This window comes from Gobio gobio (genome assembly GCF_949357685.1).
Source record: "Gobio gobio genome assembly, chromosome: 4".
NCBI classification, from domain to species: domain Eukaryota; kingdom Metazoa; phylum Chordata; class Actinopteri; order Cypriniformes; family Gobionidae; genus Gobio; species Gobio gobio.
In genome coordinates this window covers 61,967,998-62,022,267 of record NC_137100.1, presented here as the reverse complement: position 1 = coordinate 62,022,267, position 54,270 = coordinate 61,967,998, and the positions used below count along the sequence as shown (strand labels likewise).

At 36.9% G+C, this 54,270-nt stretch overlaps 1 protein-coding gene across 1 annotated transcript; it reads left to right on the top strand.

Annotated features, from left to right (window-relative positions):
* The first annotated feature begins 7,083 nt into the window (after positions 1 to 7,083).
* On the top strand, positions 7,084 to 52,997 carry tnks1bp1 (tankyrase 1 binding protein 1). The gene is made up of 10 exons (XM_079815880.1): positions 7,084 to 7,172; positions 14,224 to 15,247; positions 17,543 to 19,709; positions 41,263 to 41,372; positions 43,353 to 43,476; positions 44,886 to 45,048; positions 45,485 to 45,621; positions 47,560 to 47,708; positions 49,191 to 49,282; positions 52,347 to 52,997. The coding sequence occupies exons 2-9, from the start codon at positions 14,268 to 14,270 to the stop codon at positions 49,264 to 49,266; spliced, it is 3,906 nt and encodes a 1,301-aa protein (XP_079672006.1). The 5' UTR covers positions 7,084 to 7,172; positions 14,224 to 14,267; the 3' UTR covers positions 49,267 to 49,282; positions 52,347 to 52,997.
* The last annotated feature ends 1,273 nt before the right edge of the window (positions 52,998 to 54,270 follow it).

Below are 54,270 nucleotides of genomic sequence, written 5' to 3'. Positions count from 1 at the left end.
TTTGTGTGCAGTACCAAATGTTTCCACTAGATGAAATTAATTTCCCATTCGTTTCCAACGAGCTAATTTTTGACCGTGAACAATACAAGTGTGACCATTTAACCTTTTCCAACCGTGACCATGATTTGTGTGTGTGTGTGTGTGTGCGCTCACACAGCAAGTGCAAAACCTTTAGCAAGTTTCGTACCATTCCGATGAAGTAAAACGTGAAAAAACAAAACATAAAATATGTCTGTCACAAATGACCAAACCAAGCACCAGAGATTTAAGGTATAGATTTTGTGAGTCCCAGACAAAACTATTTTACAGAAAAGTGTTTCACTTCCACTACACGCCTTCATTGTACGGAAAAGTGCAGCGCAAACATGCAACAAAACATCTCCTTTTGTGTTTCACAGAAGAAATAAAGTCATGAGGGTGGGCAAAAGTTTCATTTGCAAGTGAATTACTCCTGTAGCGGCAGCAAATGGCCATAATGACGATGTGTTTTTCTCGGTGAATGACAGCATGAGAGGTCACAGGGTGAATCTCGGCTCGTCTCTCACGGTGCCACTGCTGTCATCATAGCGCACTGTAAACCAACACTCATATAGATCTCCCCCCCCCCCCCGCCTGCCACATCGACTCAGTTACACTTGTTCTTTGCTGACCAGCTGCACACAGACACACATACACACGAGTGTTTTGCATTGAGCGAAGCAGGACAGCTCAGCAGAGAAGATACCAATCATTGTTTATTTGATTCGATTTCTTTTCAACCTCTTGTGAGCAACCGAGTTCTGATGTGATTTTGGTTAATTTGTGGATGTGTTTCACAGTTGGCCTGCAATTACTTTTTGTCTGTTTATCTGATCCAAAGCGAAAGAAAGAGACAGACAGAGAGAGAAAGAGTGCAAAGAAACAAAATGCCAAGGGAATAGCGAGGAAGGCACACGGACAGTGGCGAATTAGAGGGAGAAAGGGCCGAGAGCGGGAGAGGAGGGACGGTGCCGAACAGCTTTTGTGGGCTTTGTGAGGCTCAAATTGTCTCCTTCTCTGGGAAAGTGGAAACTCAACACCCCCCACAGGAGGTCTGGTTACCTGGTGAGAGTGGAAGAAAGGAAGAAAAACACAACGACGGAGCGAGGGAGGGGCGCAAAGGTGCCGAGAGAGAAACGGGAGAATAGGGAAGAGGAAGACAGGACGGATTGTTAACATAAAGACGGGATCACCATAGTATGAATGAGTGATTTACGGTGGTAGCCTTCTGAGAACAGGGAGGGTTTCCACAGAAATATTTGCTAATGAAATGCATCTAGCCGGGAATCATTTTTGTCATTGATCAATCGGAACGAATTTGTTTTTTAACCCTATAATTCCTACTGTATCATATTTGATACACACATTTCTAAGGCTTTTAAATGATCAGAACGTTGCCTAAAAACCTGTTGCACTCCATGCCTTCTGTCGTCTGATTGATAGTTTATATTTTTTTAGCAAGTAAAAGGCCTTTTAGTGTCACGTGCTGTGATATCTACTGATTTTATAAACATGAGAATAACATTTCAAGATTTCAACACTTACTGGGTTAAAGCAACTTAGGTTAACTTGATCAGAAAAATCATTTTAAAATGTATCAAATATGATCCATCAGGTTTTTGAGGAGTTTATTTGTTCATCTCTCTTCATTGCATTATGTTTGTCTACCCACAATAAAAACTACAGAGCTTTGATCATAAAACTAAGCATTTAAATATCATCTCACTATTATTGGGAGACATGAGTGATGACTAATATTTATATGCATTTTATGTAAATAGTCTGCTGTACTGTTATAAAGATCTCATTGATTTACATTACTAGCATCAGAATTTCATACTTTTTGGCCATATATATATATCAGAATGTCCACCAACTTGCATATTTTTTTCAGTTCGGGCCTCTGAATATTTATTTTTTAAAAGAAGAGCTCCATATACTCACTATAACAAACAATATGAGCCACAAAGGCCGGATATATCAAATATGATATTCAACAAAAACACATATGCAACTTTTCGATTTTGTCTAACAGTTTAACAGTTCAAAGAACACATGTATGTTAAATTTACTTGTGTAATTTGGATAAATTCACAGAGGAATCAATGGATGTAGCTATAAAGAGTTGAATTGAGTCTCTTCTCCTCTGGCGCCCTCTTTTGACCAAAGGCAGAAGTGCCTCAGGACAGGTACATATAGGCCTACAGTTATTCATTCAGCAGACGCTTTTATCCAAAGCAACAGGGATCTTTTCTAACCTGCCATGTGGTAAAATGGTTAGGTGTGTAAAGTGGGCTTTTTCGACTCGGGCCAGTAAACAACCGCCTAACAATAAATGAGTAATCACTAACCTTGAACCCACCCATAAACCAACCTTAACCCATGTAGTACCTCATATATCTTATATAGTTACCGTCTTTTCTTGGGTAACTACACTGTAAGTACACATATTGTAAAGTGTAACCAATTTTTAAAAAATATATAAATACAGTACCGGTCAAAAGTCTGGAAACTCTGTATTTTCTTGAAAAGTATAATAATCACCAAGAGTCATCTTTGGTTTCTGAAGAATCATGTAATGATGCTGAAAATTCAGCTTTGCATCACAGAAATAAATTATATTTTAAAGTATATTGAAATAGAAAACCCTTATTTTAAACTGTAATAATATTTCACTATATAACTGTATTTTTGATCAAATAAATGCAAGCTTGATGAGCATAAAATAATTCTTTCTAAAGCTAAAAATAGTAATGTTTCCAAACTTTTGACCAGTACTTTATTTAAATAACTCCCCGCCATAACAATTGATGGTAATTATACTTTTCAAGAGAATACTGAAAATGTTGCCTAATTTAATGCTCTATATACTGTTCTCCAAATAATGCCTAATTTATTTAAATCGGCTGCAAAGGACGAGCACACAATATTAGGGCAATGAGATCCACACAAAAGCAACAGTAAAACAGAAAACACATGCTCTATCATGGATCGAAAGAGTCCACCCATTTGACCTTTGTCAGGATGTCATAAAAAAAAATGGATCAAACAAATAATGGAGGCTATCAGTTACGTTCACGGGGTGTGGCGGACAGGTAACATGAGCACGGGTAGCAAACCGCACCTATTGCTATTTCTAAATTATTCTATGCTGCTTTTTTGTGTGTGGATATATTCATATAATGGGTACTACATGGGTATATTCATCTGCCCTACATTAAATGTATTCAGTAAAAGAAAATATACAAGTATGCATGGCTCTGCACACCAATAATTATTATTTTAATGGCTTTGCAATATGTTAAGCATAATAAGGCATGTTAATACATGACTATGGTTATGGTACTATACACATGATATTATAGGGCAGATTTAAAATCAAGTCTTTTATAGGATCCTGCTTTGTTTCCATCCACCAATGGAGGGATCCTTAGGCTAAAAACTTTTTAAAAACCCCAACAGCAGTAGCAAAGACTTTCCACCAGATGTCAGCAAGCATGCAAAAGAAATCAGCAGAAGAAAAAGGCAATGAAGTCCATAACCTCATTTAAAGGAACACACCACTTTAAAAAAAAAAAAAAAATAGGCTCATTTTCCGACTCCCCTAGAGTTAAACAGTTGAGTTTTACCGTTTTCGAATCCATTCAGCCGATCTCTGGGTCTGGCGGTAGCACTTTTAGCATAGCTTAGCATAGATCATTGAATCTGATTAGACCGTTAGCATCTCGCTCAAAAATGACCAAAGACTTTTGATATTTTTCCTGTTCAAAAACTAAGACTATTTTCAGGTGCTGTGTAATATCATTGCGCCACAAAGTTCCTTTATCAGTAAGATCTTCATCATTCACTACCTCAATGTGACATACTGTCAGTGTCGACCCGTTTGCACTTTTACCTCTTGCACATTCCCGTGTATCTTAATATTTAAGACTACAGTATAATGCTCATATGCACATTGCCTCTTGTGCATCCTTAACTTTAATGCACTTTAATTCATTTTCTCATAGCTATATTTATGAATATGTTTTATCTGTGTATATTGTATTTCTATGTATATTTTCATCTGTGTTGTATTTTTATTTTTTTCTTTAATATTGCACTGTCCATGGAGCGGACCTGACTGTCATTTCACTGCTGGTTATATATGCTCTATATAATTGTGTATGTGACAAATAAATCTCTTGAATCTTGATTATTACGCAGGAATGAGAGTATATCGGCCTAGAAAATCGCAACTTTTCATTTAGTACGATGTAACACAGAAGAGTCAAGTTTTAAATAGGAAAAATATAGAAAGTCTTTGGTAATTTTTGAGCGAGATGCTAACGGTCTAATCAGATTCAATGATCTATGCTAAGCTATGCTAAAAGTGCCACCGCCAGACGCGGAGATCGGCTGAATGGATTCAAAAACGGTAAAACTGAACTGTTTAACTCTAGGGGAGTTGGAAAATTAGCCTTTTTTTTTTTAAAGTGTTCCTTTAACCTCATAAGCTGTGTCCCAATTCAGAGGCTGCATCCTACGAAGGACACAGACTTCAAACGCCACGCCTTCGAGGCTACAAAGGTTGGACCAAGCATTGTTAAATGGAACGGTCTAGCCTACGGAGGATTGCTCTTGTCACCTGAGACAGCTGAAGTTGACAAGCGGACATAACGTTTGTACTGGACTTTTTCTAAAGTTATTCAACTGTCTGAAAACAAAACAGGGTTCACAACTTGTCTAAATATGTTCATCTGGGTCCATTTCTGTACATAATAAAGAGTATAAACTAAAAATTGCATCTTAGTAAGATACAAGTTAACATTTGAACCGCTAATATCATTAGATATTAGAGTAAGTTGAAACCCAATACTTACATTTAAAAGTGTAATCTAGCAATTTCTCTCAAAAACATCCTGAACTCTGGGGTAAGCTAGGCCACGAAGGATCAATCTGTTGTATCCTCCTTGCACAGGAAACGAAGGACGTATTTGGATGCCGAATTGGGAAAAAAAACGAACTGAGCATTAATGAGATTTAAACACAGTGATGGAGAAGATCTTCAGCAAATAAGCACTTAAATTATGTTCTGATCTGATCGCATGACTTCAGAATACATGGGATGTAGCGGAAAAGTCATATTTTTTTGTATTTTTTTTTGTATTCCACTTTTTTGTATTCCACGGAAAATAGAAAGTTTGAAGCAACATGATGACAGAATCATTTTTAGACAAACTATTGTTTCAAATGACCATACAGGAGGGTTATTATAGTTACTCAAAACTAAAATCATAAAACTAAATTGAGGTATTTTATTGCACTTAAAAAGTCAAATTACACAAAATAATGTCAAAATTCCAGTCTTAGCGAGTATTCATGTAAACATGGTCAGTTATGTTTTAAGTGAACGTAAAAAGTTGAGAAAGAAAACAGTATAATGGATCCGTGTGTCAGGTCTTAAAGTGACAGCAGCCTAATATACCTGCTGCCAAATTATGAGATAATATCACAAATATCTATGGCTATTTTTCCCGGCCAGTGAAAATGTTGAGTGACTTTTAACTTTTGAAAACCAGTAGCCATAGCGGCTGGTGAGCAAAAAAGTGAATGTCAAGCCCTGATTATACTACAAACCTGTAAGAAGTACATTTGTTGTCACACCAAATGTAGACGTTGACAACATCCCATATAAATGCATGGTTAAATTAAAGGGGCTATATGCGTTTTTCTGAAATTTAAACTCGCGACTAACACCTGTGGCCAAAAAACAGAACTGCTCTCATTTTCTGCTCGCTCTCGCAGCGGTGGTGACGTCACATCCGCAGACAGCGCGGGAAAAGACGACCCGCCAGAAAATAGGAAAAATAGGATACAGGCTTATAGGTGCACCCACTGTGAGCGAACAAGGTGTCAGTATGCTAATCAGGAGATGTTTGAGTCATAAATGGTAAAATAAAAAGGCTATTGTTACGTTTATTTTGAGGAAAAAGTTGCATATAGCCCCTTTAACAACAGTAAAATAAACAATGCTTATGTAATTTGCTGTCATTTGTCATTTGCTATATATATATATTCAGTGATTCACTTGCAATATGTATATATATATATATATATATATATATATATATATATATATATATATATATATATATATATATATATATATATATATATATATATATATATATATATATATATACGGATACAATTAATGTTGCACCAGCAGAAGTGTTACTCTACTCTCATTGAAATATGGGTGGATTAGGAGTATCCACAGATGACAGGTCATATTTCATCTGAAATCAGCAAAACAGCAGATGAAAACAATAACTATTTAACTAGTTCATAAAGACAAACATTGATGTTGGCTGACAAAGAACTATCTTCAATTTTAATTATAGTTTTAAAAGCCTTCGATGTACAGACAAAACCTTTCAACGGAAGTCAAGGGATTTTAGGAATAGGCTATCTGATTTTCTGCCGTGGGGAAAAACAATGTTTCTCCAATCATGTAGAAAAGATTAATTGGTGTCAGGTCTGTGTGAAGTTTGGCGGAAACTCTACCGTCAGAAAGTTGTCAGGGATTTTTAATGAATGTTTGTACAACAGTTGTCAAGCGAGCCAATCAATTATATATCCCACGCGGTTTATAATGAAACATGTGCCTATATTTGTGTCTCCCACCTTATGCAGTGCTTTCTACACACCCCATATCTTTCTCCCATTCGGCTCTACTGGTTTTTCTGGTTGAAGGAAGCACGTTTATGAGAGGAGTGGCCGAGCGCAACACCTCGAGACCGCAGCTGCGTGTGTTGATGACAGGTATCGTCATTCTCCGGCCTGGCTCATGAATATTAATTACGTAAAGTGCCGTTTGCTCAGCTGATTGGCTGAAAGCCAAAGCGGTTATCAAATAAACGAATCACGCTCGGCCGAAGTCTTGCTCATGAATATTGATTAGGATGCGTGCGTGGACACTACCGGAAGGTTACCAAGGAACGTAACTTAATATTCATGAGATAAGCAGTCGCCGTAGGATTTGTAAATTTGCGATCCGCCCTCCTTTCTTTAAAGTTTGAGCTGCACACCTATAAACCAAAAGGACGCAGACGTGTATTTGAGCTTGGAATATATATGTACAATCTTATGGAATAAGTTTTACCACTCTACAGGTAAATACACATTGTTTGAACTTGTTTATTTGAGTATTTGATATGCTAATGATAACATTCATTCTGTCTCCAATGTAAATGAATGGTAGGTTATACTTAGCCTGTTTCAGTTGTTGTATTTATTTAGTTAATTTTCCTGTATAAACTGCAAAAATAGTGTGTATTTTCCACCGCTGGAAATTATGCAGGGTTCAAAGACAGATGGTTCATTGTAAGAGACACTTATTTATAAGTTACTTATTACCAACAGGTGTAGATTACTGTGTCCCTGTTATATAAGCTTTTATTTTTCTTTTATAATATATGTTAAATCATTATTAAGTCAATAACGTTATAACCTAATGCTTAACATCAAGAGCTCATTTAGCTACATTCATGAGAAAACATATAATTCCAAGTTTATATTTGAATGTGCATTTAATTAATTCAATAATGGTATAATGTTGTTGGTTATTAGTAAATAATTAATAAATTAATAAAATTTTAATATATGTATTAAAAAATATATATATATTAATACATATATTTTAAATTCAGAAAAGCAAGATATATAGGCCTAATATTTAACCTGACTGATGAACAAAAGAAAGTTATATTGCTCCTCTCTGGACACACACTGACTGTTGGTAATAATATGTAATAAGCTCAGCATGCAAATCTGTGCATAATAATTTGCATGTGTTCCTGGGGTGTGTAAACTGGAGATGCTGTGAACCTACTTACTTTGATAATTAACTCTGTCCGTTGACCATAAACTAGCCCTTCACTTTTATTAGTGTGTCAATCTGATTGGATCTCAGTAAGCAGAGGATGACTGTATGCATTTTAATACTCTAATTTATTTAAAATCCACATTTTTGTTCTGATGTTTCTCAAGAATTTAGCAGCTATTTATACTGAGCATCTTGCATGTCGGCAGCTCCAATTAATACAGATATGCGGTTGTTTGAAAACTGGGTTTTCCATCTGTCAGCCATTAGCATTACAGTATATTTTGAGGTATAATATGTTTTCTCCAGCTTTACATCCCATCTGGCAATACTGGCTTGCTGTTGGACCGGTTTGTTCAACGAAGACAGATTCATGCCAAGCCAAAATATGAGAAGAGAGCATTTTTTTTCACCTGTGGATAATGTTTCAGTGTTTTGGCTTGAAGGATTTTCTATGAAAGTCAGAAAGACCACGCACATTTTGTCCTAAACATTCACAACAATCCAGGATCTAACCACTTGTTTTGCACTGTGAGTTTTGCCCGATTGATAAGAGAACATAGCCATGGTTTCGAAATGTCAACATTCGGATTGCTCCAGTTCACTTCAGGCTATTGCGGCTTGTTGCAAATTAGAATGGGGTTTGTCTGAGTTATATCAGGCGGGGGTGATGCTGGTTTTTTATTATGGGTCACGCCTGCAGTGAAATGTCTAGTCGCTTCTTGTTCTTGAGTAACTCTAGTTGGATGGAAAAACCTAAAAATCTAGCCTAACCAGAGTAACATGGCCTCACAGAGCTAAACCAACTGGATTGGCCTTCTGTGTCTTTGCCAGAGTGCACTGATTTTATGTGTTTATGGCTGCTTTGAAGTGTTCATTCATTCGTTCATTCATGCATTCATGCATTCATTCATTCAATCATTCATTCAGATCTCTGTTAGCATGCATAGTATATATATAGACAATATCCATTGTCATATGCAGCAACAGAAATACACAACCTGCATGCTACCATCTTTTGCTTCACTTAAAAAACGTACTATAATATAATATTTTTTCTTCTATATTCACTTTAAATATATATATATATATATTAATCAACATTTGTTTTGTTTAACATATAGCACAAAATGCTAATTTACACAAGATACAAATTTGGATGATGTAATTTTTTTCTGAGAATATATCTTGAATATAAAAATATATTAATATGAATATAAATATATTAATATAAAGATTAATGACTATAAATTAATATAACAATATTGTATTTTAATTATATAATTTATTTATTATTTATAATATTTTCAAATCAATTTAGAATATTTATAATGACATTTATTTATATTTTTTTAGTCCCATTAGCAAATTGTTTCTAATTTTAAGCATAAATCTATAATTACCAGTATATTTAGTGAGGTTTTATGCTTAGAACAAGAAAAAATATTCGCCAATAGGGAATATGAGAAATATAAACATTAGATATATTCTCTGAAAACATCTTATAATCTTACACGATTTTTGTTCTCAAGTAATTTAATGTTATGTTAAAGCTGCTGTCCGTAACTTTTTAGTGTTCAAGATTTACATCAATTATTTAATTAGAATGTACAACATGAATCCATTTTCCAAACCGTGTTTTTGTCTTACACTGAATCATTGTGGTACACTTATAATAAGTGTTTATATTGGGACTATTTCAGACCGGACTGGTAGGAAGCGCCTGACTCGCCATAGACATAAACAGAGAGAAGTAGCTCTGGCTGTAATGTTCTTCCGCAAGACGCATGCAGTTCTGTTTATTAACCGCTAGAGCGCAAAAAGTTACGGAGTGCAGCTTTAAGCAAGCATTTATTCTGTTTAAATACTAAGAAGAACTTATGAATTAAATGGCCTTCAATGAAGAAACAAGGTTTTTGCCTATATAATGTTATTACGGTATCCACCAATACTGACTAACTATAGTAAAACTAACCAGGCTGATGCATTGTGGTGGCTAAAGCACATCTTCCAACTAAAGTCCTAATCTGGTGCGATGCGACAAGTTTCCAGCACAAGCTATTCTTTTGTTCGTACTGATAGTGAAAATGCTGAACGACGCATAAAAGAGTATGCTAAGTGACTATTTATTTACCTACGGATCTCAATCAGACCAGCAGACGTGTGCACATTGAATAAACAATCCAAAAACCTTCGACCATTTCATGGGCATTACATAACACTTTCCTTATCATTTATATTGACGCTCAGGGGTTTCCTCATAGTTCTGGGCACAAGTGATCAACACAATGTGTGGGAGGAAAAGCTTTAGGGAGAAACATGAATGCAATTCCACCTTATTTGAAAAAGGCCAAACACAGGAACAAACCACTCTATCTAACAATTACTGTTCTTTTATATGGCTGACATGTAACCTATAGATTTTCATGACTATCCTGTTACACACTTTCCTATAATCTTCAAGTAAATCCTTTAATGTGTCCTAAAAAATTGTGTCAGGATGGTATGCAATTTCCACTGGATTTTTTAAAATATGCATCCATACTTTGTGGGATAATAATACTAAAAAGTAAAAGTGTATCTGGTTAGCATGGCCCCATAAACCCATGGTAGATGTTGAAATTTTATATGTGTGTGTGTGTGTGTGTTTGTGTGTGTGTGTGTGTGTGTGTGTGTGTGTGTGTGTTTGTGTGTGTGTGTGTGTGTGTGTGTGTGTGTGTGTGTGTGTGTGTGTGTGTGTGTGTGTGTGTGTGTGTGTGTGTGTGTGTGTGTGTGTGTGTGTGTGTGTGAGTGTGTGTGTGTGCGTGTGTGTGTGTGTGTGTGTGTGTGTGTGTGTGTGAGTGTGTGTGTGTGTGTGTGTGTGTGTGTGTGTGTGTGTGTGTGTGTAGTTTCTAATGTAGTTAATTACATGATGTGCAGATTAATTGCACATCAGATATGGCTGAGAAATGACCCCAAAAAATCAATTCTAAACAGAATTTATTACACCTAAACTTTTACAGCAGCCATGTTTTTTTTTTTTTTTTTTTTTTCAGAAGCTGCATCTGATTTGTTATTTAGATATATTTACAGACCAAAACAGTTTGGTTACCGATATTCTTCTAAATATCTGTTATAACTTATAACATATCTGATAACATTTATGTTCTGCGAAAGAAAGTCACAGGCAAACTATCCCCAAAATACAAAATAATGTTTTTAGGCAAGGCAAGTTTATTTAAATATAGCACATTTCATACACAGTGGTAATTCAAAGTGCTTTACACAGACAAGGAATTAAAATATTCATAAAATAATCACATATGCATAAGAAATAAAAATATATATAAAAAAATATACGTTTATTGCATGACGTGCAATAAACCAATCAGAGTCTCATCTCCCATTCCCTTTAAAAGCCAGATGTGCTCGCACCATGGCGGATTCGCAATTTACATAGTGGAATATAGACACCCTCAATCTGACGAGTCTGTATTTCCATGATTGGTTAAATAATAAGCCAATTTAATTCGTCATTACTGCAAACAGGTAATTCCGACTACCTTCAAATTACTATCCATTATGATGTGTAGGCATTTTCATCTTTATGTACACAAATTACTATCCATTATGATATGTAGGTATTTTCATCTTTATGTACACAATAATAATCTTCTACATTGAAATCCTTATTTTTTTAAATATTCGGCATGTGTGTGTGTGTGTGTTGCTGCGCATCCCCGTGTGTGTAATAAGCAGAGTGTAGCAGACTATAGGCTCATATTACTTACCTTTAAATAACACAAAAAATACTGACTTTAGACAAGGTTTTTGTTGGTCAATGGCGCAGTCGATTTCAGTTCCTCAAAAAAGCAACGCGCCAACAATGCGCCTGAACCATAGACTGTAAAAAAAATATGGACGTAGTGTCCGTGACGTCACCCATAGGATTCTGAAGAGCAGTTTTGAAGTGTAAAGTAGGGTCGAGTTGACCGTTGCCATCTTGGCAGCACGTCACCGCGCGTCACTCCCGGATAACAGAAAATTGCCAAAGAGGCGGGACGTGGGCGGAGCTGAGGTGATGCGATGACTAACAGACAGCAGACAAACGGCAATCCTCCTGTCACTCAAAGTGGCCACGCCCTTAATTATGCAGAACTTTAAGGCTTTATATAATGTAAACGAATGAGTTATAAAACAATTCACCCCCTCACAGTTGTCACGAAGGGCAAAATTAGCCGTATAGACCAAAACCACAATTTGTACCAGACTTTAAACATGTTTTTTTGTGCTGTAAAGTTGGGCATTTTAACATGGGGCTCATGTAGATTCTGCTCCCTTCTGGAGTCTGTCCCTAATGGCCAGTCGATGAATTGCAGTTTAAAGGGTTAGTTCACCCAAAAATTAAAATTCTGTCATTAATTACTCACCCTCATGTCGTTCGACACCCGTCAGACCTCCGTTCATATTCGGAACACAAATGAAGATATTTTAGTTGAAAGCTGATGGCTGAGAAAGGCTTCAGACAGGCCTCCATTGGCATTCAGTACATTTACACTTCCAAGATTCATAAAATGCACTTAAAACGTCGTTACAAAGTCCATCTCACCACAGTGACTCTACAATAATTTTACGATGCGACGACAATAGTTTTTGTGCGAAAAAAAAAAATCAAAATAACACCTTTATCCAACTTGTTCTCGTCTTCCGTGTGTGCCTCCACGACGCATGCGCGAGAATATGACGCAGATCCGGCGTTCTGACACATGACCCAGAAGCGATTTGTTTACAAGCAGAGGAAGACGCGCGTATCTAAGCTGTTGGATTCTACATTGATCGTGCTTTAGGTCTCGGCGTAGTTCTCAAAATGGGGTTTAAGTATGTATTTCATGGATTCCCGAACGCATTCTCGCGCATGCGTCGTGGAGGCACACGGAAGACAATAACAAGTTGGATAAAGGTGTTATTTTGATTTTTTTTTGCGCACAAAAACTATTGTCGTCGCATCGTAAAATTATTGTAGAGCCACTGTGGTGAGATGGACTTTGTAACGATGTTTTAAGTGCCTTTTATGGATCTTGGAAGTCTGAATGTACTGAATGCCAATGGAGGCCAAAAATGAAAATACTGTCATTAATGACTTACCCTCATGTCGTCTTCGGAACACAAATGAAGATATTTTAGTTGAAATCCGATGACTCAGAAAGGCCTCCATTGGCACAATGCACTTTACACTCTCAAGACCCTTAAAAGGTACTAAAGACGTCGTTACAAAGTCCATCTCACTACAGTGGTTCTACAAAAAATGTATAAAGCGACGAGAATAGTTTTTGTGCACAAAAAAACCCTAAATAACGACTTATATAGTGATGACCGATTTCAAAACACTGCATGAATCATGTGAGTCGATTCAGCGGTTTGGATCGCCGGTTTGACACACGATCCGAATCATGATTCGACTCACTGATTCATAACGCTTCGAAGCTTCATGATGCAGTGTTTTGAAATTGGTCATCACTATACAAGTCGTTATTTAGGGTTTTTTGTGCACAAAAACTATTCTCGTCGCTTTATAAAGTTATTGTAGAACCACTGTAGTGAGATGGACTTTGTAACGACGTCTTTCGTACCGTTTAGTACGTTTTTATGGGTCTTGAAAGTGTAAAGTACATTGTGCCAATGGAGGCCTTTCTGAGCCATCGAATTTCAACTAAAATATCTTCATTTGTGTTCCGAAGATGAACGGAGGTCTTACGGGTGTCGAACGACATGAGGGTGAGTAATTAATGACAGAATTTTAATTTTTGGATGAACTAACCGTTTAAAGAGAAACTGCAGGAGGTTGCCGCTTGGCCTGAGCTCACCTCGTTTTCATCCAGGGCGAACAGATGGGTTTGAGTACATTTTATTTAAACAACATGGGCGCTGGATGTGAAAATGATAACTGTGTCGGGCTGAAACTAGCAAAAAACATTGCGTTGTATTGTGCCGGGTGTATGATAGGGCCCATCAAGTCATTCATTCTATTAGTTCAAATGGCTGATTCATTCAGCAAATAGGTGTGTTCGTCTTGAAGCGCCGCTGAACAGACCGATAGATGTAAGCCATCAAAGTACCGCAAGATCGATTCGAAAGAATATGGAGCATCTGCTCCCAAATCACTCTCCCTGTACTTGATCTCATACAACTATCAATCTGTTCAGCGCCGCTTCGAGTCGAACACATTCACCCATTGAATCATTCACCCAGTTGATTCACTCAAAAATATTTTTGTCATGGTATTTTCAAACATGTCAATCTCTTACAAGCATGTTTATAGTAATATCCTAAAGATGTATGTTTATACCATTGAGATCCCACAGGGGTGTTTCTCTTTTGTTTTCCCATCCAGGTGCAGTGTGTAGCCATGGCTGCATGGGTGGAGGCGACCACAAGGGAAATGGGCCAATCGCTCATTAACCCAGACAAACCTTCAGTTTCAGCCTCGGCACTCCCAGGAGACACAGAGAAGCCAGCATTAAGGTCAAAACCCCACCTCATGCCCAAACCATTTTCCCTGCAAAGGAATGCAACCGTCCGCTCAATCCGGGCCCCAAAAACCAACTTCAGCAGACCGATCCATCGAGCCGTCTCTTCTGAAACACTTTTGAATACCACAGATACTCAAGTTGGTGGTCCAAAAACGTCAAACTCAAATGGCACGGTAAATGGGTCTGGTCAAAGTGCATCTCCTAAACCTGTCCCACTCACCCCGAAACCTGACCTACAGGCTAAGCCTAAACCAGAACCTACTAAGAGTCCGGACATAACTGCATCTAATAACCAAACTGGTCCAAATTCAAAGCCTGATGTAACAGCTGAAGATATGAAGAGCGTTCAGCTCAGGACCAGAGCAAAATCCGTGGGTGCTCAGGATAAAAACACTCTCAACCAGAAGGCACAAGGAGAAGCCGGCGACACTGAGGCAAACGTCAAAGTGCCTTCACGATACTGGCCAGCTCGAAATCGTCTCTCCATGGAGCTGACCTCCAAGTTTGAGTCACTGTCTCAGCCCGAAAAGGAGGTTAATACCATGAGGAGAGATGCTGAAATCAGCAAGACAGAGAAAGAGGAGCCGCCACGTTCTCCTTCAGCAGTGTCTGAGTCCAAGTCTTCAACGCCTCCGGTGGAGATAGAAGAGGCAGGAGATGAGGAGCTCGTTGGAGGCAGCATTAAAAGACGGATCAGCCTCCTCTTCGATCGATCTGCAGCGTCTCAGCACAGGGACACCTTCAACAAAAAAGACATCACACCTGCTGAAATATCTATTGACATTAAACAGAGAATCCAGAATCTGAGCTTGGACACGCCGAGGACGCGCTTGCCGTCCACTGGTGCTCCTAAAAGGTTAGTGAATTCTCTCTTTCTCTTTTTAACCCTCAATAAGTATTTCATAATATCTGTGTTTCCTAAGCACAAAAAATTCTCTATACAATTACATTAACAGATAATAAGGCTCAGTTAATAGAACTAATTAGCATGATAAAACTAGCATGATTAATCGTCAAGACAGATTTACTTATATAGTGCTTTTCACAATACACATGGTTTCAAAGCAGCTTTACAGAAGGTTGTGATGTAAATATAATATCTTAATGCCTTATAGTTGCTTTAGCAGATTAGAGTTATATAGGCGATAATATAGTTTACATTTTGAGATGATACAAACAATCAAGATGCTATATAGTATATATTTTGCCCTACGCTAGTATACTGTGTATGTGGATAAAGTTGGACATACTTATGTACTTCATAGAGCAACAAAATACAAAAGCTGATTTTTTTGATATAGCTGATTTGAATTTGATATATATATCACTTTAAGTGAGTGTACTGTATGTATGCGGATATATATATATATATAGCAAAGAACATTTAGTCAGAACCTCTAGTAAATTACATGTTATTTTAATTTAGTTGCCTACATTTAGGTTTTGTATATCACTGAAATCAAATTTTTTTTTTAGAATCATAATCTCGTTTCAAAGCAAAAAAAGTGATTCATTTTATGATTCATTCAATTCATCACAATCATGCAGCTATGTTGCAAACTCAAACGTTTGGTTTTCTGTTGTGTTTTCGACATTCTTAAAACAAAGAAAAAAAACAAGCCAGGTTACACGGAAAATACAATATTTGGTTCAGCTTCTTTCAAAAATCTTATCTACATTGTTATCTTGCTGACTAACACAGATTTTGATGAAATTTGAAAAAATGACTAAAATGACTAATAGTCTTAAAAGCATCAGTAATAATATGTTAAAAAACTATAAACCAACAAGTAACGTTTTCCATTATATGCTACAATTTACCTGCTAAAGTGTTAATAAATTTATGCTGTTTATGAACAATCTAGCTGTATAATTTCCAACTTGTTGCAATTTTTTTCATTACTGTGGCAGTAACAAACCTCGGTACTTAAGCAAACAAATTACATTTAATGACCAACATAATTTTTTTCTTACATTGAAAAGTAAAATGTACTTAATTTTTCTTTTGCCAGAGATTTTTTTAGTGCATTTCACATGTGGAATTAAGTACAATCTACTTAACTAAGTTAAGTAAAATTAACAAGGTTTGTTGAGTAATTTCTGCTTAGTTGAAGTTTACTTTGCAATAATCTGTCTCAAGTACATTTTACTCAAACAATATAACACTGAATTAAGCCATTCTTTAAAAGTGTATGCTTTACTTACAACATCTAAGTAAATAATACAGTAGATATTGTGTAGACACCATAATAGAAGTAATGTGGTTCCACCCAAACATGTGGTACCACCCTCAATACTTTGTACACAATAATAATTTTTGAGAATGAATGTCATTTTGAGTAGAAAATGAACTCCAGATATCACAAATCAGTTACTAAATCTAACAACAAATGATAAAACATAAACAATGATAAATACAGCTGGAAACAGTGAAAAATGCAACCTTATTCATTATTCGTGCCCCAGTGCATTATGGGAAAACAAGTATTATGTTGAGTAGGTTTATAACATTGATATTTACACTTTTCTACAAGTTTAAGTTGAGTACTGATATATCATTTACTTTGTTTTTGTTTTTTAATTCTGAACTAACTCAGGTAGAAATTCCATTCGTTTTTTCTATAGTAGTTACTTCACCACAGAATCACTTTTATCTGTGTAGCAACTATAAAAATGCATATGTTGAAGGTGCAGTGTGGAGTATTTATGAGGATCTATTGACAGAAATGCAATATAATATACATAACTATGTTTTTATTGGTGTATAAAGACCTTGCATAATGTACTGTTATGTTTTTATTACCTTAGAATGAGCCATTTCTATCTACACACACCGCGGATCTCCTTACAGTGAAATCGTCATTTTGCGCCGCCATGTTTCTACAGTAGCCCTAAACGGACAAACTTATCTACAGAGCACTAGTCACTCTCTGCTCTCTCCGACAACGATATTTTTGTCCTGTGTAGGCCCCCGTAGCTTCTCTACGTGCTTCGAAAGGGAGGGATGAGCGGTTGGGCGATTGTAATTCACAACCTCACCACTAGATGCCGCTAAAACTTACACACTGCCCCTTTAAGTATTATGTTTCTGGCCTTATGTTGGCCTTTACTTTCAAAGCTGTAACATATTTCCAAACTCTTCTGTTTGCAGTCCACCATCTGAGAAGACGAATGAGAGATCATCTGAAAGAGAAACAGAGACGGTGCCTGTTGACAAACCACCAAATACAACAGAAATCAAGAACTCTGCTGCTAGTGTGGAGAACGCAGAACAAGAGGAAAACAATGAAGTTAAAGAGGACAAGGAGAACTATGTCACCGCTCCTGTTTACCGAAGGGTTGGGATAAGCATAGATGCTGAGAAAAAGAGAAAGGAAGAAGAAGAAAAACAGAGAAAAGATGAGCAGTTAGAGAAGGAACGACAGCAGCAGGAAAGGGAAAGACTTTTGGAGGAGGAGAGGAAGACAAAAGAAATCGAGAGACAGCAAGAGGAAGAGAGAAAACAAGAAGAGGAAAAGCAAAGGCAGATGGAAGAAAGGAGAAAGCAAGAGGAAGAACGGAAGAGAAGAATCGAAGAGGAAAGAAAAGAAAAGGAGAGGGAGAGACAACGAGAGCAGGATAGACAGATTGAAGAGGAGAAAGAAAGACAGAGAGAGGAGGAAAGACTGAGACAAGAGAAACTAAAGAGAGAGAGAGAAATGGAAGAAGAGAGGAGAAGAATTCAGGAGACGGAGAGACAGAAAGAAGAGGAAAGACTGAGACAGGAACGAGAAAAAGAAGAGCGGTTAAAGAAAGAGAGAGAAATGGAAGAAAAGAGACTGAAAGAGGAGGAAAGATTGAGACTTAAAAAAGAAAAAGAGATAGAAGAAGAAAAACAAAGAGTTCAGGAGATGGAAAGACAGAAAGAAGAGGATAGACTGAGAGAAAAACAAGAAATAGAGAGGATAAGGAAAGAAAAAGAGATGGAGGAAGAGCGACTGAAAGAGGAGGAAAGATTGAGACAAGAACGAGAAAAAGAGAGACTAAAAAAAGAACAAGAATTGGAAGAAGAAAGACGAAGAATTCAGGAGATGGAGAGACAGAAAGAAGAGGAAAGACTGAGAAAAAAACAAGAAATGGAGAGGATGAGGAAAGAAAAAGAGATGGAAGAAGAGAGACTGAAAGAGGAGGAAAGATTGAGACAAGAACGGGAAAAAGAGAGATTAAAAAAAGAAAAAGAATTGGAAGAAGAAAGACGAAGAATTCAGGAGATGGAGAGACAGAAAGAGGAAGAAAGACTGAGAAAAGAACTAGAAATTGAGAGATTGAGGAAAGAAAAAGAAATGGAAGAAGAGAGACTGAAAGAGGAGGAAAGATTGAGACAAGAACGAGAAAAAGAAGAGCGGTTAAAGAAAGAGAGAGAAATGGAGGAAGAAGAAAGACTGAGACTGGAAAGAGAGAGAGAAAAAGAGAGACTGAAGAAAGAAGAAGAAAGGAGAAGAATTCAAGAGATTCAGAGACAGAAAGAAGAGGAAAGGCTGAGACAGGAACGGGAAAAAGAAGAGCGGTTAAAGAAAGAGAGAGAAATGGAAGAAGAGAGATTGAAAGAGGAGGAAAGATTGAGACAAGAGCGAGAAAAAGAGACAACGAGGAAAGAAAAAGAAATGGAAGAAGAGAGACGAAGAATTCAGGAGATTCAGAGACAGAAAGAAGAGGAAAGACTCAGACAGGAACGAGATAAAGAAGAGCGGTTAAAGAAAGAGAGAGAAATGGAGGAAAGACTGAGACTGGAAAGAGAGAGAGAAAAAGAGAGACTGAAGAAAGAAGAAGAAAGGAGAAGAATTCAAGAGACGGAGAGACGGATAGAAGAAGAAAACCTGAGACAGGAGAGAGAAAGACTGAAGAAGGAGATGGAGATGGAGCGGTGTAAAGCAGGAGAGAGACTGCGAGAGGAACTTCCTACGAGTTACGATTTAATCTCAGAACCGATTCCCGTCTCTCCTCAACTCACCGAAGTGCTTTACGATGATTTCTCGGTCAAACCCCGAAGATGGGGAACCGGAGCGAGACGTTCCTCAACGCCGTCTCCACCCACAGAACCTCTCGCTGCTCCTGTCCAGAATCTACAGCCAGAACCAAAGTCCCACGATCCTGGATCCCTAGAACCATGCGGAGATCGGGTAAACATGGAGGACCTGATGGGATTTGATCCTGAAGCTTCCAGCCCACAGAACTCTTCCTATAAACATACTGACAGCAGAAAGCAGGCATCTTTATCTGAGGAGGAAACTGAGTCCAAACTAGAGGATCTGCTGCTGCCAGAAGCAGAATCTGACGAGGTGAGACTAATGGCAGTGCAAAATGATTTATTTATAAATATTGTGACATGGTACTTTACATTACATAATTTTACAGTCTAAACTTCTTTAACCATAATCACTGTAATGCAGAACTTATTGCTTTTATCAAATGGTGCCAAGATCAATATTGTAAAATACACACATTTTCAAGATGTTCAATGTCCGAGGCATAAAAGCAAAAAAAAACTTGTTGAAATATTTACATTTATGAATAATTATAAGAGTATTTATGGTCTAATAAGGAACATCTTAATATAATTTAAAATATATAAAATTATATAATAAAAAAATATATATATAATATAGAATAATGTAATATAAAAATATAAAAGTTAAAATAAATCAAAATCTTTACATGTATTAATAAAAATACGAGTATTTATGGTCTAATAAGGCACATCTTAATATAATTTAAAATATATAAATATATAAAATATGATATAATAGAAAATAATATAAAAAAATAACTTTTATAATATAGAATATAAAAGTTAAAATAAATCTAAATATTTACATTTATTAATAATAATAGTAGTAATTATGGTCCAAGGCACATCTTAATATAATATGAAATAATGTAATATATAAATATTAAAGAAAAAAATCATATGATCAATAAGTGTCAGCATAACATAATTTTTACATTGCTTTTACTCATCAAAATAAGTTAAGCAATTGTTTTTTATACGTTTTTTAGTCGGTAAGTTGAAATGACTTAAACATTCAAGTTGACCGTACTTAAAAATTTAAGGCAGCAACTTTTTTACAGTGCTGCTTATATTATTAATAAGAATCAGAGTAATTCTGTCTATTAGAAGTGAAAGCCGAAAAGCAATGTGTAGAATGTGTAGAATGAGTGTTTATCTGCATTTCAAACATGGCTCATGCAATCAGAATTCAGATGTATTTGTTTTACTTTGTACATTTTGAAAAATTACATCAATGTGAAGTCATTTTATATAGAAAATGCTCTAACTAAATAGGCCTCACTAACCAGTCTGAGCTGGTAAAAAAAAAAAAACTAGTTGGACCTTTTGGCTTTCAGTAGTTCAATGACACAGGCTTGCCTTGTTATCTTTAGCAGTTTAAGGGTTAGTTCACCCAAAAAATTTAATTCTGTCATTAATTACTCACCCCCTCATGTCGTTTCAAAGACTTTCGTTCATCTTCAGAACACAAATGAAGATCGTTCTGATGAAATCTGGGCTTTCTGTCCCTCCATTGACAGCTACACAACTACCACTTCCAAGCCCCAGAAAGGTAGTAAAGATATCATTAAAGGGTTAGTTCACCCAAATATGAAAATGATGTCATTAATTACTTACCCTCATGTCGTTCGACACCCGTAAGACCTCCGTTCATCTTCGGAACAGAAATGAAGGTATTTTAGTTGAAATCTGATGGCTCTGAAAGGCCTCCATTGGCACAATGGCACGGTTCACTCTCAAGACCCTTAAAAGGCACTAAAGACGTCGTTACAAAGTCCATCTCACTACAGTGGTTCTACAATAACTTTATAAAGTGACGAGAATAGTTTTTGTGCGCAAAAAACCCCTAAATAACGACTTATATCATGATGACCGATTTCAAAACAAGGCATCATGAAGCTTCGAAGCGTTATGAATCAGTGAGTCGAATCAGCGGTTTGAATCGCCAAAGTCACGTAATTTCAGCAGTTTGGCGGTTTGACATGTGATCCGAATCATGATTTGACTCACTGATTCATAATGCTTTGAAGCTTCATGATGCATTATTTTGAAATCGGTCATCACTATATAAGTCGTTATTTAGGTTTTTTTTGCGCACAAAAACTATTCTCGTCGCTTTATAAAGTTATAGTAGAACCACTGTAGTGAGATGGACTTTGTAATGACGTCTTTAGTACCTTTTAAGGGTCTTGAGAGTGAACCGTGCATTGTGCCAATGGAGGCCTTTCTGAGCGATCGGATTGCAACTAAAATATCTTCATTTCTGTTCCGAAGATGAACGGACGTCTTACGGGTGTCGAACGACATGAGGGTAAGTCATTAATGACAGAATTTTCATTTTTGGGTGAACTAACCCAGCGACTCCAGTGGTTTAACCTCAATTTTATGAAGTGACGCGAGTGCTTTGTTTGCACAAAAAACATAATTAACCACTTTATTTACAAAATATTAATCTTCAACAGGCATTCACAAGAACACTACGACACATGTGTGTTGTCTTGACATAAGAGCAGACGTGTTCTGTGAATGCGCTTTTGAGCAAACGTCGCTTCATAAAATTGAGGTTAAACCACTAGAGTCACATGGATTACTAAAAAGGTGCTGTACGTCATTTTTTGACTGTACTAAAATATAAAGATACCATAATATGTTTGCAGATATTTAGGAAACATGCTAAGTTCACATACTTGTTTCTCTGAAAAGCAATGCTACAGCCAGTTATAAATCAAATCAACTTGTCTCCTTGCCTCCCATTGTCTATTGCGCTCGCTCTTGTTGCATGTCCTCAATCTGGCGAGTCTGAGAAGGAGGGGGCGGGGAAAACAACTCTCTCCAATATTTAGACTGCAGTATCTATTTTAACCACTAGCTGTCAATATTACATACTGCACCTTTAATGATGTCTATACTACCTTTCTGGGGCTTTAAAGTGGTAGTTGCGTAGCTGTCAATGGAGGGACAGAAAGCTCTCAGGCTTCATCAAAAATATCTTCATTTGTGTTCTGAAGATGAACGAAAGTCTTATGGGGTTGGATCGACATGAGGGAGAGTAATTAATGAAAGAATTTTCATTTTTGGGTGAACTATCCCTTTAAAACCTGCTGGTAGGTGCTGTAACTACACCATTACAGGGGCAAACAACACCTGCCTTTTAAATGTACTTTAAAATGATTTGCTAGCAAAATGTACATCACTAAAATGTAGTATTGTAGATTTTGTTTTACTAGTGCCTGTGATTTTATTTTCAGATGGCTGTTAACACTTAATGTAAGATACACATTGTCCTGTTGTTGTTCTGTTCAACTTCACATTAAAGGGATAGTTCACCCAAAAATGAAAACTAGCCCATGATTTACTAACCCTCAAGTCATCCTAGGTGTATATGACATTCTTCTTTCAGACGAATAAAATCTGAGTTATATTACAAAAGTCCAGACTAATCCAAGCATTTGAATTTGATTAATAGTTGCTCTGTTTTTGAAGTCCATAAAAAATGCATCTGTCCGTCAAATAACGTGCAAAGGCCTTCTGAAGCGAATCGATGCGTTTGTGTAAGAAAAATATCCATATTTAAAACTTTATCAAGTCAACTTTTGACTGACCGCCTTCTGTGGAAAAGTGTTGAATGTTGAAAGTGAAAGTCTTTCGATCGGCAGGGGAACTTTCAACAATTTTTCCATAAATTGAACAGGGAAGGCGGTCGGCCGAAACTTTACTTTATAAAGTGTTAAATATGGATATTTTTCTTACACAAAAGCATCGATTCGCTTCAGAAGGCCTTTATTAACACCCCAGAGCCGCGTGGAGCACGTTAATTGACGGTGACAGAGCAACTATTAATCAAATTCTAATGCTTGGATTAGCCTGGACTTTTGCAATATAACTCAGATTTTATTCGTCCGAAAGAAGAATGTCATATACACCTAGGATGACTTGAGGGTGAGTAAATCATGGGCTAATTTTTTCATTTTTAGGTGAACTATCCTTTTAACAGGTGCATGAATTCTCGAGCATATTTACAACCTGCATGATGGCATAGCCTAATATGAAGACATATTTATGCCATTTGCTCAGTGGATGTTTGCTTGAAAGTTATCAAGCTGTTAAAATAGGGGGGAAAGATAGTAGCTGGATTTGCCAAACTATGCATTGTGTCTTAATAAGAGAACTGCATCCAGAAGAAAACTGCTAATATTCAGACTTGTACAAGCACAGAGTCAAAGTTCTTGCTTCCAATATTACATATAGAGAATTGTGTGGTATTATTAGTGACAATCTGCTGTGAGCTTACAGGCAGGATAAGAGAAGCCTTGTTCTGTTGCTGTTGCTCTTGTAGGTTTGACCAGCGTCTTCAGGGCAGGGCCTTTGTTTCCATTGATTGTGTCATGTTGGAATTTCCCAATGGTGTCTTATGACGGCATAGAGTGATGTCAGGGCAGTCGATGGTTTTGTGTTGGGTGTGTGTGTGTGTGTGTGTGTTTGCAGGTATAGATGTGTTTATTCTTACATGACGGTTGTCTTTGAGTCAGGCCAATGGAATTTTTAAAGAACACCAATCGACTGTCAAAGTGTCCAGTAACAATTGCAATTGGGCTTTGATTACATGTACACCACTATATTATGACTGATTATTGCGCAATTAATCCAGATTAAATTATTATTAGGATGTCTACATGATATGGGCAATAGTAGACGTATCTATTAAGCTCACCAAAATCTATATTAAGACATTTTAGTGCACAGGGCGTTGGTTTAAGTACAAGAAGTTATTTTAAAATAAAATATTAATCTCTCACACAATAATATTTTATTTTATTTTAAATGACAAAAGCATTTAAATTAAGCTATACATCATTAAATGCAAAAAAGTCTGGCTGTGCTTAATGGGGACATGTTTGTCCCCTTTACACCCCTGTTGCCATTAAGCTCACAACATGTTTTTTTGGGAAAATTCTTGTTTATTTTAAAGAATAATTTTATAAAGATTAACTTGAAGTGACAACCATTTGTTAATATTTAAAGTCTGTTTATGAAGTATTTACATAGACGTTCAATGTGGATGAGCTTATAGGGAGCACACTGAGCTTTATTGGAACAGCAAACCCTTTTTTAAAATTAATTATTCAATTAAATTTAAATGGACAATTTTGCTGAATAAATAATCTAGGTCATGTATTAAGTTCATACATATTTTAATATGAACTGCTATTATTGAAAATATCTATGAAACTTTACTTTTTCTTATTGATATCAAACTGAAGCTGTGATTTTCATAGTAGTGACCCTTTAAGCTCACCTTACAATAATATGATTTCTTTAATAATTACAGCAGTTTAAAACCACAGAGCATTAATGAAAATATAGGCCTAATGGATTTAAAAGTTCAAGTCAGTAATGCCTGTGAAGTAATATATTAGTGTAGCTGACAATCTTATACAGCTAGTAAGCTAACGATGTTCTGTAGCATCTGCGCTATGTTGCTAAAACTATCTTTTGGATCTAACTGTAATTATTTCCCACATACAGGTTCCAGGTTATAATATGCAAAAGTCTAAACATTAATCTCTTAATTTTGCAATAAGAAGTTATACTTATTGAAAGTTAAGGCTTAAATATCTTTTTTTCAAAAGGCTCCTCTTTTGGTGAAAGTTTTCAGACAGCTTTCAAAATGGCCGCCAGGCAGTGTGAACACATGAATACCATGTCTCAGCGTGCAATGGTCTGATTAGCTTGACATTACAGGAGGTATATAGTGGAAAAAACACATCAATTGGTTAAGACATCAAGTAGGATGATACATATTTTTATAATATAATATATAATCTGAGCTCAAAGATAGTAGTGGGCTTAATGGGTACTTGAGCTTAATAGGTACGTTTACCCTATTGTATTACATGCTCCATGCCATTTCATTATTCACTCACTGCAGCAACAACCATTTTGTCTCTATTCTCACAGCATTGTACACAGCAACACAATATGCTCAATTCAAATGCAGCAGGCCTGTTTGTTGTTGTTGCTCTTTTTATTTGTCTGCTTCCAATGCAAAATACTCCTTGGTTCTTCTTGAGTGGCAGAAATCAAAGTGCAATCAAATCACAGTACTCCACAAATTTTACTGTGAATATGGTTAATCTAATTATGATCAGAATCACACCATTCACAATATTCTGTTTACATGCGCACCAATTTAATAACAGCGACATAATCACTTCCTTAAAGTTACATAGTCATTATTTTCACCAAGAGGTCAAACCCAAAATATGAGCTATAACTGAGTTTAGTAATAGTAATTATGGTTTAGAGAATTGACCTTGCATTTGAGTCCTGTGAAATGTTTGAGGACAGACAGGGGATTTTTTCTTTGCCGATCTTCATGTAAATTATTTGCAAAGCTCTAGGTTTAGACGTTTATTCCTTCCATATGCAAAGCAGAGGTAAAGGGTGTTGTTAAACGTCAAAAATAGTCCTAAAGTTTAATCTTCAGAATGTTTGAAACGAATCTGATGTAGAATGATTTGAATATTTTCGCAATATAATTTCTTATCTTTGCTTTTATGATTGCCACTTTTTGAATCTAGTGAGCTACAGACTTAGGGGCTGTTTACACAACACCGTTTTTAACTAAAAACTGAAAACTTTGTATGCGTTTTGGACGTTCATTTATCTTACAGCAGCATTTTGGGGAACTGAAAAGGCTAACTTTTGAAAACAGGTTTCAAAATGCATGTTTTTGAAAACGATAGTGTTATTGTCTAGCCTGCTCTTACCAGACTCTGGTACATTTCATTTGTACAGAGAGTCTGGCCACTCTCCATTGACAAGCGTTAACTTCCTTGAAGGCGGGTACTCCTTCGGCGGTTTAAAACTCAGGCACGTGCAGAGGGGGGGGGCTTTGGGTGCTCGAGCCCCTGCCCTTTTTCAAAATGAATCAAAAGTGCCCCTCTCAGACAAATATCAATGATAATATCGTGGTCAATAAAACTAAATAAATGTGATTATAATAACATGACAATGTATACAATAGTAACGAACAGCTCAAAAGTCGGACAATTTCTGTTGAGGCGTTGCTATAACGCTTTGCTATGGGTTGCGTGCGTTTTGATTGACAGCTGATTTTCCACTGTTCGGAAAACGGCTCTCGAGCCAAATATGGTCCTTTCAGAGAGTGTGTGGCCTTACGGGAAAAAAGTAAACCAATTTTGTTTTTCATCCATAATCAGAGCTAATGTGTTGATTTATTACAAATCTATACATTATATATTTTAAAGTATTACACAATTCACCAATGCCCGTTTGTCATATGTTACACCAACCAATCGTGATCTGGCAAAGCAAGTTCAAATTCCATTGGGCGATGTGAAGCGGTACTTTTCTGTTCTTATTCATAAATCGGTTGAAAATTACATGGACAGACGAACTAACGTTTGTGGAACAATTTCCTGCGGTTTGTCTCATTTTATAAATTGCATCACTGACAAAATGGGTTTTATCTGACAACAAACAAAACCATGCAGCAGCAAAAGTCGCATTAATGGTAAGTGTTAAATTCACTTGTATTTATGTATATTGATACATCGTTTACTATTTCATGAAACTATCAAAGTTAACAAAACCCAAGTGCCGCCGGCACCTACAGGCCTATTATGTGAAGTGTAGGCTGGAGAAATGGTTACGTGAAAGGACTTTATTAGCTATATTACCATTTTTGAATATTATGCAGCATTATGAAAGAACTCTCTTATGTTCATCAAGCCTGCATTGATAAAAAACAGCAATATTGTGAAATATTATTAAAATAATGGTTTTCTATTTTAAAACAATTTAAAATATAATTTATTCCTGTGATCACAGCTGGATTTTCAGCATCATTACTCCACTCTTCAGTGTCACATGCTCATTCAGAAATCATTCTAATATGAGGATTTAATGTCAATGATGGAAACTGTGATACTCTTTTCAAGATTCTTTGATTAATAAAAAGTTAAAAAGAATATAATGTAATAATATTTCACAATATTAGGCTACTGTTTTTTCTGTATTTGATTAAATAAATGCAGTCTTGATGAGCATATATATATATATATATATATATATATATATATATATATATATATATATATATATATATATATATATATATATATATATATATATATTTTTTTTTTTTTTTTTTTTTTTTTGCCCCTTTTTTTTTTTTTGCCCCTTTTTTACATTTGAGCCCCTGCCCATGAAGAACTCTCTGCACGGCCCTGTTAAAACTATTGGGTCTGCCATAACCAATCGCTAACATTTGGTTGTGACGTATGTCATCTCAAACTAGTCCCGCCTCTTTCCCATTTTCTGTTATCCGGAAGTGACGCGCTGTCACTAGATGGCAACGGCCTGCTCGACCCTACTTTACGCTTCAAAACTGCTCTTCAGAATCCTATGGGTGACGTCACGGACACCACGTCCATATTTTTTTACAGTCTATGGCAGGGGTCTCCAAACTCGGTACTAGAGGGCTGCTGTCCTGCACAGTTTAGCTCCAACCCCAATTAAACACACCTGAACCAGCTAATCTGTGTGTAACTAGGGTCTTGTAAGACACTGATTAGTGTGTTCAGGTGTGTTTATTTGGGGTTGGAGCTAAACTGTGCAGGACAGCGGCCCTCCAGGACCGCGTTTGGAGACCCCTGGTCTATGGTCTGGACGCAAAAAAACCCCAAAAAACACTAAAACCCTTTCCGTTTTTAGTACATCGCTGTCGTGTAAACATGCCCTAAGACTCACTCGGGTCTTACTGAGTGTTCACGCAATGATTTACACCAGGAAAAAAATAAGAATGGTTTATTAAAACAACCTGAATGCTTCAGAGGTTTTTAAAGTTTCTAGAAATACTTTTATAAAAAGTAAGTGGTGCATATATTGTTGCCATGCAGTTGCTAAGGTGTTCTGGATTATTATTATTAAGTTTTTCAAAGGTTGATAGTATTACAAAGTAGTATTAAAACATAAGAGAATGTTTTCCTGGTCTTGATTCCTTTGAAATTCAGTGTGATTACAGTATGATTATGATTTAACTTTCCACCTCTTAAGCTGTTGTGAAAGGATTTAATCAAATGTAATTCTGAAGAAGCCATGTGAGCTGTTCAGCAGTAAATGGTTATGAAATATGATTCTCAGTAATGCCAAGTGGATCTGTTTCTGAAGTAGTTTTTATTCACCTGAGGAAACGTCTATAATTGTTCACTTCTGTTGAACAGTGTTCAGTTGAAGAATACTAGGATCGGGGTGCTTTTCTAAACCACCAGGGGTCAATGAAGTTTCAAAAACACAATTGCTTATCCCACAACCAGGGGCTTTTGCACTTATGAGGTTTCACAAACGTTCTTATTTCAATTATTCATGCTGCTCAAGTGCTTGAAGTTGCCATGAAATCAAAACTGACAGTATTTTATGTGTCCTGTATTGCTCTGATTCTTAGATGGATAGAAAGTTCAAATAAACAGCAATTATTTGAAATAGGAATAAAAAATACTCAAAAAAGTCTTAATGACCTCAAACTGACTAGGTGGGGCCTCCATGGATTGGACTTGTTTGTTCAGCACATCCAACAGATGCTCGATTGGATTGAGATCTGGGGAATTTGGAGGCCAAGTCAACACCTCAACTCGTTGCTCCTCAAACAATTCCTGAACCATTTTTGCTTTGTGTCAGCGCATTATCTGCTGAAAGAGCCACAGCCACCAGGGAATACCGTTTCCATGAAAGGGTGTACATGGTCTGCAACAATGCTTAGGTAGGTGGTACGTGTCAAAGTAACATCCACATGGATGGCAGGACCCAAGGTTTCCCAGCAGAACATTTCCCAAAGCATCACTGCCTCCGCCGGCTTGCCTTCTTCCCATAGTGCACCTGGTGCCATGTGTTCCTCAGGTAAGCGACGCACAAACACCCGGCCATCCACGTGATGTAAAAGAATCGGGCCACATGGACTAGCCTTCGCTCCCCACGTGCATCAATGAGCCTTGGCCACCCATGACCCTGTCGCCGGTTCTCCACTGTTCCTTCCTTGGAGCACTTTTGATAGAGACTGACCACTGCAGACCGGGAACAGCCCACAAGAGCTGCAGTTTTGGAGATGCTCTGACCCGTCTAGCCGTCACAATCTGGCCCTTGTCAAACTCGCTCAAATCCTTACGCTTGCCCATTTTTCCTGCTTCTAACACATCAACTTTGAGGAACAAATGTTCACTTGCTGTCTAATATATCCCACCTACTAACAGGCGCCGTGAAGAAGAGATAACCAGTGTTATTCACTTACAATAAACATTTCTGATTATTATTATCAATGCAAATATTTCCTTATTTTTTTATTTTAAAAAATAGAATAGGTATATACATGCATCCATATAAAATACATGACATTGCTTGCCAATTTCTATAGGATTTATTTAAATTATTGTAATTCAAACAATACAAGCCTGTTAATATTTTTGGCTTCATATTGTCAGAAGCTAATATTTTGATGCACGGATCTTTGAAACACAAAACTGACACCAACCCCCCAATTATATCTCAAAAAAAAGTTTTTACGCTCACATGAGGTGGTTTTTCTAGCAATTTAAAAAATAATATCAGAAACACTTGTTACAATTGATCATTAACCCGTTTCCTTTATTGGAGTAAGGTCATTAACTGCTAAGCATAAACCGATCATCACAGCTAGATTTTTGCCCCTTACACCGATTTCATTCCCAGCATGTAAACGCATAAAACTGCTTTCTGTGGGCTGATTGAAGTGCGCATGTGTGATATGTGACAGGAACGCGTCCTTGCCGAAGCCCCACTGAAGTGCCTTGAGCATTATTCAATGTGTTGACGTAAATTTCACTGAAACAGGAAGACAGCTCCCTCCCCTTTTTAAAATAGCCAATAGCGTTTAGTTTATATCACAGCTCGACCAGAGCCGTTGAGCTCAGTAAAGCCGCAGTTTCCTCCTAATCTCTGACCGTTTCTCCTCCTAATCTGACAGATAACAGTAAGGCTAACAAATTCAAACGAAGGCACCGTCCACATGAAGCCAGAGCTTTCCCGATCCGATCCTTCTTGTTTCAAGAAATTTCTCCGGATCCGTGTGGACGAAACACTGATACGGTACAAAATCTTTACGTATACAGCTAAACGCGTCTCCGTGTGGATGGGGCCTAAGAACCAAAAAACGTCCACTTTGATTTTATGGGGACTTTAAACGCAGAGAGTTCTGCAGTAAGGGAGGAGGAAATATATCGCAAACTTAGACTCTTTCCTGACACATATGAAAGTGCTCGTGCAGCAGAAGAAGCGATACAGACAAAATGCTGCATGATAGGATAATATATGAGCCGAAAGTTTCCCGCTGGCATGTTGCAGTATTCTTATCTGGCTATCACCAGACCAAGCTCAATCTTTTAAGATTGAACATTAGTCTGGGGAGTCTGCTCTGTATTTTCTACTGCACAAGAGGCGTGATCAACGGGCATAGTTCAAATGACTCTGTACGCAAATGGATAGTCCTTCAACCAATCAGACCAACGATCCATCGCTTCTCTATCCGTCATTGTGTTAAACCCGCCAATAGCGTGCCAGGTGGATAACCCGGGTTGGTGATTGGTCCCCACAAATTTGTAACCGAAGCAGGATAGAACAATGTACAGTTTTCCAGCCTGAGCTGCAGGGCGAAATCAAATCGCCGGCAGATCGGGCTGGATTTACCCAGTTTAGCAATACTCTTCTTTGGTTTTAAATGCCTTATTTAACACCACAACCGACACAACAAATGAAATACTCAGAGTCATAAATGCAAATTATTACTTTTTGATGTCACAACGGGGAAACTGACCTGATTTATTAATAGTCTTGTAAACACGCTTTGGGTTGTCAGGTTATTGGTTTGCGTGTAAACCCAGACCACAGGTTATTTTGATGAGCTGATTTTTGTGAGTTATCAGCGTACTGACGTGCTTGGGACAGCTGGTGTCAGGTATGGTCTATAAGAGCACACGCAATCTTTGGCTTATATTAGACAAACACAGCCTCTTAGTCATGACAAATAGTCAAACTAATGCACAGTGAAGTACAAAGCACCTGATTCAGCAGTCGTTTGCATAAGGGTTTTGTGGTTTAGCATTTCTCTTCCAAAGTTTACAGGTACAGAAAGGTTCCCACATAAAACTCTTTCCTGTTTTCTCTCTGTGTCCTTCTACATTTTATTATTTACAAATGCAGTGACACGTGATTTTCCTCGATCGGCTTTCATCCCTTCCCCCTTTCTCTCCGTTTCTCTGAGCTGGGATGTTGTCACTCGTTTGAGGGCTGTGCCTGTTTCCGGTACCTGTTCGTACCTGCAGCGGGACAAGCAGAAGAGGTGGGCTTGCCGGAGCTCTGCTATATGTTTTTCCATTGGGATCTGGGAGAAGTGCATGAGAACAAGTGCTCACTGGACTTCAGTATTGGATGTCTGAAGATTTGTTTCCCATGATTTGTGTTTCTACTGCATCCGAACAGGAAGATTTCACAAGAGATCAACCGCAGAATGGATTGAGACGTTGCATGTGCTCTGTGGAGAAAAGCGCCGGAAGAGCGTCAAGGATTGATAGACGACCTGAAGGGCTTTAGACTTTCTGTGATCGGCAGAAACTCTGGTCCAGTTTGGTTTACAGCTCAAGATGCCTACAGAGATGCCAGTGCGTTTTGGCTATAACGCCCCCTAGACCTCATATCTGGGATTTATCCCCAAAAACCTACCAAAAGAGTTGTGTTCCACCAGACACCTCTGCCTTTCCTAACATACTTTGTCCTTTGGGGTAAAACAAGATGCAGTTCCTGGGTAACAAACTATCCGAGGTGCAGACACAAGTGTCGGGATGGATGGGCAACATGCGTCGCTCGTTACAGGAGGCGGTGGATTTGGTATCAGGCACTCTGGAGCCTGAGGGAGTAATAGACAAAGAGGAGGAGGATGAGGAAGAGCGAGTGGGAAGGTTTGAGAGGGCCATCTCACCGCTGAGAAGTTTTGCTTCTCGTGGTCGACAGTCCCTTCGGAATCTGTCTCAGCAAAGCCGGCAGCGCTTTTCCCTGCGCAGACGCGCGACTACGTCAAACTCAAATAATGTAAGAGTGTGTCTCGTTCTCGCTTTATCTTTGACAGGTCTTCAATACACTTGAGTCTGTTCCAAAACATTTTTTACTGCATGCTCAAGTTATTTGGAAAGTCAGTCTGTTGCAACTTTCTTTGTGAAAGGTTTGATCTTAAGGCCAAATTATTTTCAGTTCACTCTAAAAAATGCTGGGTTAAAAATAACCCAAGTTGGATTGACTAACCCAGCAATTGGGTTGTTTTAAGCAAACATTTAACCCAACCGCTGGGTTAAAACAACCCAATTGCTGGGTTAGTCCATTTTCAACCCAACTTGGGTTATTTTCAACCCAGCATTTTTTAGAGTTGCTATTATAATAATTATTCATAATAATTATCATTTAAAAACCCACTGAAGTGCCTTGAAACGTGCAGTGTTATTCAATGTGTTGATTCAATGTAAAAAAAAAACAATGTAATTTCCACTGAAACAGGAAGACAGGCAATCGATCAGCCCCTCCCCTTTTTTAAAATAGCCAATAGCGTTTCACAGCTCGGCCTAAGCTGCTGAGCTCAGCAAAGCTGCATTTGACAGCCACAGTGTAATAGATTCTGTGTAATAAATTCTTTTAAATTTAATATGAAAAATAGTGAACAAAATCGTGCTGAGGATGCATAGTTTGAAAGTGTGATTTATGTTCTATGATTTATGTTATCTCTTCTTTTCTAATGCAGAGTCCGTTTCTCCTCCATACCGCTTTAAAATATAGCACTCTGTGCAGAATTTAAATGGGTCCGATATGTTTTCTGGTCTGATATCGTGTCTCTGGACCGGAGCTGTGGTGGTTCACGTGACACTAATGTGAAGATAGACTTCATTCGCCCCAATGGAATCGTTCCCTATGCCCTATATAGTGCACTATGTGCCATTCACCATGTAGAAAATAGTGCGAACAAGTGACCGATTTCTAGCCTGGTCCTACCAGAGTCTGGTACATTTCATTCTGGCCACTCTCCCTTGATAAGCGTTAACTTCCTTGAAGGCGGGAACTCTGTGAAGTTTAAAACTATTGGATCTGCCCAGAGCCGCTCTGGATCTGCCATAACCAATCGCTAACGTTTGGTCGTGACGTATATCATCTCAAACAAGCGCACAACATCAACGTCATCAGTCTCAGCCACTCCCTCTGTTCGCTGATTGGGCGGGTTAAAATTTGACCGGAGAAAACCAGCGAATATACCGCAATCCCAGATGGAGTACTGAGGGAAAAGGAAAATTGAGAGGAAGTACGTAGGAGGGCGGAGCCAGGCTAACAGATTTCAGCCGCAGTTTTAGTTCAGCGTCTGATTATAATGTAGGGGACGGGGCTTCAGATTCTATTGGACAGAAAATCTGATGAGAAGCTGAAGTGCAGTTCAAAATTATTGATCATATTGGCAGAAGTGAGAGACTGTACGTTTTAAAGGCTTACATCTTCTAAATGTGAATTGTGTCTTTGTTTTGGAGCACACTAGCTCCTTAAGGCTAACATATTTGAACTAAAAGCCAAAAAAAACTTTAATTTTGATTTCAATTAAATTAATTTAATTGTTCTTTATTATTATTATTCTTAATCTCTACAATCTGATTACAATTCCTGTCAGCGCGTATGCATGAGTCAGTGTTTTCACATCAAATACTGTTAAACAGGATGTGAGGCGTTCTGGGATATTTTTGCTCGGAATCTCGAGCTGTCTAGGCTTGTTTTACTCACTTGTAAATTTGCACATCCTCTCATGCTGGGTCTTCTGTTCCTCTACATGCATATCTGTCAGTTATGACAGGTCTCGATCCACCCAAAACTAACAACATTCAATTGGACCACCTTAATTTAGCACCCATCCCACAGAGGTCTATAGAGGTTTTAGGTGGACTGTTCAAATGTTTGTTGTAAGTTTTTTTTTTTTATGTTTTTGAAAGAAGACTCAATATTTGGTTAAAAATACAGTAATAACAGTACTTTTTGTGAAATATTATTACAATTTAAAATGTTTTTTTATTTAAATATATTGTAAAATGTAATTTATTCCTGTGATCAAAGCTGAATTTTCAGCATCATTACTCCAGTCTTCAATACAGTACTGTGCAGAATTGCTAACATGCTGCATAATCATGTCTATGGCTTAACAAGAATTTGCATGAAAAAACAAATTCTGTCAGCTGTCAGTGTGCAGCTTTAATTTGTGTAGTTACTCACTAGGGAGAGGACTACATTTCTACCCTACTGTAGAGGCCATGATCCTTCAAAAAAATAATATAGTATGTTGACATTTATTACTTTTTGTGTGGAAACTGAAGAGAATTATAAAGTTCAAAAAGAACAGCGTTTGAAATATACATTTTTTAAAGAATATAAATGTCTTTACTCTCACTTTCGACCAATTTAATGCATCCTTGCTGAATAAAAGTGTTCATTTCTTTCAAAAAATAACCAAATAAAAAATTAAATGGAACTGACCCCAAACTGTTGAATGGTATTTATGACCTCTATGAGTATAATGGCTGTATATGTATCTTTTTAATGTTTGTGTTATTTCAGGAAAGAGGTTTTGACAGTGTGTTTTAGGTCATTGGTTGCGGAATGACTCATGGATTGTTAGTAAAATACTCTAATGGTGCTCCTGGAACAGAGCAGAAATGTAGTCCTCTCCCTAGTGAGCAACTACACAAATTAAAGCTGCACATTGACCTTGTTTTTTCATGCAAATTCTTGTTAAGCCATAGACATTATTATGCAGCATGTTAGCAAGTCTGCACAGTACTGTATTGTATGAAACAGTATTTCCTATAACTTTTTCCTGTTCATTTGTGTTTGGACATGAGTTTATATAGATGTATATTTCATTACTAAAGAATATTACAAATAAGGTTTTTTACATGACAGTTAATTCCAGTTGTCTTATTTTGGATTCCTAAAAAACAGCACATGGTTTATTGTATTTAAAGGTGCACTATGTAAAAAAAAATTCAGTAAAATATCCAAAAACCACTGGGCCAGTGTTATATATTTTGTTTAGTTGAGTACTTACAATATCCCAAATGTTTCCAACTATTTGTAAATGGTGAGAAAATTGCTATTTTAACCAAGGAACCGGGACGTGTGAGGGAGTCGCCTGTCAATGGCGTCATATCTGCGTTCCCCTCGGTTTCCGGTTTTATTTTTCCAGAAATGTTTACATGTCCCAAACTACGCCTTTGTTTTGAATAGGCGACCTCTAGTAGAACTTTTTCTAGTAGGAAAAGTCACTTAGTGCAGCTTTAAAGTCAGCGTGAAATGGAAGTCGTGATCATCTTTTCTTCCATATTGTGACGTATATCCCAGTGAAACGGCTTCTCGAACAAGAACAAATGTAGGGCAGGACTTGGTTTTGTCCATGGGGAATTGGATGGTTGCTATTGGTGGATCTCATGTGAGTGACAGGTTGACCCGCCCTCGTCATCAGAGAAGAGAAAGAAGGAGGGGAAGTTGTATTGATTAAAGATCACAAATGCACATGAACTTAATGATATAATAATGATGTACTTGGATAAATCATTTAAAATAATATCCATAAAAAATAAGAATTAAGATTAAAATAATAAGAGTTACATTACATGAATGATGAATGCTAAAACATTTTCTCGGCTGATGTGTGATGCAGTTGTTGTAGTAGTAATGAAAAATGTAATCTTTACTTTGCACAATCAACATTATTCCATCAAAATATCTAGTTGAAAACAATTTTTGGCTTATCAGTTGATCCCAATCACTTTTAGATAACTGTTATCACTTAGTGTAGACTTTCACTGTAGATTATTCCTGACAGCTGCAATATGGTACAGTCGATATGACAATTTTTTCAATACTTTTAACAATTTTCCTATACTCAACGCAGTTAGCACAACATCTGTCTGTGTAGGCTATACAATTAACACATTTTGTGTTGCTTTTACACAAAATGCACACAGTTACAGTTTTTCCAACTGCTTACACACGTTTTCAAAACCATGTCTACACACAATTCCCAAAACTGCACACACAAAATGCAAAATGCCTCACATCTTCAAAATGTAACACTGCATTCAAAATGCCCTGAACGCATGTCAGAATGAAGCATTTGCTTCAAATGGCAAACACTTCTTTCATAATAGTACATTTTTGGATATACCATGTAAACACTGTTGTTCTAAATGTAAAGCTCTTTGGTCTTTCATAGGCTTATATCTAAATTTCAATACAATGTTCTACAGTGAAAGTAATCTGCTGAGAGGGGTAACAAGTACACTGTAAACACCAATGCAATGTAGAAACAGAAAATATTTATTAGGTCAGATATTACTGTTGCATACAGTAGCATACAACAAAACCATAAACACATGTAAACCAAAAATATATTCTTTAGAATACAATAAAGAACACAATTGTGTGTGTGACCAGGGCTGCGTTCAGCCCCGACAAAACGTTGCAAAACGTTTTTTAAACGGTAACGGTGCTGCGTTGAACACCCTGTTCTGTTGACGCAAGAGTTGTAACTATGGCAGCCGAGAAGGCCATTCTTTGTGTTCTTTTTGTGGAATTTTCGGAGCCTGATGAAATCGATATAAATACGTGTTTAATACTGCAAAATACATGCAATCACTGCCCTTGCCGTCCAGAATAAAAGACAACATCCCAATCCCATTTAATGAACCTTTTTCATCTCCTGGTAATCAATTCTAACTTAAATCATTTTATTTCTAGTTCTTACTTTTTTAATAGCTTGTATTTTCTTTCTCACTTTATGTCAAGCAATTACCATATATGAAATTTGGTATATAAATAAACTTGCCTTGCAATTAAGCTAAAGATATAAATAAATACATCATCATGTTGATTATATATATATATATATAAATATAAATATATATATATATATATATATATATATATATATATATATATATATATATATATATATATATATATATATATATATATATATATATATATATATATATATATATATATATATATATATATATATATTAAACTCTTACGACAATCATGTCTTCTAATACCAGCGGACACATTAAACAACTTTACTTCCATTGTGTGAGCTGTCTCTTTAATACTGCGTGGTTTATATACATTTTGCCGCTGATTGGGCTGTCATTTTTGACACACCCACCAAACGAGATCAAACGCATCTCAAACCCGTTGCACACCGTTGCACACCGTTTCCAGGAAACATGACGTTCAACCGGAAACCGTAGCAAAACGTTGCGCACCGGTTTGAGCTTTGAACGTGCCCCTGGTGAATAAGTGTATCATTTTGATTGGTTGTGTTTGGAAAAGGAAAGCAAGTCACTTCCTGTTAGATTTTTGTGTTTTAGGTAGAGAATTTTGTGTAGCGTTTTGAAAAAAGTGTTTTTTGCAAGTCAAAGGCTGAGAAATAGCTTATGGTTTTGGAGATTTGGTGTGTAGTTTTGCACTTTGAGTGAGGGGTTTCAAAAATCGTGTGACATGAACAGATTTTGTGTGCAAGCAGTTGGAAAAAAACTGTAACACAAATTTAAAATGCTTGAACTTCTTTTACATACAAGCTCAACCAAGACCAAAACAATGGATTTTTACTGCCAAATTTACCAATGCTTTAACACTGTATGTCAGAAGAGATAATACCTTGTTTTAAACATAACCTTATAGGCTAAAGTTATATCTATATATCCTGTATTTTATTTCATTGTTACTGAGAAACAGCTGATTGAAGTTATGCAGAGAACACAAGAGAACATGTGTTAGGGTTTTGGTAGGCATAGTGTATTGTGTTAGTGAATTATTGTATTTTGAACATTTGTGTTGGAGTTTAGTTTACAATGTGTGGTTTTGAGGTTGAAATTAACCATTTTGGCAATTGTGTGATGTAGGTGTGTTGGTGTGTTAAGAGTTTAGGAAAATTGTTAAAAGTATTGAAAAAATTGTCATAGTGATCGTAAAAATCGATCTAGTAATATTAATATGTATTCAACATTTTATATTATTGCCTTTGAGATAAAGTGAGTTAATATCACTTATTTTTCAAGTGTAATGATGGGCCCAATCGCTGTCATTTATATTTTGATCCAGTCTTTGTTGCTTTGACACTTTTGACACATGGAAAAAAAAGTAAAACATGTTACAATTGCCCCAGTTTCCATTACTTCAAACATTAAAAGCATAACACACAGAACCTTTAAGAGCACCCAACTCTGTCAGTATAAGAAAACTGAATCAGGTCTGTTTATTCTGATCAGAGATATAGTCCAGAAGTCATTTTTACCGTATATACACTGGATTGTCTCATGATGGACATTTGCTCAATGTCACAGAGAGTCTGTTTACGAGGAAGTGTTTTGTTTCCTAGTAACAATTCTTGTATGCCGACATGTTTTGAGCAGCTGAGTGACGTGAAATTTCAAGTATCTGTTCTGTGTAGAAAGAAAAGTCTGGATGACCGAGTGTGTGTGTGCATGTGTGTGTGTGTTGTGTTTTTAAAGGACAGTTTCACCCCTGTGACCATGTCAGCTCATTAAAACATGTATGCTTGAATTGTTGTTTTTCTGTTTACAATTTGTGTGGTGTGTGTGTGTGTGTGTGTGTGTGTGTGTGTGTTCCTGGTAAACCCACATTATGGCGACCAAATATCCCCACAATGATTGCAATGTCCATGTCCTTGTGGGCACATTTTTTGAAATGTGAAAACAGCTGAAAATGTAAACATGCAGAAAGTTTTCTGTGATGTATAGGTTTAAGGTTAGATGATAGAATATACAGTTTGTACAGTATAAAAATCATTATGTCTCTGGAAAGTCCCCGTAAAACATGACAACCCAATGTGTCTGTGTGTGTTTGTATTAGCTATATATAGATCAGGCATAACATTATGACCTAATATATTCCTAATATTGTGTTGGTCCCCCTTTTGCTGCCAAAACAGTCCTGTAAGTTGAGATGTGAGTCAGCAACAACTCGTTGTTGTTCTCCTCAAACCATTCCTGAACAATTTTTGCTTTGTGTCAGGCGCATTATCTGCTGAAAGAGCCACAGCCACCAGGGAATACCGTTTCCAAGAAAGGGTGTACATGGTTTGCAACAATGCTTAGGTAGGTGGTACGTGTCAAAGTAACACCACATGGATGGCAGGACCCAAGGTTTCCCAGCAGAACATTGCCCAAAGCATCACTGCCTCCGCCGGCTTGCCTTCTTCCAAAGTGCACCTGGTGCCATTTGTTCCCCAGGTAAGCGACGTACACGGCCATCCACGTGATGTAAAATAAAACGTGATTCATCAGACCAGGCCACCTCCTTCCATTACCCCGTGGTCCAGTTCTGATGCTCACGTTCCCACTGTTGGCACTTTCGGCGGGGGTCAGGGGTCAGCATGGGCACTGGTCTGCGGCTATGCCGCCCCATACACTACAAACTGTGATGCTCTGTGTATTCTGACACCTTTCTATCAGAACCAGCATTAACTTCTTGAGCAATTTGAGCTCCAGTAGCTCGTCTGTTTGATTGGACCTCACGGGCCAGCCTTCGCTCCCCACGTGCATCAATGAGCCTCGGCCGCCCATGACCCTGTGGCCGGTTCTCCACTGTTCCTCCATGACCCTGTGGCCGGTTCTCCACTGTTCCTCCATGACCCTGTGGCCGGTTCTCCACTGTTCCTCCATGACCCTGTGGCCGGTTCTCCACTGTTCCTCCATGACCCAGTCGCCAGTTCTCCACTGATCCTCCATGACCCTGTGGCCGGTTCTCCACTGTTCCTTGGAGCACTTTTGATAGAGACTGACCACTGCAGACCGGGAACACCCCACAAGAGCTGCAGTTTTGGAGATGCTCTGACCCAGTCGTCTAGCCATCACAATTTGGCCCTTGTCAAACTCGCTCAAATCCTTACGCTAGCCCATTTTTCCTGCTTCTAACACATCAACTTTGTGGACAAATGTTCACTTTCTGCCTAATATATCCCACACACTAACAGGTGCCGTGATGAAGAGATAATCAGTGTTATTCACTTCACCTCATAATGTTATGCCTGATCGGTATATATATATATATAAATATATTTTTTACATAAATTGTATTATGTTTGTGTTATTAAAATGACATTTTCTGTTCTCTTTTTTTTGCCGCAATCTATTTTCAGTATCTGTAAATTCTAGGCAGTTGCTAAAATGTCACCTATCATAACATTGAGACATACAATTGTTTTGTTCCTCAGAGTTTCATTTTAATGGCCTGTTTCCAGGAATGTGTCATGCCATAATGTATAATGAAATGATAGCAAAAGAAAAGCAACATTTTTGGCAACTTCAAAAGCAGGATTTTTTTGTCATCTTAACCCATTTGACCTACATACCTGAGATTACATATGATTAAACATATCAATAATTTAACAACACAATCAAAGATTCATGGTTCTCTGTCTGTTAATAATCACATAACATGCACATAAATAAAACCTAATAAATGTAATCTTTTATTTTGGTCACTGATATCCTTCTTCAATAGGACGCTTGATTGTCATGTAGCTTTTGGTTGATCGTTCCTACAATGTGATTTAAATTTGTATTGTGTTTCAATTTAAAAAAACTGCCCCGGTCAGCTGACCATTTTACTTTCCAAATGGCAGGACTTTACTGTAATCTGAGCATTGAAGTATTTCTGTCTCTGTTTGCCCTCAGGGTCAGTTAAAGGACTGCGAACCCGAGGAAGACGGACTTGCGGAAGAGGACACAGAGACTCTGATCGAGGAACCCGACGAACAAAGTGAAAACAACGACGAGACTGATGGGTAAGAAACATCCATGACATGCCTCATATCATCAGTTGTCTTTTGAACATCAGAGGATTGCAAACAGAATGTATCGTGTGCCACATTTTCAGCGTTAGAGTCGTTTCGATGACGTACTAAAAACTAAAACTAGCAGTGCTACTGACATCTTCAGTGTCTCAACTGTTTTCAAAACAATGTGGATATTCCAGTAACAAACTATTTTCATTTCCACTGGTATCGGGTGACAAAATGACTGTATTTATGTCTTTTTACACAAAGGTCTTACAGCTGAATGAGTTAATGTGGTGATAATCAAAGTCTCCTGAACTAACATTGGGATTATTTTCTGCAGATTGTTTTGTTTAGATGATTCGTTTCAATGAACAAGTTCAAAAGTGGATTCATTTGAGTAATCATTCAGTAGTAATTAATATCTTCAAAGTAGAAAAAGTATTATTTTGTTAAATGCTGCTGTTTATCTACATGCTTACATTTAAATGACATAAAGTAGGCTTTTATAGTTTTATTAGAATAAATGTAGCCTACATGTCCAATTTTGATGTGGTCACCTTAATGTTTTTGTGCCAGAATAAAAATAATTTTATATGTTGAAGTATACTTCAGAGTTATAATATAGTTAGATGTTTTTAGGAGCTTGTTTATATAAAGAAGCGTCACCAACACTGCGTTAAAGTTACCTTTAGATTAAAGGCACATGTAAGATTTTTGGATTAAAATATCCAAAAACCACTAGAACAAGGTTATATATTTTGTTGACTTGTGTGCTTACATTATGCCAAATGTTTCCAAGAATGTTTCAATCCAGAGAAATTTTAACCAGGACACGGACTATGTCTTTGCGTCGCCTATCAATGACATCATACCCGCGTTACCCTTGAGTTCCAGTTTATTTTGTAGAAACCATGAAAACACCAAGGACGCTTTAATATAAGATGTGTTTTATTAGACAGGTGAGCAACTGTTTGGATCCATTCATCGCCAGAAAACTAATGATTGTTATACAGCTCAACACAGTTAGTCTTATTGTTTTACCGCGAGTACCATGTTTTATCATGCCTAATATCGATCTAGCTCACTGCAGTGAAACAAGTGTCTAATAGTAGCAGCAGAGCGAACGCACAGAGTAACGTTATAACATAACTTTCAACACACTCAAATGTATCTAATATGATAAAACAGCGCTGCGTTACCCCACATACGCATGAGTGGAAGAAGCGGAAGCGCTCGACTGCGGCGTAAAAAGCTCCGCAAAATCAAGGCGTCATCAAGCTACGCCTTTGTTTTGAATAAGTGACCTCTAGCGGCGAAATTTTTTGTTTTAATCATTACACTACCATTCAAAAGTTTGGGGTTTTTGAATTAGAAATGAACAAAATGAACAAAAATAAATTTTATTGAGTAAGGATGCATTAAATTGATCAAAAGCGAAAGTAAATACATTTATAATGTTACAAGATTTCTATTTCAAATAAATGTTCTTTTAAACCCTCTATTCATCAAAGAATCCTGGAAAACAATGTCATGGTTTCCTCAGAAAATATATGCAGCACAATTTTCCAACATTGATCATAATCATAAATGTTTCTTGAACTGCAAATCATCATATTAGAATGATTTCTGAAGGATCATGTGACACTGAAGACGAAAATTCAGCTTTGATCACAGGAATAAATGACATTTAACAATAAATTACCATAGAAAACTGTTATTTTAAATTGTAATAATATTTCACAAAATTACTGATTTTACAGCATTTTTTTTATCAAATAAATGCAGCCTTTGTGAACAGAATAGACTTCTTACAATGGCATTAAAAACTTTTGAATGGTAGTGTAGGCTGTCACTGGTTGCTCATTTGATAAGAGGAGTTTAATGGATGTCAGTTTTGCTCAGACTGTCTCCTAGTGGTCATGCATCAAAGTTTAGTTCTCTCACTGTTGAGTTATGTGTGGTTTGTTTGTGTTGTTATCTGTTCAGTCAGAGCCGGCTCAGTCAAGCCCTACAGAGGCTGAATCGGGGGAGACAGCGAAACACATCTACTGATTCAGACGGGCCAGACGTCCCAGATGAAAAAGAGTCCAAACCGCTACCTGTTCTTGAGGTGCATTTCATTACATTATCTGTACATTATCACACACACACTTTCAGACTGTCCCGTTTAGGAATACTATGCTTGCATCAAAGGTGCCAGAGCACTAACCACATCCATGCACATATCAAATAAACTATTACATCCATAAAAGCATACATTATAAACAATAAAATTGCCCCAAACACACATTCAAATACCATACTCTATTCTTAATTTATATATTATGTATACTAAGTACACTCTCCTCCAGGCCTGAACAGTTTAGTAGCTTAATGGCCACGGTCACAAATGAATGTTTAGTTGTTTTTGTCCTGCTTACAGGCACTCTTAAATGATGGCAGCGTCTGAAACTCAGTTTGTAGTGGATGGTCAACAGTACAAAGAATAACCTGGGCCTTCTTAAAAACATAATTATGAAAAATGTCAGAAGGACCAGTCTGATCAACACCAATGACCTTCCCTGCTACCTTTAAAAGGCTACTTAAAGGGACAGTTCTCCCAAAAATGAAAATTCTGTCATTTACTCACCCTCAATTTGTTCCAAACCTGTATGAATTTCATTCTTCTGCTGAACACAAAATAATATATTTTGAAGAATATGGGTAAGCAAACAGTTGATGACTTTCATAGTAGGAAGTCAATGGGGTCCATCAACTCTTTGGTTTCCGATAGTCTTCAAAATATCTTCTTTTGTGCTCAACAGAAGAAAGAAACTCATACAGGTGTGCAATCCGCCCGAAAGTTAGTTATTTTAGTCTATAAAGTTTTAAATATGGATATTTTTCTTACACAAATGCGCCACTTCACTTCAGAAGGCCTTTATTAACCCCTCGGAGCCGTGTGGAGCAGTTAAATGATGGATAGATGCAGTCTTATGGACTTCAAAAACGAGGCAACAATTCACTGCCATTATAAAGCTTGGAAGAGCCAGGACTTTTTTAATATAACTCCGAATGTATTCGTCTGAAAGAAGAATGTCAAATACACCTAGGATGACTTGAGGGAGAGTAAATCATGGGCTAATTTTCATTTTTGGGTGAACTAACCCTTTAACTACTTCATAACTCAAAACACTTCATAACTATTGAAGTAAGAGCTATCAGCCTAAACTCACAGAGTTCCCTTGGAGCCCAAGTCTAAGCTACAGCAACTATTATAGATTTGTTCCGAATTTCAGGGACTTTTTGTAACTCGACAAACACAATATATGAATTTATGTGAATTTCTGAACAACCTATTATATTATATTATATTATATTATATTATATTATATTATATTATATTATATTATATTATATTATATTATATTATATTATATTATATTATATTATATTATATTATATTATATAACATTTCTCCTTGTGCACCTGTCTGAATGTGTATTTGTGTATGTTTCTGCATGTGAAATGCTGGATCAGACTGCAGCTCCTCTGGACTCCAGCCTTTTACGTTCGAAGGTTGATCTGGCAAAGAAACGAAGCATAAAGCGTTCCAGGCCGACACGTGCCGTCCGACAGAGAGCCGCCCTTCCCGCACTGACTGAGGGAACAAACCCTGACTGGAGGTTCTGCGACTCCACAGGTGAGCGCATTATACCTATACACTATCAAATGTTTTCACGTCTCTTCTGCTCACTAATGCTGCATTTATTTGATCAAAATTACAGTAAAAATAGCAATATTGTTAAAAAAATTCACCATTAAAAATAACTGTTTTCCATCTGAAGATATGTATTCCTGTGATTCTCAGCATCATTACTCCAGTCTTCAGTGTCACATGATCCTCAAGAAATCATTCTAATATGATGATTTTCGACTCAAGAAACATTTATGATTATTACAATTATGAAAACAATTGTGCTGCTTCATATTTTTGTGGAAATCATGATTTACTTTGAATTTAAAAAGAATTATTGTTACATTATAAATGTCTTTACTGTCACTTTGTTGTGTCCTTTCTAAATAACAGTATTCATTTCTTTTAAAATCTTGGACTGTGGTGTATCAATCTATTACAGATGCAAAAGATCCGTGTTCCAATGGAGGGGACTCAGAATCAGAAGAGGAGCCGTCCCAGGACGCCACGTCGTCTCCAGCCCCAAGCCAGCCGAAGAGAGTGCCTATGTTTCCTGGGATAGACCCTTCAGCCCTCATGGTAAAGCATCAGACAGATCTTTAACATTTTATGTGCCTGCTGATGAAACCAGTACTGATATTATTGTATATGTCAGGTTTTGGATGCTGGTGACTGCATTAGGATGCTTGAATTAAATGGATAGTTCACCCAAAAATTAATTTACTCATTTAGTCTCCCTCAAGTTGCTCCAAAATTGTATGAATTTCTTTCTTCTGCTGAACACAAAAGATGGGTATCCAAACAGTTGATGGACTCCATTGACCTCTATAGTATGGAATAAACATCATTGTAGTGCAATTGTAGCAGTACTAACATAGATTAAAATGAGTTCACTATACTAAAGCAACACATGCCTTTTTTTCTTAGTTGAAAAATGCTATTAGTTGAAAATAAAAAAATATATTTTTACTTTCTTTTTAATGTTGCTGCGGTATAACATTTTGTTAACACTTTAAAACAGGGTTTAATTTGTAACATTAGTTCACTATATTAGTTAAAATTGAATTAACAATGAAAAATGCTTCTTAAGCATTTAATAAACTTTGTTCATGTTCATTTCAACATTTACTAATACATTTAAAAAAAATTAAGTGAAAACATTACTTAATGCACTGTGAACTAGCATGAACAATTAAAAAAAGGTCATTGCAAGATAACACTTTTTTCTCTGAATTGTGTGATATAAAGTCGCAATTGCGTAGCCTGGATGCCAGCCGAACTTAGCCCCGCCCACAACATTTTTACTCGGGGAGTTCGGTCTGGACTTGATCGGGAGAGAAGTAATTATGCCCGAACAGAAACTGTTCGGACCAATGAAATTGTCAGGGTGGGCTTTAGACGATGATGGACAGATGATCAACAGTAACGTAATCATCCACATCACCAAAGGCGCTTGGGTTGAGTTTGTTCTAATCCTAAACGGAGAACTTGTTCATGCATTCACCTTTACTATTTCTCTCAGAAATGATGATCGTGTTGGTAAGTACTCTGTGTATCCTTAAATTTTTTTTTTACAACACCGGCAAAGATCGTTTACACTCATCTTTTTCTTCTAACGTTAGGCTACTTATTCCAGCGTTCGTGCAGGCACATGGTTGCCAAGTTTTTACAACAAAACCCGACCAATTGCTAACGTTCCTCAAAAAAAAAACTAGCCAAAAACAAGCCCAATAGCTTTCCAGGGGGGTTCTCCGGGAAAAAGGGCATTTGGGGGATAAAATATGTGTTATTTTGGCAGGGCTGGCAGCTAAAAATTGCATTCCTGGGTCTGTATATCACATAATTAGGGTCGCTTCAACCTGCGGACATGGCAACACAGTGCAGTTGAGTTCTGTTGACATTTGACAACTAACGTTATGCGTCGCTCCGTTGCTCTGATTGGTTGTAGGTCTATCCAATTGAGGTCTTTCCTGGTTCGGTTGAAACACGCCCCATAATCACAGCCCAACGGAGCAGTATCAGACTCATTTTCTGACTAGAATTGAGTATGACGACGTCAGGCTAGCAATTGTGTGTTATAAGTATAAACTTGCAATTCTGACTTGACTTTTTTTCTCAGAATTGCCACTTTATATCGTGCAATTCTGACTTTATAACTCGCAAAAAAGTCCGAATTGTGAGATAAAAAGTCGCAATTATCTTTTCAATTGTTTTATTCCGTGGCGGAAACAAGCTTCCATAAACAATAGTATTTTTTATTAATGAACCGTAACAAAGTAAATGCTGTAAAACACACTTAGCTCATTGTTAATTCTTGTTAGCTAATTCATTCATTAATGCTAACAAATGAGACCTTGTTGTAGTGTTACCAATATTTTTTTATATTGGTGTGTGGCTGTGGTGGGAAACCAGCACCTAAACCAGTTCTAACCAGCATAAATCAGCCTCAACTAGCATAAAACATTCATTTCCAAATTGTGACTCATGCATTTCTTTGTGTCTCGGCTTTCTCCTCAGGCACAGCTGAAGCGGAGAAGTGGAGTGGTGGAAGCGGACAGTCCAACAGAAGCACAGACGCCTCCGGCTGTTCCCGCACGCTCTCCCCGCACACCCACCATGGCCCTCGGCCCCAGAGTGCTGCCCCCTGCTGACGGCAAGGACAGCGGGTGAGTGCGACCACAAACGGGTGAAAATATGCACTCTGACTCTTTACTAATAGCTTTCCTATAGCTCAAACAGTAGAGCATGGCGCTAGCAACGCCAAGGTCATGGGTTCGATTCCCAGGGAAAGCAAGAATTGACTAAAATGTAACGTTGAAAAAAAAATGGACTTGAATGCAATGTAAGTCGCTTTGGATAAAAGCGTCTGCCAAATGCATAAATGTAAATGTACTAAATGATCTGGGAAATGAAATGGTCACAATTCTGTTGAATTAATTTCAATTACAATTTGATGATCCATAATTACTTAAAAGTACATACACATGCAAATAGAAAGAACACAAGCAAATTAAGAAAACATCATCAGTTGTCATTTCTCAATATGTGCATTGTGTACAATTTCTGTATGTATTTCATGATTTAATAAGGGCTGTCAAAAGATTAATCGCGATTAATCGCATCCAAAATAAAAGTTTGTGTTTACATAATATATGTGTGTGTACTCTGTTAATTATTATTTATATATAAATACACACACAAGCATGTATATATTTAAGAAAAAAATATTATTTTTATATATAAAACATTTATATTAATATATATTATAGATTATATAAATGTATATACAGTATATACATGCAAATATTTCTTAAATATATACATGAATGTGTGTGTATTTATATATAAATAATAATTAACAGAGTACACACACATATATTATGTAAACACAAACTTTTATTTTGGATGCGATTAATCTTTTGACAGCCCTAGATTTAATAAAAGCATCTTCATCAGTTTGATACTCACAGCTCAACCAAATACAGAAACACGCTGCAAAAGTTCACAACCCTTAAAAAAAAAAAAAAGAAGTTTTATTTAACTATACTTCTTTTAAACTAAAAATAAGAAAGCATACTTTTTATGTACTTCTCAGAAATATACTTGAAATGACACTTAAGTATGACTTATACTGACAGAAAGGTATTTGGCCTATACTTGTACTCTATCTTTTGATCGAGAAATACTTAAAAGTATAATTAAGTATTCTAAGTGTACTTGGTTTGTAGTTGTGTTTACTCTTTTGATTGAGTAGCATATTAAATATTGTTTTCACATAGTTTTATATACTGTCTTATAAACTTAAACGAATATGTTCCACATTTTTGAGAATGTGATTTTTTTTACATAGGAATTTACTTTAAAGTACAGTTAAAGGTATTTCAAGAATAAAAAATGAATACCTACATAGGAACATAGTAGTATACAAAATTCATATATAAATACTAAACTATAAGTATGATGTTAAGTTCACTTAAAGAAAACTTACAAGTATCCTTTCAGTATAAAACTACTAAACTAGCAGTTTACTGAGAGAAGACTTCAGAGTGTACTTTCATAAACATTTATCTGGATATGTAATGATGAATTTAATGAGAATGATCTGAATTATGTTAAGTGTTTGTTATTTGTGATTTATGTAAATCCAGGTCCGGCTCTTCACCCTCATGGCTGCTTGAGCTCAAATCCAAGAAGCGAATGAATCAACCTGAAAGTGAAGCATGAAGTCTGTGTAGCTCAGGTGAGTGTGTGTCCAGGCCTCTGATTCCTCCCTGAATAATGAGGTGTTTTTGATCAGGGCTTTCCTGAAGTAGCCTATCTCTCACATGATATTTGCTTCAATGTTCATTATGATTAAAAAACACATGCACTCGTTTAGCGCCTTGTGACTAAACAAAGTGCGCCAATTTGAGTGTGCACACCGACAAGCAGAACCCCAGGTGTAAAAGCATCCTTTTTTAAAAGACGTCTTGGGTTCGTTTTTTTTGTTTGGATGCTGCGCGTTAAAAACTGTCCGGCCAATGAGATCTACGCTTTTGTCCACGTGCCTGGAGCTGCTGAAGTTACAGTAAAACACGACTTAGATACACCGAAAAACATCTCGAAAAACGCTGGCGATAATCGTCCCGGTGTTCATTGGCCTTTAGAAGATAAGGTTCTGTATAGAATTTTAAAGGGTTCTGTCAGGCGTGTCACATATAGAACCTTTTAGGGGTCCCTATCATGGGATCATTCTGGGTGTGTTCACACTTGTAGTTCGGTGCACTTGGTTTGCTTTGCTTTTATGACTTACTGCCTATTTTGTGACGGAACTTACCGAGTCAAAACAGCCACAGGAATCCCTCCATCACACACACAAACCAAGATCTGCTGCGAGGAGACGTTGTTCTGATGCCTGTACCGAACTGTGACGCGCAACATGAGAAAAAACAGGTACGCTTGAACATTTTGTCCTTTTTAGGGTTGCATCTTGTCCTGTTTTTTGGGTCGTTTGCATGTCTTTGGTCCGTGTTGTCAATCATATATCATTTGAACCGCATGAGAGTTAGTTTGGAAACAGACTGAGACAGCGTTCACACTTATTCAAATGAACCGCACTAACAGAGCAATCGCACCAGGGTTCATTTTAATCCAACCATAAATGTGAAGTAAGGTCCGATGCAGAAGTATAAATCAGCCGTAGGGTGTGTTCACACTTGGCATGTTTGGTTGGATTAAAACGAACCCATCTTTTCAGTGGTTTCGGTCTGCTTCCAAGCGAACCCTGGTGCGGTTTGAATGAAATATAAACGCAACACAGACCAAAGACATCTAAACGAACCCAAAACAGGACATTATGTCACAAGATGCAACCCTAAAAAGGACAGAATGCTCAAGCGTATCTGTTTTTTGTACCTGTTGCCCATCACAGTTCAGTACAGGCATCAGAACCGCGTCTCCTCATAGCAGATCTTGATTTGTGTGTGTGAAGGAGGGATTCCTGCCGCTGTTTTGACTCCTTTACACATTTTATAATCTCTTCACGAGTTCTCAGCTGGTCAAAATACCATCATATGAAGCTACGCACATACAATGAGCACATTTAGCACACACAGCATTGTTTTGGATGTTCGGTAAGTTCTGTTGCGAAATATACGTTATAAAAGCCGAATCGATGCGTTTGTGTAAGAGAAATATCCATGTTTAAAACTTTATAAAGTAAAATTCCAGCTGATCGCCTTCCGTGGAAAAGTGTTGAAAGTTTCTTCTCGCAATTCAAGATGCGTACGTGACGTCATGACGAGCGTTCCTGGTCGCGTTAGTCTTTCGATCGGCAGAGGCACTTTCAACACGTTTTCCATAAAGTGAACATGGAAGGCGGTCGGCCGAAACTTTATAAAGTTTTAAATATGGATATTTTTCTTACACAAACGCATCGATTCACTTCAGAAGGCCTTTATTAACATCCCAGAGCCGTGTGGAGCAGTTATTTGATGGACAGATGCATTTTTTATGTACTTCAAAAACAGAGCAACTATTACTGCTATTATAATGCTTGGATTAGCCTGGACTTTTTAAATTTAACTCAGATTTTATTTGTCTGAAAGAAGAATGTCATATACACCTAGGATGGCTTGAGGGTGAGTAAATCATGGGCTAATTTTCATTTTTGGGTGAACTATCCCTTTAAAATGCCAATGTGAACACTAAGTGGACAAGGACTAAAATATATTTTTTTCTTGGTCCAGACAAAACGAACCAAGCAAACTATAAGTGTGTACACACCCTCAATTAATAATTTAAATATATATATTTTTGAACTTGAATAAAATTGTATGAATTAAGCAGCTTGTAAACATATTTTATCACTAGAAAAAATTGAAATAATCTGTTAAACATGAAAGTATTATTGAATCATTTAAAGGAACACTGCACTTTTTTGGAAAATAGGCTCATTTTCCAACTCCCCTAGAGTTAAACAGTTGAGTTTTACCGTTTTCGAATCTATTCAGCCGATCTCTGGGTCTGGCGGTAGCACTTTTAGCATAGCTTAGCATAGATCATTGAATCTGATTAGACCGTTAGCATCTCGCTCAAAAATGACCAAAGACTTTCAATATTTTTCCTGTTTAAAACTTGACTCTTCTGTAGTTACAAAAGACAAAGAGAAAATGAAAAGTTGTGATTTTCTAGGCCGAAATGGCTAGGAAGTAGGAACTATACGCTCATTCCTGCGTAATAATCAAGGAGCTTTAGACCGTTAGCATCTCGCTCAAAAATTACCAAAGAGTTTCCTATTTAAAACTTGACTCTTCTATAGTTACATCGTGTACTAAGACCGATGGAAAATGAAAAGTTTTTGATAATCTAGGCCGATATGGCTAAGAACTAAACTCTCATTCCTGCATAATAATCAAAGAGCTTTGTGCCGTCCCATGGGCATTAGTAATTTTTGAGCAAGATGCTAACGGTCTAATCAGACTCAATGATCTATGCTAAGCTATGCTAAAAGGGCTACCGCCAGACCCAGAGATCGGCTTAATGGATTCGAAAATGGTAAAACTCAACTCGGGGGGAGTTGGAAAATGAGCCTATTTTCCAAAAAAGTGGAGTCAAGAACCCTAAAGTTTAGTCAAGAACCCTAAGTTTCTATATACAACCCTACTGAGCCGTTTGGAATATTCATGCATGTTGCTCCCTTCATCCCCAGTAGAGGGTGACAAAATCCACTTTTATATCACTTTGACTTTTTTTGTCATTTGGTTGCAAATGTTTCTTCTTCCAGTTTTAGAAGTGTGTGTTTACCCTGCTGTCTTTCTTCACAGGTCTGATGCAGTTTGTTGAGAGGAAATCCTCTGCAAAGGAAGTGTGTGTGCTGCCACTAAGATGCCAAAGGAACTGACATACATACATGAGAAGTGCAATGAGCCTTTCATTCTCATACTGACTGACTATCAGATATTTTTTTCAAATATGTGTCCTGGACTAAAATGTTTGTAAAAGATGATGTCCTGTTATGCACCTTTTTACTTTTTACATGAAAGTCATAATCAGCACGAGATCTGTTTACTATCAGTCTTGGACTCAAATTCATTTTAATTCTGTTTACGTTTATTCATTTAGCTGAGGTTGAGGATGGTAAACCAAGCAATTCATCAGTTTCCTCCAGTTCAAGCAGGGGCCAAATGCACTCGTGTGTTCTGTCCATCTCTGATCATGGGGAAAGCAGATATCAGTATAGCTTTATGCTACAATGCACTTTAAATGAGTCAGACCACTGGAAATGGTGCCTTAGGCATTGCTTTGCATTTGATTTAGATTTTTATTCAAATCATTGTGCTTCTAAAAGTCTGATCCTAGATATTCATTATGGCATTGCTATAAAAAAACCACACCCCTTTTCTTTCTCTTAATTGTTTTGTTCTGTTTACAATGTGCCATTCCTTTAAGAGCAATTTATAAACATAATTTGATGGTAATTTGACGTCATTCACTTTTATTCTCTGTATTTCTACTTGAATTGATGCTATGAGAGAAGCATCAGCTAATGTGCTTTAATCGGGCTGATTATGTTTCATTTTGCTTTGTTGCCCATGTCCTTACAGTCCGGCCAAGAACACTTTTACAAAACACAAATCGGAGTTATAATAATGTATAATAAGCTGTGTTTTGAATGTTTTTGAGTCATTTTCAATGTTTGTTTATTGACTTCAGCTGTGTACATTGCTGCTTGAGGAAAATGTTTACCTATGCTGGGAAACGGGAGCTGTGTTATATATATATATATATATATATATATATATATATATATATATATATATATATATATATATATATATATATATATATATATATATATATATATGAATTATGAATTACAATCAAGGGATATCTTCATTAAATATTTTTTCTAAATGGGAAGCAAGTTTGTCTTTGTGTATATACTACTTGTTATCACTTCTAAAAGTGAATTTACAGTGATAGAAAGAGAGGCTTGTGTTTTGTAAAATGCAGTTACAGGAGAATTAGAAAGTTGTTAGAGTTTGTTCATTTATTTTCACTCACTCTGGATCATATTTTGTGGAAAATTGCTGTATAAAAAGCTTATGAATTACAAATTTAGGTCTTAAGACACTTGCTCAGTGAGCTGTGAGACGTCTAATAAACACTATCATTTTAATGTGCAGTGCGAGAACCATCAAAATCTACTCTTTGTTTCAATAGTGTTTTAGCTCAAACTTTGACATATAAGTAGCAGGAGGGTTATATGGTGTTATACAGTTCTATAAAGATCTGTAGCCTACAGTTTATTGATGTTCATTTTTCAAAGGTAGGTACTAGCTTACACCATCAAGCCTTCTTCCAAAACGTGTTTTTGTCTTACCCTGGTTCACCTCACTGGTAAGCTTTACAGGTTTATTTCATGGTTTATTTAGACTTGTCGGGGTGGTTTTCGCGGGAAATTGCGTCGTCCGTCCGTGTTTCGTCATATCCATATATGAAATCTTCAGAAATCTGTCGATTTGCTGCTCAAGAAATATTTCTGATTATTATCAATGTGGAAGAAGTTGTGCTGCTACATGTTTGTGGAAACTGATACATTTTATTGAGTATTGTTTGTTGAATAGAAAGTTCATAAACAGCATTTATTTGAAGCAGAAATATTTTTTGTAATATAAATGTCTTTAATCAAACTTTTAATTAATTTAACGTGTCCTTGCCGAATAAAAGTATTGATTTATTTTTTAA

What these genes read in the sequence shown, in the direction of transcription:
- tnks1bp1 (XM_079815880.1), top strand. Translation starts at nt 14,268, where the DNA reads ATGGCTGCATGGGTGGAGGCGACCACAAGGGAAATGGGCCAATCGCTC. An exon ending in TAGACCCTTCAGCCCTCATG is followed by an intron (nt 45,622 to 47,559) that starts GTAAAGCATCAG and finishes CTTTCTCCTCAG; the next exon opens with GCACAGCTGAAGCGGAGAAG. An exon ending in GCTGACGGCAAGGACAGCGG is followed by an intron (nt 47,709 to 49,190) that starts GTGAGTGCGACC and finishes ATGTAAATCCAG; the next exon opens with GTCCGGCTCTTCACCCTCAT.